The sequence below is a fragment of the Oenanthe melanoleuca genome, chromosome 1A (genome assembly GCF_029582105.1).
Source record: "Oenanthe melanoleuca isolate GR-GAL-2019-014 chromosome 1A, OMel1.0, whole genome shotgun sequence".
Classification (NCBI taxonomy): Eukaryota; Metazoa; Chordata; class Aves; order Passeriformes; family Muscicapidae; genus Oenanthe; species Oenanthe melanoleuca.
Genome location: NC_079334.1, coordinates 20,777,456 through 20,849,165, shown reverse-complemented (window position 1 = coordinate 20,849,165; position 71,710 = coordinate 20,777,456). Strand labels below are relative to the sequence as shown.

Here is a 71,710-nt window from a genome sequence, read left to right as displayed (position 1 = left end):
TTTTTTTCAACCTGATTTTATGTCAAATAAGAGAAATAAGAGAACTATTCTGGGAAGAGAAGAAACCCATCTCCTTGCACTTTCACAGCTACCTATTTCTCAGGCTGAAGCTGAGCTTCTCTGTGCTTTAGAACTCCCTCTTGAGCGAGTCCTTTGAGATCTTTGCAGGACATTGGGTCTTCTGTCAGTGGAAGTGGATATTTTTGACTGGAGCCCCTGCAGACATCTTTTTAAGGAGGCAAAGTGGAGCCTTTGAACAATGTCAAGCTGTCCTGAGGCAAAACTAGCTCTGTCCCAGCAGCAGAAAAATCCCAGTCAGAAGGCTTAGCCTGTGGTGTGTCTGGCTTTCAGGCTGCTGGGTCTCTGTGCCCTCTCTGCACTCCCTGCTTGTTTGTCTGTGGCTCCAACACACACTGAACTCCAGACAGCTGCCTTTGCTTTCCTGCCCAGAGCTCCCATCTGTACCCTGCAAGGTTTTGGCTCCCTGACAAGTGATGGAGCAGGAGGAAAAAAATTATCTCTTCAGCACTCTGAGTTTTCCTTAGCCAGAGCCTGCTAGAAAACTTCACCTTTTCTTGATATTTCTGATTGGAAACAACCCACAAAAAGTGAGCTGGAATAAAGAGACCAAAAGAAGGAAACAGCTTTGTCTCTCAAAAGATGACATATGACATACAGTGAGTGCATATAGAATAAGCATTGAGAACTTGATGATATAAATTCCCATATTTTTTATCCCAGTTGTTTACAGTGTTATTTCCTTGCTTTCATAAAGCCCTTTGAGTCCTGCTATTATAGCACAGTGTCAGGGTTTGTCAAAAAATGAAAGGAGAGCATAGCCCTTCAAAAGACAGAGGAAAGACTGAAATTGTTAGATCTACAGCCTCAGAAGAGAGAACAAAACCAAGCACCTCGTGTTATAAATGGTACGTTTAAACATTCCAGAGATTTTATAGGGCCATAGTAATAATTTTCTTATTGCTTGAGGCTGGCAAAGCTGGTATTTTCTTCCTTTTGCAGCATGAAGCATTCCTGGTCTCCAAGGGCCCTTTGGAGAGGTGGCTAGGGGCTGAGTGTCTCAGATGTGCCCGCTGCAGCCCTGCCACAGGCTCAGATGCAAACCGCCGTTTTCTCCCTTCTATCTTATCTGCCACTCACTTCGCATGGGAGCTTGTGCACATATTATTAAATATAAATACAAACCCCAGGCACACATTTTTATCCTTAAGTAATAAAATCTAATGGAAGAATTTACAGTCATGGGTTGTAAAGCAATAATAGCTGTAAAATCATTTAGCAGGGTTCAAACACAGGTGAAAGGAGAAGTTCAGAAGTTCAGTGTCTAAATATGTTTCCTGTCAGTTTCCTACGACAAACAGCAAATCCCTTATTGACATGGTACCAGTAAGGAATGAGCAGAACTGCTCTCAGCAGCTCCACTTGTATTTTTGAGTTCATGGCTTGTTCAGGTTTATTACTTCTGAAGTGCACTTTCTACGGGACAAATTATTCAGTGAGAACTGGAAAGGTCACTGCAGAGACAACAGGAATCCAAATTTCTGAATGGTGCCACTCAAGCCCAATAAAGGGCAAATAAACTTTTTACTTGAAGCATGATACACATCATGTATCACAGATGGAGACCACTGGCATTACCTGGAGGCAAACTCCTGGTACAAGCAAGCCTGGGCTCTGTTTTTATTGGAGCCTAGTGCTCCACCAAAGAAAAGACTTAGATGCAATTATCATTAAGATACTTACATGTACATTGCTTATATTGCAGTTTCTGCCATTTCTAGCAGCTTTCTAGCAGCTGCTGCTTACTACACGTAGCCATTCTAAGTTGGGAAACAACTTTGCTAAATGTCTTCACCGTGCCAGAGCATAAAACGCATGCTTGGCTCTTAAGAGATTGAGCCGATATTCTTGTGCCTCTATTGTTTATTGGTGTAAGAATAAAAGCTACTAAACCTAGGCCCCAGGAGCTGCATGAAGCACATCAGGTGGCTGATCTAAACTCCAGGTCCCACCTGCCATGCGGTGCCAGCCCCAGGCATGGAGTCAGGAATGAGGCAGGAACCCCACGGCAGTTGTTAGCTCTGCTTCTGCTGCTGCATTACTTAACATCCCACCTGAACTTTGCCCTAATGATGGGGGCAGATAAGTTATAAGGTTGCTCACTGGATAAGAAGATAACTTTGCCCCGTGCTTCATTTCGTAATTATTTTTTTAACAAATTATTCGAAGGTGTGAGAGGTACTAAAGAGTGCACCTTCTCTCAATAAAAAATAACTCAATTTCTTCAGCAAGCCAGCAGGAAGGTGATGGCTATGATGTGTGCAGCCCAAGAACTTTAGCATTTCATGGTCTTTGGCACTTTTTAACTTAATTAGCCTTGGCAATCTAAACTACTTCCAGAGAATCAAGGTTGTGCTTCCAAGCAAGCCCCTGTTACTGCCCTATCTGAAGAAGAATCACCACTTCCTTGAAGCCAATCAAGCACTCATATTTTTTCCTGGGAATTGAAGAGATTCTCTGCCATAAAAATGTGAATAAAACGTATTTAAATGTCCTGCTCTTATTGGAAGAGGCTGCCATTTTCATGTTCTGCTATTTCCACCCTCTGGGATGCCCGGTGTGCTGAAGCAGGCAGTCAAACTCCCCAGCAAACAGCCCACTACTCCTTTCCCATGCTGTCCTCTGCACTAACACACAGCAGGGAACAGCTGTCCACAGAGGATTTCTGATGTGCTACCAGGGGAGTTAGGGGACACTGTAGTAAGACAGGGGCTTAAAAAATGCTGAAACCTATCCCTGGTGAAAGTGAGGACAGCTTCTCTATTTTGTTTGGTTTCTCATCCTGCCAGGCTGTTCTTTTAGGGTTTTGTTTTAAAAACATCAAAGAAAGCTTTAGCTCTGGTGAAAGTTAACACATTAGCAGCTTTACTTTTTTATCTTCTTTGCTCCCTCTGTCTGTTCTCTTTCTTTTTATGATCTGTGCTTATGATATGTTTCTTTCTTCATTTAGTCCTAATTCCTGGAGTGATTTGCTTTCCACTGCCCAGCTCTTTCCTCAAGGATAGGTCACAGAAAGTAAGCACAGGGTCACTGGCTGGAAAAAAAGGGCATCTCTGTGGATTGCCCCCATGCTGACCTCTTCTGAGAGTTTATGCAGTCTTGCCTGCAAAGAAATTATGCTGGACACAGAGCAGCTTGCAAGACACGTTCTTTGGAAGGCAGAGGTCAGCATTTTGGCTGCCTGGAGGAGCTTGGTGTCTCTCTCTGTGCTGCCCTCCCTTACATGCCAGTGCTACTGGCTACAACACCTTCACACCTTTTTAGAAGAGAACCATCAGCTGAGAGACACATGGATCAGGAATTGTTGCCTGCCTGGGATGGGAGATCAGTGTGTTGGGCTCCTGGTTCAGCAGGGTAAATCTAGAGAGGATGGTTTATTGAGATATTGGCCCTGTATTTGTCAGGTATGTGGTTAATCCCAAAATTCCTTGCCTCCTGACATTAATTATCTACCTCTGGTTTTGCCATCTTTTTCTCATACATGTCTTTGCTCTCCTTCAGCAAAGTCTTGCAGCTGACTGCAAGATTTGTCAGTGCAGCCAGATGCCCTGAGACCAGACCCTGGGAGCAGAAGACAAGCAAAACTATCTCCAGTTTGCATCCTCCTGGGATCTCCAGGTAGCCTCATTTCCTCAAATGAACAGCTCCACTACTGCATGAGGCAAGTGGGACAAAACAGTTCCTCCAGCTTTACAAACAGGCAGGAAAAAGCACCGCCTGCACAATGGCTCATGCATTCAGGCAAATGTTTATAGTACAAATTTAGCACCGACTGAAGCAGATTAACCATTGTTTGCAGAATGTTATCCACATCCCCACTGTCGCCCAGGACATCATGAGTCAGTGAGCAAGCTGTTGACAGCACAAGACATCAGGCCTTATCAGCCCAGCAGTAGCTCATAGCACCGTGGGCATTGGAACCTGCAGATCAGTGATGAAAACTGGGGCTACTGATGTTGTTAGGGCTTGGTGGGGTTTTAATTCCTAGCCTGACAGATGTCAGATAAGGGGGACAACACACTGGCAAGGGGAAAACCTGAAAACATGATGGTTCAGAGAGCAGCTACTGAAACCCCTCGTCTGCAGGGCTGTTTGTGGTGGATTTGCAATGGGTCAGTTTAACCTACAAAAATTTGCTCTCCCTGCATTCAGGAAAGACTCTGCATGAAGTGGTTGAGAGCAACTGAAGTGGGACTCAAGTCTTTGCCTGACCTGTAGAATGAAACTGAATTTGTACCTAATACATGAGATTAAGTGCCAGCCACAGCACTATCAGGGGTGCTGGCATCCCAATACACTAAAGATACCAGATAGATGAATGCAAATAACATCATATTTATAGCAAATGGCAAGGATGTACTATACAGTGCTGCTTCCCAGGGAATTATGCCTTTCTTCATGAAGGAAGAAAGACCTTTCTTACAGTGTAGACACAGAAGCAGAAGTTGGAAGCATTGGTTAGTTGCTCATGCTATATTACTCGATTTGGAAAGGGTGGTAATGTTTCTCACTTGTTCTTAAAATGCCACATGGTGGATTACATTGTGGTACTTGAGGGTTAAACCTTTTTATGGGCCACATTATTTCCCCTTATTTAGCTCCATGCTCCATTTCAGCACCACCAAAATCCAGACTGGTTTATGACCTTCCTCAAACAACATCTTGGAACTCCAGAGCTATCAGGAACCATAGTATAATTGTAAATGAGCTAAGCTGGTTGGGAGGCTAATTGCTGCTGAGTGACTTGATTGTCTCATGCAGACAGCAGGAAGGTCTCTCTGCTCCCATCTCACATGTACAGTGCAGAACTGGGGTAATGTAGCAGTGGCTGATTAAAAAACGTAAATGCAAAGGCTGCTGGCCTGCCCAGTCAGGCACCTGTTTCCAGTCTATGTGGCTAGATGGCTTCTGGAGTTTTTGAGTATGTTGGGTCTTCTCAGAGGGTTTGGGAGGTGCTTTCCTTCAGGAGGAGGAGATGGTTGCCAGAAACTCCCTCCAGCCTCTGTGTAAATCTACAATAACTATATTTTGCTACCTTTATTTCCTGATACCCTGGCACTGCTGAGGAGCTTTAAGTGCAGCTCCATGTGGAGTGTGTGGTATGTGCAGGTCATTCCTAAACTGCACTATCTCATGAGCACCCACCCTGCCAGCTGGGCCAAGGGGTAGCTGGGATTCTCCTGAGCTGCTCCCAGGTAATAAAACCTATGCCATCAGCCATTTGATGAAATGAGCTTCCTATTCCTCATTTTCCCTCCTAATGGGCAGAGCAGGGTGGTGCTATCAGCTACAGGAGCAGACACCTCAGGGGGAAGCAGAGAGAAAGTAGCTGTCCAGTTCCATGCACTGGCCTGTGTGACCTCTTTCACTGAAGGGAAATGGCAAAAAGTGGCAGAATGAAGCCCAGCTCTGAGGCAGGATCACAGCTTGTGTGTGGTGCTGCTCAGGGAACACAGAAGGGGGGATGTCATGCCACACCTGATGCTGTTGTTGACAATGCCCACTGTGTGTGACCTTGCACCAAACTTCTCTGATGACTGCCAGTCCCCTCCAAGCATTTTGCCTTTTAGAGGAGATACTGAGGAACAGCATCTGTCAATAGGTAGGCTGACTCCAGGTATGTGTGTTAGGTATGTGCTTCTTGGAATGTGGGGAGACACAGATGTATTGCATACAACTTCTGCAGGAAATCTGAGATGTGGGGCAACAAAATATTTCCTTTGCAAAGGAAAATTCCATCACTCAGAAGACCATGGCTATATTCCTCCATGGCATTTTTGACTGGCATGTGGGCATTGCCATTATGGTGGGCACTGCAACCTCTGCTGAGAGCAACTGTTAAAGCAATCAGGATTTTTAGCTGAATTTTGCCACAAAGAAAAAAAAAAAGTAACATAAGAAGTAAGATAAATCTTTAATCTTTATTAGGATAAATGGGCCAAAGCTTAGATTAAACTCTGCTAGTGAAGCAGCATTGATTGTAGGTGGGAGTTGCAGAGCTCAGCAATAGGAAGGCAACCGTGATGCCTTTGGTTAATGAACACATTCCTGCTGTCATCAGCCCAGGAGCTAACTTTGCACTGCCCAGCTAATAGGAGAGAAAAAAGTTGCTCTGAGTTTTTAATATAGCTCCTACCTAATATGTGTTGATTCCATCTGAGTTTGGCTCAGGTATTTTTCCAGCTTAAAGAGAAAACTCTGGGGCTTTGAAGCCATTCCTGCTTGGGAAAAATAAGCCATTAGCAGAGACTTGTGCAGGAGCTTGTACCACACAGGGGTGTGGAATTGTGCTCATTGTGATGCTGCAAGATGTGGCAAGATAAATCATTTTAATCACAGAGCCAGTGGAGGACGTGTCTTTACCCCCTTAGATTTTCAGATGACCCAGGTGTAACAATGAAAAAAATAACCCCTTGAAAGGACTGGTAGCTGTTTCAGCACAAGATTTAATACACTATAGGATGGAAATATATGGGAAGCATCTGTCAATGTGTCACCATTTTAAAACAAGGAGAGAAAAAAACCAAAGAACAACTAACAAAGAAACTCCCAAGTGGACAAAATGGAGTTTGTCTGAGAAAGACTATCCAGAAAGGATATTGCTTTGTTTTCACTTGGATTTCTCAAGCTTTGTTGTCCCCTCATTCTATTCTAACTTCTTGTGGCTCCCAGGAGACTCTGCCTGAAATGCCAGAGTTGATTTACACCAGGAAAATTCTGTGAGCTTTTGAACAAAACCATCTCAGTGTGTTTCACATATTTTGATTCTTGCCCAGAAAAATTGTGGATGCCCTGTTCCTGGAAGAGTTAAAGGCCAGGTTGGATGGGGCTCTGAGAAATCTGGTCTAGTGGAGGATGTCCTTGCCCATGGCAGGGAAGTTGGAACTGGATGATCTTTAAGGTCCCTTCCAACTCAAACCATTCTATGATGCTGTGATTCTTTGATTATTTTCCTGGGTGAGGCAGTTCTCTGTGGAGAAAAGCTGAGTTGGAGCAGTGAGTGGCAGTCCATGCATCTCTGGGGAGTCCAGGTGCTTTCCAAAGCTGTCCCCTATTTTCAGGGATCCATGCCCATGTCGTAATGCCAGAGTGAGATCACTGTCAAAGGAACTCAGATTGTGTAAAATGCTTCCAAATTTGTGTAGTAGGTGAATGCAGACTGCCTTTCTGTAGCAATTAACTGGTGGGAAGAAACTCTTTGTAAAACGTCCATCTCTCCCTCTCCTATTCTGGAGTTTGGCTCTCTGGTGAAAACCTTCCTTGAACAGGGTGAGGATGTCCCATGAAAGTGAATACAAACTTATTAAGAAGAAAAAAGATCATTTGACAATCAAGGAAGGAAAGCCTAGGAAAAGAGCTCATATTTCTCTTCAGAAGAACATCACCAGAAGGTTTTCTTGTTTTGTGTTTGGGTAGCAAAACTCATCATTGTCAATAGAGAAATTGTGAGGCCTGCCTGATCTTCCCAGAGCTTTTTCAAGTCGATCTTTATTGGCACATATGTCTCAAAATCGATGGCCCATGCAGGGAGAGATTTTATTCATTCCAAGTGCAGGTGAGATGGGAATAAGAAAGGATGTCTATGTGACACAGGCATTCACAGTGCCTGTGGGATACCTGGGGACTCTCCATCTGCTCCTCCCCACCAAGGGCAGGGCACTTTGCTGGGGTGCAGCTCCTGGGCTGGTGTCCCTAAGTGGCTTGCAGGCTGAACCTGGCTGGTCTCACCAGGTTATTGCTCTGCATTGGCCAAAGCTCACACCTCACTGCTCTGAGGTGACATTTAGCATGACCTGTGCCAGTGCTCTGTGTTGCCTGAAAATGCTGGCACAGCATTTGGGTACTTCAGAGATGGAGGAACAGGTCCTGTCTCTGGGAGGTGCAATCTCTTTGATTTATTTAGCAATTGAGTGTCTGCTTTTAATTTTTTTTTACAGTGGGACCTTGTAATGAGTTTAGTGAGTTAAAATCAGATTATCAAGGGTGGCTCTTCACTGCCAGCAAAACAGAAGAAAATTCATCAAGAGTTTCTTGTCAACTGCTAGAAAATACTTTCCATCACCCCTAGGGAACTGTGCCTACTGGAGACTGTGAGTGATTTTGGAAGCAGCAGGCAGGGAAATCACTTATTTTATTAGCTATATTTTGCAGCCCAGTATGTTTCTACAGTAAATAATATTTTGCATGAAGTCACTGGCTGATGCTGTGCTTTTTATCATGGACTGCTATTTTTTACAGCTGCTCTTTTAAGTGTCAGCACTGAGCATTTGTTTGTGTCATCATCTGTGCTTTACATTGCTATGTGTGGTGATATAACTGCTCCAAAGCTTTGTACTGTGACAGGGGTGTCACAGCTATTTGGGAGAGATGGAACCACACTTTGAACATTTTTCACTCCTTCCATGGCCACATTAATGGTGTTTGTAAAATTCTATGCCATTTTATGGCTTTCCTAAAATAATGTCATTTTATGGCAGTTGGGAAATGCTGTGATTTCAATGAAAAATGGACTACACTGGTTTCAGTGGGAGAATTTTCCAATGCCACCAAGGGATAAAAAAAACAGCCAAACTTTCTGAGCATAACAGAAAACTCTTTTGAGGACAGCAGCAACTAAACTGTTTTCTGCCTTTGGTATGTAAGTGATTCTTTTTCTTGTGGTAAACAATATTTGCTGTTTTGTATGATATGTATGAGAAAAGAGTGCAGCAAGAAGACCCCTATAGTTAAGAATTTTAATAAAGCAGAACCTCAAGGAAATTATGTATTTATAGTCACACCCATATGTGAAGGAGTAATCATCTTCAAAGGCTGACAAGTCCCTAAAACTGGTATGGGTAAAATTTCTGTACAAAGAGCCAGAGGAAGGGCTTTGGGGCTTGTCTCAGCTCAGTATCCTCCATGTTAATTTGTCCCTATTTGCAGGATGTTAATGCTCCTGTTTGTCAGAATAAAACAGGAGTGTCATTAAATACTGCAGTCATTTTTATTCTATGCAGCTGTGTAACCTTCAGTAGTTATGGACAACCCCCCCCCACGTCACCTCCCCTCCTTGCAGGCTGCACTCTTAGCCATAATTGAACAAAAATCCAGAGAGGAGCTGGAGGTGAGGTTTGTTAGAGCTGCTAATTAGCTGATGCCATCACCTCAGAACTACAAGCCAATTCCTTGGAGGACTGCAGGGCCTCTTCTCACCAGTTTGGAAACAGATGCTGAATTTACCCTCAGAAAACAGGGGCAGATGATTAGTGCTGACACCCTCCAGTTCTGTCACTGAACTGTCTGGCCCAGGGTAGTTGGTTTAAAGGCCTTGGCTGGAATTAAAGTTTTCTGTCAAGGTTGGTTTTTTTTCAAAGTTTTATTAAAAAGATTTCCAGACTAATTCAACTGAATATGAAATTTGATGAGGGACATTTCCTTTCCAGAGCTTCTCATTTTGGGAGGAAGGGAAAAACAACAGCAGCTCTGCTGATGATAAAATTCAATTAAGAGTTGAACTACCATTGATTGTTGTGATTTCATTTGTGCTTATCTTTTAATTAAGATATTCTCATCTGATTTCTAATTTTTTAAGAAGATTTTTCTCCTACTTTCTTTACATGTGGTTCAGGAGCAGGTGTTCTGTGACTCTGAATCAGTACACACAGTGTTGCATCCCTTATTTCCCATACTGAATGGTGAAGAAAGCCTTCTAAGAAGAGGAATATTGTTAAGATATATACATTACATTGAGGACAGTATCTAGACCCTGCCTGATACAAGTAGGCATTGCAGAGCCATAGTTTTGTGGCCACAGCTGGACCTAAGACCTATTGATCACAGCTTCTACTCCCCAGAACATGCACCCTCAGTCCTCTCTGCCTTGAGGAAGATGGGATGCACAGCTCTGGTTGGTTTGGGCAAAGAGGGTGATCCCTTTTCAGGCTGGGTCATGGTGCAGGCAGGAATGCAAAGGCTGTGGTACCAGGAGAGCAACTATCAAAGAGCCCAGGCAGGATCTGCTGGTCTGCTGGGAGAAGCAGGACTGGGATTGTTCTACCTGATCACATCCTCCCCACAGAAAATGAAGGCACAAGATTAATTTTGTTCCTAGTAAACATTTACACTGAGAACCAGTTATTTTATGACAGTGTGATAAAACATTTCCTGGGCTAGTGCAGTGTGCTGCAACAGATCCTGCCAGAGCTGAGAAGACTTGGCTTCCCAGAAGAGGAGTTTCAGATTTTCATAGCTCCTTCAGCACCATCATTCATTGTAACATGAGTACAAATTTGATTTTATTCAAACAGCTTGTCTGAGGTAGCTCAGCTAACCATAGAAAACTTAAGATGCTACCACATGCTGTTGTTTTCATAAGGACAGCACCTTTAATATTGGAGAGCACTAAATTGCCTGGAATTATATTAACTCCTGGAATGCTATGCTAATGCTGGTCTGCATTTGAATAACTCCCAGTGCAACATGAACGGGGCTCTGGCTGCAGTTTTCTTTTGTGAGTATGTGTGTTAGAGGTGTTTGTTTTTTCCAGCACACACCAATCTCTGGTTCTGCCAAGGTAGATGGACATTTTCCTGTTGGTAACAACAGAGACTGAACCATTCTCTCACAGTCAGGCTCACCATCCTTCCTGAAGACATCCCTAGCCACCAGAAACAGAGAGCTGAACAGCAGATTTTTGCAAGCTAAAGATGAAAAGGCAGTGTTTTCCCCATAGCACCCTACATATTTTGTGAGTGGTCATAGGAAATTACTTATTTCATGTTTTTCACTATTAGGCTTGAGGAGATTGCTCCACCAGCCTGATCCTGTGATCGAGGCAGTGGGGCATTCAGGAAGCAAGGGAAAAGGGTTTTCCTGGCTTTCATGAGAGTTTCATGGGCCATGTGCTGTTCACAGCAGCCAAGAACTGAACTTGTGCAGGGAAATTGTGCTGAGCCATCAGAGTAAATGCTCCCAGGGAGCACTGACTCCAGAAGAAATGTAATTGCTATCATCTAAAGGGTACAGAACAAGCCTGTGCAAACCAATACTTTTCAAAGACTAGTACTTTGCCCAGATGACAGTAGTTGGTGACAATGATGGCAAAGAGCAAAATTAACAGAAAAGGCCACCTCTGTGCTAGATTTCAAGCTCCTGCTTCAAGTGCTATTTTCAAAAGGGTACCAAAATTTTGTCACCCTGAGTTAAAAAGTGCAATTTCCCCAGCCTCAGGGACTGAATTGCTTGGATTTAAGACATCGGCCTGAGGCAGACAGATAACACAGAGAAATGTCAAAATTTAAAAGTTAAAATTTGTTGAAGTTCCAAGTGTCTGAGAGCAGCCAGATTGCACTGCAGAGTGCTGTAAAATGCCATCAATAAAAGATTGTTAACACCTGGGATGCAGGCTCAGATTTAAGACCCCTTGCTGGGGACCTGCTTTTTTGTAACTATAAGAAAGATAATCTTGGGATTCATATGATAGACCCTGAACACTAGACACCTATTTACTTTTTCTGCAGGAAAACAAAGGAAAAAGGCCTTTCTGAGCATGTCCTTACACCAGCAAGATCTCCATGGTAGTGAGGAGGTGTTTACCCTGCCAGGCACCCCTAAAAAGAGCCTGCACCTATTCCTGCTTGGGAAATCCTGACAGTGTTGTATGGGACAGCTCTAAATTCAGAGCAGCAAAAAGAGATTAGTGGAGAGAATAAAGCAAAATTACAGGGGCATCAGTCCTGTTAATGTGTGTGGGAGACAAAAGAAAGGAGGTGGGGAAAAGCAAGGCTTCACAGAGTGGAAGATCAGTGATAGACAAGGCTGGTATTGCTGAGAGCCCTAAATGTTTTCCTAGCTTCAGTAGTCACAAGCAGAAGAAAGGTCACCCTACAGTCAGGAATGTGCTTCCTGCAGAGAAAGAAAGTGTTAAATTGGCTTTTCCTATTATTGAGGGACAGACAAAGTTGCTCTTTTCTGCTATTGGAAGCACTAGAAAGCATTAAAAGCTGACAAGGCCCAGGGTCTGCAAGGCTGTAAATAGCAGCATCTATATTTAATCAAAGATGATGAAGGATTCAGTGAATTTCTGTCCTGTAAGCTCAACATCAGCCATGTGTCAAAGACAAGTAATGTGATGGCAAAGAACGTGACAATGAGAGTTTTGAAATGCAGAGAAATGGATAACTACTACAGATTCCTAGTCGTGGTGCTGGCTGGTACTCTGTTAATTCTTACACAGGTTTCAGGTCATTCAGGTGGCCAACATGTTCCACTTGGTATGATGGCTCCAGAAAGGGTCATAGCACCAAAGCCAGCTTTCCCATGAGGGGACCTCCTCTCCTTAAAATGCCCATGACAATATAATATACATCTAATATGGAATAATGAATCATCTGCTACTTTGAGACACAGATTTTTATTTTTTTTTTTTTTTAGCTTATTGGAAACCAAACCTGTTTGAGTTTCCTTTTAAAGCATTTAATCTAAACCCACCTTGTGGCTTTGATACCAGGTTCATTTTTGATCAAACTCCAGAGTCCTTTCAGAAGCTCCAGCTTTGAAGACCTGCAATGAAAGGCATTTTCCCTTCCCACCCTCTTCATTCTGCTGGGCTTCAGGAGGTCAGGAGGTGAGTTTTTATTGTTAGCTGCTTCAAAATAAAATCATTCTGTGCTGGTATCTTTGTACAGACACTGTAAATTATGGATTTCAGCAAAAGCAAGAACATGTCCTGGAAGTGGGGTAAAGCTGTCCCAGGAAGAGAGCAGATTTCCACAAGGACACAAGCAGGGAGGAAGTGTCACAGCAGATCTTCTTGGAAGAGCCAAACTCTCCTGGTTGGATAAAAGCCCATCTGAATTAATTCACTGATCACTTTATTTTGAATTAAGCCCTTATTTACACCGAGTCTTCTGTGTTGATCTCCCTGAGATGCACAGACATTGGCTCATTTGGTGGTTCCTGAGCTAGAAGTGATAGTGTTTTCTCATACCAAAGTCAAATCCAGCTACACAGGGGCCAAATGTAAGCAGAGCAAGAGAACAGAACCAGGCCCTTAGTGAGACCCACTGTCCAGGTTAAGGGGAGATGTGAGGGAATAGAGAAAGGACATTTTACAGTCACTCAGCAAAGTCAGGTCAGAGCACAGAGTGGGAACAGGACAAAAAGCATGAGGAACCAGATGTTTGGCTGCTTTAAATCAAAGTTTTTTTGACCCAGGGTTTAGTGTGTACCCACGTGGAATTGCAGAGTAGGCATCACCCTCTCTGCATGCTCTCTTTTTCACTGTGATCAAAACACGTGGTAAAAACAGGAGAAAAAAGGAAAAAAGAGAAACCTTTAAGAGTAAACAACCCCCTCAAAACCCCAGCTCTCTTTTCTAGCTACTCCCACAAAACAACAATAGAAACCTTAAAAGGAAAACTTCCTAGAGGCCCCTGGGCTCTCTTACTCTTTCTCTTACCAAAAAGTCAGTGTGAAAACAGAAATCGAGGCCACAAGCCAGAGGGAGAAATTGTTCAGGTCACAAGGGGTTTTAGGGAAGATTAAAGGTTGAAGCTGTCATATGGAAAATGCAAGTGGAATGTCACGGGGAGCTGTGAGACTGCAGGAGTGTTCCCCAGGGGCCCTGGAAACCCTGTCATTTGAATCACTTGATATTATGTGAAGGTTAGGATGAAACTATGACAACATTTCTATACTCATGTCCTGTGTGGTCATCCTTGGATGACTTCTCCCTCATGTAACTATTTGCCAGGTTTAAGATATGTTTGCCCAAAGCAATCCTGTATGTCTGAAGAGCTGCAGAGTTGAGGATGTCCCAAGGACTGGTGTGTCCAACCTGGCACGATGTGGAAACATCAGAACATTAAAAAATGTAAAAGTAGCATCCTAAGCTGCTCCATATCCTGACCAAGGAAAACAGTCATGTGATCATCCCACAATCCTTCTCTAGGCTGAAGAAATATTCCTGCAGGAAAAGCTGTCTCAGTGGAGGTGCTGGCCTGAATCCCTGGGCTATTGTGCAGAGACATGTCCCCTTAGCTTTAGATGATTATATGCCTGTATTCCAGATAACCATTGCGTAAGGACAAGTCAGGTTCCAGAAACTGCACTAATGAGTGATTCAGAACCTCGCTGTGATCACTCTTTCTTCTTCAAAGTAAGCTCAAGGTCCTTAACTTGAGAGGGGGTGTGTGTGTGTGGCTACAATGCAGTCATCTGAAGTTGCATCAGGTGAACACCACAACTCATTTGTGTTGATTTTAATCAGTTAAGTGTTTAAGCTATTTGCTGTAGCTGAAGTTCAGCCCTCAACTTGACCTGAGTATCCTTCAGGTGACTGATAAGATGACAGGAATGAAGACAATAGAAAACTCAGATCCAGGCAGGTATGAGGATAAGGTCTTGTGGAAGAATAAGGATATACAGTGCAGACATTAGTGGAAGCAGGACTGGACCCTGGATAAGCAGGGGAGAGAAAAGGAAGGGGATGAGTATTATGTAAATAACAGAGATATTTCATAAATGGGCAGGCTGATCTCATTATTTATCTACAATTAATCTAAACTGTGGGGTCATATCATCCTATTAGTCCTAGCAGATTAAACTCAGGCTGTCTCTTTTTTTATTGTTTCTGGGGGAGTTTTGGAGCTTTCTTAATTTAGGTCAAAAAATGAGAAGCTTCCTCATAAGCATTTTAATTAACCAGCTGAAGAATTCTCTTGCCCCCAGAGACTTGCAGTACCAAATCCAGAGTTCAGACTGTCATATTTCAGCTCAGATTGTGTTTGTCCCCTTTATTTGACTCAAAAACACAGACAGCAAATCAACACCATGCCCTCCCCCCCCACCTGGTTGACTACTCGGGAAAAAAAAAAAAGTATCTTGAAACTTTGATTTTTGACCTAAACGTGTTCTTTGCAGCAGCCCAGTACATGGAGACCAGAATGTATGAGGAAAGTGACCAAAATCTGCAGAGAAAAGCACTTTTGGCTGGACCTTAGGCCTATGCAGACTTTATCCCAGGCATCTTTCCTGCCCCAAGCCACCAGTGCAATAGGGCCATCCAATGCCTTGTGGCTGAGTAAAATCCCAGTCCTTTTGCAGGGCTGCCTGGTGCACTGTCCTGCAGGGGAGAGGCTCTTGCTTGAAGTGTTGGGTTTCCATGGAGTGTCCAGCTCCTCAGGGAGATGAGGAGCTCCTTTCTGGTCCTTGGTGCCTCTTGCCCACATCCACAGGGCTGCAGCAGCTCCTGGCAGCCCTCCTCCAGCACGGTGACCTGGCACCTCTGCCACCCATCATCCCAGCAGGTTTGTTTGAGGAGAGCATCCACACACCCCCACGGAGGACATGGGGACATCCCCAAAGGCCCCATGCCCCGTGTCCTCCTCTATGAGGAGCTGGCACACACACTGCTCCTGTCCAGCTTGTGGGGCAGCAGAGAGCTGTAGGGGGGCAGGACATTGAACAGCAAGTATGGTTTTGGGAAGGGCAGCAGCTCCATGTGGGAGGGAGAGAAGGAGAGCGAGCTGGGCAGCCAGGCAGGTGTCAGCTGTCCTTGCAGGGGTGAGTAGTATCCCATGGCAGGAAAGGAAGCAGAGAGCCTTCTTGGCATCAAGCTAGGAGCCTTTCAAGAATAAAAACGCAGTCTCAGGTGAATCAATATGGACTTCTACTTAGATGAAATTTACAATCAACCCGATTTGTTTCCCTGGTGCTCAGTAATTAAGAAGGAAAGTTTAGAAAAACAGACTTCCTAAAACCCAGTGATGTGTTGTCACCCAGGATAGAAAGCAAAATAGCCTTTTTTCTAGACATGAAAAAACTCTTGTCAGGGAAAGAGCCTGTGTGGCAGTTTAAAAAATAACAGTCCTGGACTGCTAAAGCAGAGGTCAAGGGCAAAAAGTGCTGGTCAGCCTAACCAATACTGCCTGTAAAGAAGCATGGCTTTGTGGCTGCAAATGTCTTGGGTCCTTCTTTTCAGGAAATTTCCAATTATAAAGACTTTCTCTATCAAAGTATGATTTGCAGAGAACAGATTTAGAAGCAAAATGGGGAAGGACCACCCTACAAGAGACACCTCACAGAATATTTAGGAAACAGGTTTAATTCTATGAAGAAATGTATTATTTGATCAGTGGATTGATGGTGGGATCTCCTGCCATCATATTGGCAGTTTTGTCTTTTCCAGTGCTCCTTGTCTGGGATAGTCCCATGTGATTACTGGTGAAGTGATTAGCTCTGAAGGATAGCTGGCTCTCCCTCAGTGGCTTTATACAAAGTGTCCAATACTCACTATGATATCTGACTTGGGAGCAGGAACAAAATCAACTTCTGTCAGATGCTGAAGGCCACCAAAGTTGCCAAACTTTTCATGTTTCCTCCACTTTGCTCGCTGATTTTGGAACCAGATCTGGATAAAGGTAAGAAAGAAAAGGTACAGAATATGAAGGAGGAACTTGTTACAGCCAACTACTTTTCCTAAACTCTTGAGCATCAGAAAACATTGACCTCCATTGAGCTCAGGGGCTGAATCTAAAGTAAACCACTGGGTTTTACAGAACACTTTTCACCATTTGCATAGCATATGGGATCTCTGGACTACAGTGGTACCCTGCTTTCTACTGTGGCTCACAGAAGAAATACAATCACCCTGTTCAAGGAAAGACAGTATTCCATGTTTTCCAGGACTGTCTGGGGAGAGCAAATCCTTCTGTGGTCCAAGCTGTGCAGTGGTCAATGCACGCAGCATTCTGTTTTCCCCAGAAGGTGTGACATTTCATGACAGAGCTCTTCCACCCTGTTTCCAAGTGAATAGACTGAGAAAAGATCTGCCTAGATGTTTTGTTGGGCTACAATAAAAGTGTGTCACCAGCAGACATGCAGTAACAGGGTTCTACCTATATTTAGCTGGTAGCATTTGGAAATTCACATAAAGGACCTGAGTGAAAGACCCAAGGGGATCACTCAGAAATATGAGCATGTTGTCTGCCATCTCTTTTGCACTGGAAAGCAGACAACTAATTTTCTCTGGGGAGTTCCTTTCATCTGTCAGCTAATTTGACCAGTCTGCCTTCTGGCAGAGGCATAAATATATTTATTGTGCAGCTGCAGTTTTGCATCTTGCTGCACTGCTGTGAGAAGTTGAAGCCCCCTTCAGTTGTAGTTTCTAGCTCACTAATGGACTTGCTGATTGAATGCAAGCATGTGGTTCACATGAACACAAAGCCCTAGTTATTGAAGCCAGATGCTCTTGGATGTAAATACATATGTATTTTAAGCCAAATAATGAGCAGCTCAGTTATTTCTGCATCTCTCATCCAAGAAGTAATGGGAATGTCAGGAGCCCTTTGCTATATTGCTGATAGTTAGCTGCTATATTGCTGATAGTTAGAAGTATCTGGGGTTACTGAGAGGACAATGTTGTTTATCTGGGTTTGCATGTGTCTGGAAACTGCTTAGTCTGTATGAACTGCTCCATTCCCTTTCTGCCATTCAGGAGTTATATGGTGAAACAGCACCATTTAACACTCACAAAGTGACAGAGGGCAAAGGGGGCATTCCAGCCAACATTCAGTCTCTGAAGTGCTCCTTCTAAAATCTGCACATGAGATAAAGTTCTCACTTCACGAACTTACTTTTTTTAAGTAAGGCAAAGATTTTAACACTTCTCAGACCAAAATGCTCTTTTTTGCCCAACCACCTCTCCAGCACCCTTATGTCTAAAATGATTTCTCCATTCCCAGTGTGAGTTCTTTTTATTGTGTTTTAAACCTATTCCTCATGCTCTGTCTACTGCAGATATCATACCTTTATCAACCAAATACCCAAAATCATAGAACCATAGACTGCTCTCAGTTGGAATGCATCTTTTAAAGAAGATCTAGTTCCAACACTTCTGCTGTGGGCAGGGACATCTTTCACAAGAACAGGTTGCTCACAGCCCCATTCAGCCTGACTATGAACACTTCCAATGACAGGACACCAACAACTTCTCTGGGCAATCTGTTCCAGTGCCTTGCCAATCTCACCATAAAGAATTCCTTCCTCATACACAAAGTAAATCTACCTTCTTTCAGTTTTAAATTGTCATTAATAATCTCACCATAAGAAGATGAGTTTGGCAGTGTCTATTTTCATGAACCAGTGCTGATAAGCATTAAATATGTTATCTATTCTTTAACTTTCCATTAACAGAGTATACAGTCCTTTTCACAGTTTTGCCAAAAATCAATGTTTGTCTCACAGGCCAGTCATTATCTGGTTGTCCTTTAAATACTGACATATTAGATCTTTTCAAGGTCCCTGGAATGCAATGTCTCTCATGCTCCAGAACTGATTAAATATCAACACTGATGACCCAAAATGCTTCTCAAGCAGCTTTTTGAGAACCACTGGAGGTAAGTTACTTAGATTTGTAGATTTAAAAATATCTGTCTGTAGCTGCTGCTATTCAACATTATCCTTATAGAAAGTGTTGCCACCTTACTTGACATATTTCCAAGGATAGAGCAGAAATTATGTCTGAACATCTTTGACATTTATGCATTATCCTTGACAGTCTTACTGTTTCCATAAAGTAACAGATCAATATAATTGATCACTTTGGATTTTGGTTTTTCGTTCTTAAAATTTTTTGAGTTTTTGATCCTTAATTTTTCTGACCAAAGCTTTGACCTGCACCCTCCTGCTTTGCTTATTTATTTTTTATAATTTCTTCCCATGTTTACTCATACAGGATTCTTAATTTTTCTGTGTAACACAAGCAGTTATACAATCTAATCTATCCACTTAAGCTGTTTCACAGCCATCATAACATTTTCCTTGATTGGAGCTCAGGATATTTTTCACAGTTATCAAAGATTTCATTTGGCCACTGAATGGTTGTTCACTTCATTTTTTGACAGTTAAGTTATATTTCTGAGGTGATCTGACTTATACAAAGCTTTTAGCTTTATCAAAACTATTATTTCAAAGTAGCAAGAGCACATGCAAATTCTCTGTGTGCTATTTGATTTGTGTGACAAATGCAGTCAATCAAAACTTTAACTTAAACCTAAGTTACTGCTAATTGTTAGTTCTGTGGCTGATTCCCCTTTATCAGCCAGGATGAGGTCAAAGACAGAATTTCCTGTGTCATGTGTAACACTGTCTGAATTGGGAATTTGCCATTTGCACTTCTTACATGAGGCACTTTCTACTTCTTTCATTTACATCTCAGGTTGATGTTTCCCATAATAACTCATTTTTATTTTTCCCCATACAAATTAATTTTTTTTTTAACAGAAGCATGTCCAGTTCTTTCATGTGATTCGTTGTTCTGTGGAGAACACTGACTGGCAGCCCAGCTTGTGTTTTATCCCATTGGAAATGCATTGTTGGTGTAGTGGTATTGCTAATGGGCATATTGTGGCATTGCAGGTCTAATTCTCCCTGTCACCTAATGATGAAGCAATAATATCATGGCTAGTCAATAGTCCCAGGCATGTCATAGTCAATAAACAGCTCTGTGTTGAACTTTGATTGTTAGAGACAGATATATGCAAAGAAGTACACCAATTACTATAGCACTGGGGCAAGTGCATAAACTGCCTCATGCAAAAATCATCACTATGGTGCCTGGTAGACAACACCAAATGCTCACACAGAGTGGTATATAAATTTTAATGTTAGCAGATTTACTATGCAGTAAGAATTTGGGGTCAATTTTTTTTTTTTTTTTTTGCTCAGTCAGCAACATTATATTACAACTGGGGGAAACTGGATTAGTTTCTGTGCACTGAAATTATAGCCAGGGCATTTATAGCCTGTGATATCAAAATATTGAACACTAAGAAGCACTTTCATTTTGGCAACTATTTTCACTTTTTTTGAGACCCTGTGGAAGATGGATGGGGATGACAGTTTGTACTGTATGAATATTAGCCTATAAATGGTTGATAAATGATTAATAAATATTTTCATAAATGGCTGCTCTGTTGCTACAGAGTCCAACAGGTTGCTCATAACCATCTGTAACTCCTATTTGCTATGCATTTAGTATGCTTAGAGCTCCTGTTAACCCTTTGATTAATTCCATTTGGTTAGTCACAGCTGGGTGTCAAATACTTCTTTCCCTATTTGTAAAAAGAGAGCAGTGATACTGGCCTTGTCTGTGGGGTAAGAGAGAGGTCACATCTCATTAGCATTGCCACCCAGGCATAAACTATTAAGAATGCACTCCAAATAATGAATGAATTGCAGTGAGCACAGCCTTTTGGAGGCACACTGTACCTGAACTCTGGCTTCTGGGAGGTTTATCTTTGCAGCCAGTTGATTGCGAATATGGACATCCGGGTAGTGAGTCACTTGGAAAATTTTCTCCAGTTCCTGCAGCTGCTCAGCCGTGAACGTTGTCCGGATTCTTCGTTTCCCTTTCCTCTCAGCTGTGAAAAACATGGAAAGATGTATTACTTTTTACAGGAAAAGGCTACAGGACCACAAGAAGATTCAGAGATGCAGCAATTTCTGTAAGTTACAACACCTTCTAGACATGTACTTATCATAGATGACTGGCTCCTGACATTCTCTAACAGACCATGTTAATGAACTTCTTTATCATTAAAGGAATGACTCAAAAGTGTCCATTTGCCCTGCTAATTCCACGGATCCACCACATGCCAACAGCTACAAACACCTGTGTATTTTAACCACACTAGCCGTGCAATGAGTTTGTCACCAAAGTCCTTCAGTGTTGGACCAGCCATTGATCCCTGATTGACTGCTGTTCTCTTCCCATACATTCCTATGGCAGCAGGGATAGCCAGCATTTTAACTTTGCAGTTGCAAAGAAAAGGTATTTTTCTGACTGTACCATTGTGTGTACTTTCTAAACAAGCTTAACCTAAAGAACTTAACCTTAAGAATAAGGCCTTAAAGCCCATGTGGAAGTTTAGGTGCTGTGAATTCCTAAGAAGTTTCCTAGACTACTTCATTGCTTCACCTGTTGTGGTGTGATCACAAAAAGTACCTCCCTATTGTGTTTTGAAAATGCCCTCTTACACCAGGATATTTTATTTAGATCATGAACTCCCTATAGCACTTGATGTAAGTTTTAATGAGGTCTTGGTTGCTCCAAAATGATGCTGAAGGTCTTGCAAGGAAGGGGAAAAAGCAGCTGCAGAATGTGGAATTCAGCCTTATCCCAAAGCTGGAATTTTCTCTGATGCACAAATGAAGTATCTTCCAGCTGACACTGAGTGGCCAGCACAAAAAGCCACGCCCCAAGCATTGTGAATCACAGGGTTTTTTCTACTGAGCTTGGAAAGCTGCATCTGAGAGGTGCATAAAAATTCTAATACTATTTTAGTGACTGTTCTGAGCTTGCTACTCAGTGACCTGAAGTAATTATCAATGAAACCATATTGTTAAGAGAAAATTGCTATTTTGAATGGCTGCTTTTGGTCTTCCATGGTTTGATGACAACTAACAATTTATACTATGTAACTAGAGGCACACTCTTTCTAATGGGAACAATTAACCAGACAAGGTTAGCTTAGCCCCTCAAAGAGACTTGGCGCCTTTTCACCCTTTTGTTCAGCTATTAGCATCCTTTGGAGGGCTAAAACAGTAGAAAGGTAACTAAACACCTAGGCCAGTATAAAGTGGGCTCTGTGCCAACCAGAAAATGTAGTTTTTCATTCTGTAATTGAAACCTCATTGAGACTCTGTTGACACAGAAAATAAGGATCAAAATATTCTGTTCAGCAACTTGGTAGGAAGGAGCCTGGACATGATACCATTGTGAATATTTCATCTTTTCTAAAGCTTTTGGGGACTTTGAAAGGAAGCCAGTCATGCAAGAATAACTGAGAGCATCATTTATCATAAACACTGTCAATAGTACCATGTCTCAGAAACAGCCTTATAACAACACAGTTAAATCTGCATCATTAGACTTTCTACCAGCCTATCCAACTACTATTCACTGAACAGCAGCACTGGCTTCAGACTTGAGAGAAAAACTTTATCTTCACTGAATCTTGCTGGCACTACTGGGGCAGAGATTTAAAACAAGAAATATTCATGTGCATTTATGTTGAAGGTGTAAAGGACACCTTCTAAGAAGCCCTAATTACATATACTTGAACATTCTCAGAAGATTCCTGTAAAGGGGGCTCATTGCTATATGCAAGAAAAGTGGAGTATCAGTGCTGACAGTAGAAATATTAGGACACCACATCTCCTGTAGATAAGACAGAGTTCCCAGCTCATAATGCTGTTTCTTGTTAGGAGGATTTTCACCTCACGTTTACTGTATAGCTTACTATATTCTATATTCTACTATGTCCTGCTGGCACCTGAGAAATGTCCAGCACAAGAGAGCATGGCTTCAGAGAGAACAGGCACATGAGCTTCTGGTATGAAAATGACCCTGATAACGTGGTGATGAGCAAAAGAAACTCCCTATCAGTTCACTCTAAAGCCTCCATATTTTTCCTTCTGGAAAGGTGAACTGTGTTATAGACAAGACTCTTATGTAAGGGGACGGTCTGCACAGTGCTCAGAAGTGCCAGTCCTACAGAAACCAGACTTTGCAAAGCTGAAACTCATCAGATTGAACAAAATACAGTAACATGAGGTCAGTTATGTGCCAGTAGACTGAAGGACAAACTTTGATTTTGACTAGATATGAAATTAAATTGCTAACAAAATAGACTCCTGTGAACTAATCAAAGATTTGCCAGCAGGGAATATAGAAAAGTGTATTTTTTTTAATAAGTAATCAGTCATTCTATTTTTAATTAAAAAAAAAAAATCTATTAAGAAATGCAAGAAACCTGGGACTCTATGTTAACATTTTCTCTTGCAAGATGAAACTTTTTCTGACTATAGCTTTGATAGTTCTCTTTGCCTTGGGACCTCAGCTTAGAGATCCCATAGCAAACAACAGCATTCAGAAATACAGTCTAATAAAGAATGTGGGTGGAAGATGTAAGACTAGGAAGTGTTGGAAGTGTAACTTTGGCTTTTCAAATGTGGCTCTAGAGTCTCCGGGGAAATAAAACTCTGTCTGAGTTTCCTGAGCTATTTTTTATGTAAAAGCTGGGGATATTCAAGTGTGCTTTTATGCTCCATGAAAGTCATTTGCAGGTTAGCTGACTGCTGAAACCAAGCCTGAAAATATGAGGCAGCTAAATATGTCAGCATTTTCAGATGCTTAGAGATACAGCTGTCTATACATTGCCTTACTGTTGACATTGGAAGGGCCAGATTGCCCATGCTGATAAAGCAGTATAGCTCCTTTAAATTCAGTATCAGGCTCATTTGTCCTTTGCAGATCTGCTTTATTACTAGGTCAGACTTGGAGAAAGTTGGAACATATGAACTTTGTAGAAATAGAGATTCTTCTTGAAGGTGCACAGTGGAAAGATGAGATCAATGACTACAAGTTGCAGCAAGGGAAACTCTGGTTACATAACAGGCAAAAAAATGTTTTAATCATGAGGGTAGTCTGATGTGGGCCAGGAGAGGCTGTGAAGTCTCAGTCCTTGCAGACACTCTGAACATGACTGGTCAAAAGCCTAAACCACCTGATTTAAGCTGGCCCTGCTTAGATTTAGGGTTGGACAAGATAGTCTCCAGAGGCCTTTCACAACTTATTTTATTATGTAATCTCTGACCTCCTAATAACCACATGAAGTAAAGCATCATCATTCCTTCCCTAAAAAGTAAGAGAGCTTGGGGCATTAAGGCCTTAAACTAAGCACAGCTCAAAGCATCTGATTTGCAATTGCTTATATACACAGTTTTAGCTTAGCATATTGCAGCTTATTTCCACTGTCCAGTACAACACAGTTTCAAGAAATTTGAGATAGGAGTAAATCAATACTGATGACTACTGCTTGTAAAAGTTTGTTAACATTTGCAGTTTGTAAAGTAAAAGCTGCACAGCTGCAGTAATACTATACTTGGGGCAAATTTATTCTGGACTACATTTTGTAGTAGGCAAATAGCCTATGGTACACCTTGCACTGCTGTTTCTTAGCTGGATATCTGAACCAGCCAGAAAAATGCTGCCTCAGTGAGATCTCTGCAACTGCACCCCTCATTTGCACTTACCCCAGAAGCAGCTAGGACTATATCAAGCCTACTTGGGCCATACACTAGAGGAACAAGGAATTAAAAATGCAGGAGAAGGGCTGGAAACCAGTACTAGCACATATTTGCCTTGAAGTCGGTAATCCAGGGAGATGAAAACTGCTAGGATCAGTTTATCTTGCTGCAATCTTCTTTGTCATTTCTGGACAGACACCCTCTCACAGTATGTGACAGCCAGATCCAAAGATTCTGTTTCTTCTTTGATAAGGAGAAAGCAGTTATGTAAGCAAGCAAGTGGCTTTAGCTATATATCCTCAGAAATACATTTTTCTCTGCATAACAAAGTTGACTGTATCATTTGTTTCACAGAAAGAAACTCAGGTGTGTTGAAATAGAGCCTCATTATATCTGGTTAAGTTCTGTTTCATCCTTTTTTTGCTTTTTTTCAGAGAAGTTCCTCTCTCTCTCTTCTTTGTAATTCAGATATGTAAGTCTTCCAGCTAGTTCCTTCTCACTGATTTTCTGAATGTTGTTTTCTGGTGGTGACATTCTGCTCATGGCAGACAGCCCCATAGCAAAAACCACCAGTTATTACAGAGTGCTGATGGCATTAGGTCAAAACTGCTTGTCTGTGTATAGGGGTGTGCCCTAGTCCTTCTCCTAGTTAAAGAGGTGGCTCATGGCTTTCAAAAGAGCTTGTTCTGTAATATTTAGGCATGAGTATTGCAGTGTGGCTAATCTTTATTAAAGTGTTTTTTCAGCCTAGGAAGGACTGGCATAGCCAGTGAGACTGATCCTAATTGGATGGGTACAATGTGCTCCAGATAAAGCCTCCTGCTAGTGAAACACAGCATTTAGCATCCAGCTGCTGTCTGTTCAGGCATTGCCAAAGTTAATTCAGAGATGCACAACTTAAAACTTTTAAAATCTTGACCTCCTCCCTTCAGTCCAAAACTCCATGATGTAGAGCTGCTGGAGCTGAGTATGGTGCCTAATCACCTGACAGCAAGACTGAAATGCAGAGAGGTACGAACTTCAGGGGGTGTAAGCAGGACTGCTAAAAATGCCAGACTAGAAACCTGTTCAAGCAGGCTGTACAGTGGTGGTCAGGGGAGTTCCTTAAGTCTGCTTGTCAGAGGAGTTGGCAAGGAGTAGACAGTAAGTATGAAACCATTCATGCAGACAGTTTGTTGTGGAGGATAGTGCTCACCATCAACGCGAGCCCCTGGTGAATTTAACCTTTCCTGTCTGCCAGCAAAGTGATGACAGTGTTTACAAATACTGCTGCCTAAAATGATGGTGTGCACTCTGGCACAGACAGTCTGATGGATGAAGAAAAGCATCAGGTCTGTACCTAGGCCAAAGGGCCTGCACCTTCATGAACTCCTTCAGGCCAGTGTGGATTTGGGGTAGATACATGTGTAGATTCCCCATTCAGCTAAATATCAAGCTTGACACTTGACACATTAATTTCAGTAAATGTTTGCCTTAAAAGCCTTAAAACCAGAGGCCAGCCTAAGCCAATAATGGCTCTCACCAAAGAGAACAGGCTCCCCACCACTCTCCCCACACTCTCTGATCCAAAACCCTTGTGAGAAACAAGCCACTTGCAACAAGGAGAAAGCTGAGCTTATTGCAGCTTGCACAGATAGCCTACTTTCTTCTTTATTCCTGCTCTTTGTGGTTATTTGTACCTGCAAACATCTAGACACCAATCAGGAATGTTTATTTACATCCCTGCCTCCCTGTTTTCCCTTTAAGCATGAAGGGCTTGCTAAAACAACAGGTAAAAGACCTGCCCTCAGTCTCAAAGAACAGTAATTAACAGTACCACATCCTGGGACTTTATTGAAAAGTTCTAGGACAATTTGGAGAAGCAAATAAATACTCATTAGGACCTTTGAAATAAATAAATCATGATGTGCCATCAGCTTTACAAGTGGTCACATTATACAGATTCAACTAGAAGGAACAAATTAACCTCTGGGTCCCATGTAAGGTACCCTTTGGATCCAAAATTCCCAGGAAAGAAGAAGTTGCTTGAGGAAAGCATTGAATGTTAACATTTTAAATAAATAAAAATCCAAACCCAAAATCCATGAAGAAACAACACAAAAGGAATTTATGATAGTCCCCAGCTGCTGACAGCTTTGCTTTATTCGGTTCTTACTTGTAGCAGTGAGACTTCTATGTGAACAGAGTTTGAAGGGTGAGAGTAAAGGATTCAGGTTTTCATTTATTATCCAGGGTGTCATTATAAACAGTCAGTCTTCAAAGAGGGGGAAAAAAAGAATCAGCCTTCAACAATGTCTCAAGGAAACCCACCAAAACAAGGTCAATGAACTGGGGCATTTCCAAGTGTATATAGAGTAACACTGCACTTTAGAGACACAGGGCTGCAGGGACTATTCACACAGATAAACAAAAGGCTGGTAAGACAGCTAATGGCAGCCAAATTATATATACGGGCATTTTTTCCCTCCCGCTTTTCCTTTTAATTTAAAATTGTTTCCTTTTGTTCTGCAGGACAATGGGATGCTTCTGCCCTTTCTCACATTCCCTGGGCAGCCGATATTTATCTGGGACTGTGATTGCACAGAGCACCATTGTCTCTTGTGTGTTTAAAAAATGCATTAAGGTAAGTCAGCATATTGGGGAAAAGACTGTTCCATGAGAGATAAACCACGCTGTTTCACAGATGTGACCATATTGTCCACAAATTAACAGCACAAGTGAATTTATGACTTCAGAGAAAACATAAACGTTGAGTTAAGGATGTCTGCAACTGGCAGCAGTACAGAGAGGACATGACTTACACTGGAATTCCTCCAGAACTATAGAGATTATCTCTATACTTTCTGTTGTCTTTATGAAAATTGCCATCAGAATTCATCAATATGCTTTGGGATCAGAGATGCTATCATAACAATAAAACAAGTAGATTAATAAAAACATCCCTGAGCTCCCAGTCAGCAATGTGCAGAGGATTTCTGCTATGGAAATATTTGGGTGATGTTGACTCATTAGGGCAGCCTCATCTAGAGCAAATAATGAAGACATGAGCTGCAGAAAATAACATGAACCTCTGAACCACATGTGGTTTACAGCCTAAACCCCTCAGTTTCTGGTGGAATTAGGAGCCAGCTCTATTTATTGAAGCATGATCTATGCTATCCTTGAATTACTGCTCAGAGAAGAAATCCCACAAGACTGGACATCCACCAGTGTCTGAAGGTAATGCTGCTACCTGGCTTCTCCAAGGCACCAACAGCTCCTTTGCTTGAGCAGAAAATTAGAACCATTATCTGTGTGCAATGCTGGGCACACACACACACTGCCTTTGGATGTAGTTACAGTGCACACCTGCACAAGGTATACAGTCAGACCCAGCATGTGTAAAAGACATTGCAAAATAAATGCCCAGGAGGACCCAAACTAGACTGGGATCTTGTACTTGGCAATCTCCACTAGGAGCTGCCACGTGTCAGGCAGACATGTGGTTTGCTATCCTCTCAGGCTCCAGTGTTCCACTCTTCTGAACTGGCAAGCTGAGTCCCATGGAGGTCAGACAGAGCAGAGAGAAGTCATTAAAAGGAAAGTAAGAGCTCAGGATTTGGGTGTTTACATAGACAGGCTGCTGAGAGGCTGACCAACAACCACAAGAGTTTGCCCTGCTTGCTCTGAAGTTTTGAATACCTTGGCAGGGATGGTGGCTGCACCTGGCCAAGGGGCTGCAGTCTCACAGAAGCTGGCCCAAAGAAAGTCTGAACCTGTAGCTCCAAATTAAGGCCTTCCTTAGAATGATCTCCTTCTAAAACAGATTTTATCAAAGCTGTTTCTGCTTCTAAAAGGGGCTTTATCAATGCTGCTTTCCAAGAATCCAGATTTTCTGAAAAGGCTCTGCTAAGCTTTTCATGCAGAAGGCCACAGGTGAAAGCAGACAGCATTGAGGATGAAGGCACCCAAATTTAAATAAGGATTTAGCAAAACTAAATGCCAGGGTCAGCATGTCTCTAGCATATGAAGACTCTTCTTTTTTTGCTTACAATGCAACCTCTAAGTTCAAAGTACAAGAGGCATTGCTTCCTGCAAGTGGTTTGTGATAAGGGCATAAATCTATTTAGCTTAAATGACACTGCACTTCTAAACCGCTTAGTGGCAGAAGCCATTTTGTGGGAAAAGAAAATTTTAGGGAATTGTTACAGGGTTTTCTGGAAATATGCTCAAAATCCATACTCAGGGTCACAGTCATGGTGCTCTTGCTATCTCAGACCACATGCCCATGAAGGAGGCTGCTGTCAAACCTCCTCCTCACCTATCTCCTCCCATACAAAATAGCACCAAAACCCAGCTCTCCTGCCTCCAAGGTGATTGTATAGCATGCTTGATTTCCTCTGTTCCCTAACAACTAAACAGATGTGTGTGTCTAGACAGAGCCCAGGGCCCTTCCTCACAAATCACAAAGGTGTTTTCTATCAATAGACACGTGCTGAGAGAGAGAGGTGAGGGAATGCCCCGCCCGGGGCTTCTGATGTCTTTTTGCATCAGAAAGGTCTCCTGCTGCTGAGGCTGGTGCTATTCCTCTGAGTGCTTACAGGCATTGTGGGTGTGGATGTGAGGGAGGTCCTGGAGACACCTCCATGGATACACAAGTCAGAGGACCTGTCACTGACCTGTAGCTGCCATGCCAAAAGCAGGTCTGAAGCACCCCACAGCTGACAGGTGCATCAACAGAAGTTAATTTGCTATCAGCTTGAGCTGTCACCAGGACTACAGACTGCTTCCAGGGATGATGCAGTCTACCTTTCCTGCAGGTGCTGTTGCTGACTTTGTCTGAGAAAGGTGATATCTGCCACAGCCAGAGGCAGGAGAGAAAGAGCCACCAGCTCTTCCCCCATAATGTAAAGTGGAAGGAGGCTGAAACTTGAGATACAGGAAAGTATTTTAAACCCAGGCCTTCTGCTAGGAATGACAGTGCATGAGTGGGATCCAAAACATCATTGTTTGCACACCATGGGGAAAATGTCAATCCAGTGCTTCAGGATTCTCCCTCCTCCTCCAGTCAGTTTCTATCAAAGGCTTGGCAACTGCAGGAACCAATAGCCTAGGAAGTGGCAGATCATTAAACCTCTGCTTGGCTTCAAAACCTCACTGCGACCAGGGAACAGAGGGATTTTGTTTAAAATGCCTTTAAAATGCACATTGCCATTGAAGGAAGCTGCTCATGTTGGCTCAGTTTTGTGCAGATAATTACATCCTTCCTCCCCTGCTTTACTGATGAGGCTGATACCCACCATGGTGCTGGTCAATGAGGCTAAGTGCCAAATCAGGACAGCCACCTCCCATCTATGATGTGATCCTCCTGGCTGGAGACTCCCTTATATGTGAATATTCTACTTTCATACTCAGAGGCAACTTAGAGCCAGATACATACATCCCTAGCTCTTCTATGAGGAGACAACATGCTTTAGCCCTTTTGTCATGAGCTGTGTGCAGTTTACAGGGCACAGGAAAGCTAAAATTTCCAGCTATCTGACCAAGTTTCTCCTTGCATCAAGACTGATGGCTGTCTTATGCAGGAGGAAGAGGTGACAGCAGCTTGTCACAAGACTCATGTATATAATGGCAGCAGTGGCAGAAACATGGATTTTCTTTCAAATGTATTTCACAGAAAGTGTTGTTTTCCTGCCAGCTTGCAGAGTATGGAGCAAGGATGATGTGTGGATCTCAGGAAAGCCAGCTGAGTAACCCCATATCTGCCATCTTCAATGGACTTACAGGAAATGTCTTCTTTTCCCTGGAGTAAATAATAAACAAACTATGCAAAAAAACCTCTTCTGCTGCTCCTAAAAACCTGTTTTCTGGAGTGCAGTATGGATGTCTGTATTTACTTTTCCTCAAACTCAAAGAACTTAGAGAAATTTTTGTCACATGCTGCTAATTAATTGCCATCTGTCTATTAGGAACTTATCTTGTTCAGGTACCACGTATCCTGCTTAGTCTAAAGTCTGTGCAACATATTGGAAAAGGATTCTTGTATTGCTCAGTGCTTTGGCTAAGAGATAGACGGCTGTTTACCAGTGCTCATAACTAATTAAATTAGCAGATTCACCAACACAACCAGAACTGAAAATAATGCCTGACACATCCTGCCAGATCTACAGCATGTCGCCAGCTTGCCTGTGTGCATGCTGATGACCTCTTCATCACCTGTACAGTGGGTCCAAGGTGTACAGAACACATTGAGCTGACTCGGCTTATTCACCAGCCTCCCTCTCCACGTTGTGCAATGCACATTTGCCAGGAAATGGGCGTTGCACAATCCTGGCAGTGAGGCTCAGACTGTGGTAACTCCTCACACCCCACACAGGAGAGAAATAAACACCCAAAGCAGTCCCTACCACTAACATTGGTAGAGGTGGTAGGACTGAGCTGGAACTTCAGCTCAAATTGTGGCTCTTCAATCTTTTGATGGCAAGAATGAAGAACCATCTCTGTGACTCATCCAGGAGCTATGACCATCTACTGTGACTCAGCCAATGGAAACATTTGTGATGTCTGCTGCTTGGTATTGCCATATACACAATTGTAAGATAACAGCTGTGTTTTGGGGCATTGAAAGGGAAAGCCTGGATATAAATGCACTCACCATGAAGTGAATGGTCCACTGGGAAACCACATAGCTGATCTTCCTCTTCCTCATGTTTTCTTTTGCCTTCCAGACGTTCACGTCCTGTGTCCTCACCCAGGAAGGACACTGCAGGTGTCACTGCAGTAGGTCTTCTGCAGTGAGTTGCCTGCACTCTCCTTGCTTTGGCCATGGGTGTAGCACATGTGGTGGGAAGAAGCATTTTGGCTGAAGGTAAGTCACAGTCAGACTGACTCCGGCTGCTGGAATCTGTGAAGGACACAGCACAAGTCAGCTTTGAATAAAACAGCCACCATTCAGCACACCTTCCAGTCTATGTGAAAAAAGTGGTCTGGATACTGTACCATTCAAACCTGAATATTTAAAATGGCCCTAATCCTTCTGTGCTGTATTTCAATGTTGGGATTACCCCATTTTGCAGACACAGGATCTCGGTGAATTTGACCCTGTTCTCTGCTTCCTTCCACCTCACAACTTTCAGTGATCCTTATGAGAGATTTTTAAAAAAGGACTGTAAAAACAAGGAGACATAACCAAAAGATCGAGAAATCTCAGCTTTCCTGTCAGTATCCAAATTAGTGGCTGCCTTTTTTGAAGAACTTGGAAGCAAAGTGGATATTGAGCTACTCTGAAAATCTGTCAACAAGATTGCCGTGGAATTTGCTGGATGCCAAATGTTTTTAAAAGTCTGGTCCTTTCTTAAATGTTCCTGTAGGTACATCTACCCTATAGGAAAATGATCCAAAGAATAGGCTAAACGTCAGTATCCTCACCAGTTCAGGTCCCTCTGTCCTTTCCTCTCCATCTGGGCTGCCTGCTGCTCCAGTCTAGGCAGTGGACAATTCTAAAGGCAGCGTTTGCCCAGGCTGTCAGCATTTCCCCTCTGCCTTTGTGACAGGTGACACTGGTGATATCTAGGAAGGTACTGACAGCCAATTCATCTTTGTGAAATCACCTGCATGCTCTTGTTGACAGGACAAACAGGAGAAGCGTGTGTTGGCCTATTTTCATGAAGTACAGCTGTAACATTAGCTTTGATTTCAGCATGGACATGGATTGTTTAGAAACAATCTCTAAGGTAACCTCAGCAGCAACCAGTGATGACATGTGCTAGGACATCTGACCCAACATGCTAGCAAATTGGCCCCAGGAGCCACTGGTGTTGCCTTATTACTAATACCATTAACTCAGTGTCCAGCAGGGACAGGGACAAAGATCTTCCAGATGACTTTTCTGCCCTCATGAATGTCATATGAGTTCTTACTCCTCCTTATAAATGTCAGCAGACCTTGCAAAGCCATGCACTGAAATATAACATGCTGGGAAGCCTTGAGGTTTACAGCAAGGGGCTATCTGTGGCTGTTAGCATCCCCACTCTCCACCCCCCTTTTCTATATTACAGCCTTGCCACAAACCCTGATGCTGAGTGTTTGATGCGCTGCCTTTGGTAGCTGCAATCATGGCTGAGTTGACTCTTCAGAGACAAGACATTTTTGTTTGCACTGCTTTAATGGCAAACCTAGAATTTGCTCTAGTTCTCCATCCCACCTAGATTTCTTTGCTTGGAAAGCCAGAGTGAAAGGCAACACATAAACACAACATACCCACTGGGGAATTTAGGTTTCATAGTTTGCATGGCCTGGGAGCAAATATGACAGTACAGTTTTGTCTGCTGTTCTTGCCAAAAAACATTAAGATCCTAATGTAATAATGGACTGCACTCCTGAGCAGTCTCCCACATCTAGGCTCTGGGGTTTGCTGCACCTGTGGGTGGTCCCTTCTCCCTTCTCATATCTAAATGGCAGCAGGTGTGAACCACTAAAGGCTTTACTAGAAGAGACTCTGCTTTTTAATACACATTTTATGTATATATATATTATATATATATGTATATGTATATGTATATGTTGTCACTTCTGGCATTGGCAAAACATCTAACTTTTTAGACTTGTTAGAGATTTATTTTCTCAAACAAGTTTCTATTTGAAAGCAGCTTTGGAACAATGATAATTATAACATCTGGAGACAAAGTACCCAATTCTGATTCTGCCCTCACTAAGAGCCCACACAATATTAATTTTATAGAGGGTTGACACTTACATGAAGAAAACAAAGCTGTAAGAGCTCCAAAAATTAGCCAAAGCTTCATTTCAATAAAGAATAATTGTTCAAATGAAATGTTATCTATTTAAAATATCTCCAATTACGTATGTACAGTCATATGGACCTTAAAAACCTGGCCCACCTCTGTGTTTGAGGCACATTGTGCAAAATGGGACTAATTTTATTCCTTTACTATCAACTAACTTTGAGTTTTCTGGTGAAAAAACAGCTGAGGTTTTGAATAATATCTGTGGGATAAAGGAGAAGGACAGGCCTGGGAATAGCCACTAGAATGAGGCAGGGGTTAAGTAACACATGATCAGAGCATATGAGTACTGGCATAAGTTCTTAGCTCAGGATTTCTATCTCAGTCTCTCATCCCTAAATTAAGAACTGGTTGCACTCCTGTGCTAGATGTGATGTTGTGAAAATTAATATCTTACAGAAGTGATGATGCTTTTATCCTACAGTAATGAAAAATGTAAGGATACCTAAGCAAGGTGCTCTTATGGGGAGTGATTACAGCTTTCTAAGAATGACATAAGTATTTTCTAAATTATAGAAGACTTTTCACAAGTCTTTATTCTTCATATACGACTTTCCTCCTCTAAAGTTTTCCCTGAGATGCTCACTTTCCCCAGTGATGAGCACAAGTTATGTATAAGCACAGATAGAGCACGGATACAGACTGAAGTAGAAAGAATGGGGAGGAAATGGAAGACAATCCTAGACAGATGGGAAAATGCCAGTGTCTCTGTGAACTGGTGAAAAGGAGTGGGAGGATCTGTTGTTTGAGATCAAAGAAGTATAACCCTTAAAGATAGGCTAAATTAATTAAGGAGTTTTTCTGGAGGATAAGCTTGAAGGTAGATGATACTGAGTTTAGAGCTGAGAGTTAGAAGCCCCAATCCTGTTTGCATTGCAGCCTTCTCTGGTATTGTTCTCACCAAGAAAAGAGACAGCCTCAAGTGGTTGCTCTTTAGGCCTTAAGTTTTTTTTTTTTGGTACACATTCATGTGACTCCAGCAGGCAGCTCTGAAAAATAGCTATGAACTGGCATGGGGCAAAACTTCCTCCAGGGAATATAGTTTTCTTTAGTGTTGTTTTTTTTTTTTTTTTCTTTATTCCCCAGGGAAGGCAATGACATTTCAGCCTAGCACAACATGGGATACTTGTTACTGTCATGCACAGAAATTACTTTGACTTGTGGCTCAAGATGCTTTTTGTCTTGACTTTCAGTTGCATAGAAAAGGGTGGACAATTTCAGGCATGATAGTAGGGTTTCACTTTGAAAGCAGAAGGTTATTTCAGATGACCTAAGTTCCATTTTAAACCTTGTTGTGTAATCACTGGAGAGAGACAGACCTGTGGAGGCAAAAGATTTATGATTTTAGGGTCTTACTAAGGCTGTGAACAGGGAAGAGTCTATCACTGGGAAACAAAAGCATATTTGTATTGTGTTGTTTTTCTATTTCTTCTACATATTTTTCTTTCTTTCCTATTTTTTTGCTTTCCAGGTTTATTGGTTTTCCTTGTAATAGGTGGGGTGAATTGGTCTTATTGGCCAGATGGTATCTATTCAGTTAGATTCCCTCAGTTTGTTTCCTCTTTAGTGATAAAGCTGGGTGGAGTGTTGCTAAAGGTGAACAATCATCATATTTGTGCGTTAACATTTGTGTGTTAAGTGGTGGTTGTATTCCTATTAATTGGCTTATCCTTAACATGATGGAGCATAACAGGCAGAATGACGAAATTACCCTATCTGTTACTGCTTTCACTATTAATTTCCCAGGTGTAACACTCTCATCCCCAAGCTTTCCCTGACTTGATAAAACATCTCCTGTTGGTGAAACCTCACTGGCAGAAACCAGGGGAGTAATGAACAAATCACTTCAGATGTCATTTCAAGCACATTAAAGTCAGGTTACCAGAATTTCAGAACAATTTTTTTTCTGAAATGGGCCTGATATTCTTCTGTGTTTTAAAGTGTTGGCACAGGGGAAGAGATCAGGACTCAGTGGGCATTTGTGTTCCTTCCTTTACCCTTCCTAGGCTTTGTGACAAAAAGTTGAGAGGACAAGCACAGACTGCACACTAAAATGTCTTCTGGTCCATTGTTTTTTAATTTGACAAGAGTCTTTCAATGATTTCAATAGGCTTCAACAACTGCACCTCCAGGTCTGCTAGCTGTTGTGTTTGTGCAGTGAACTCCCTTATGACTAACACTGCAACTGGGAAGCCAAACACTTCAGAGAACACTGAACACCTTAATCCAAGTCCCACTGGAATTACACTCACAAAAACATAAGAACTTAGGAGTCAGGCCCAGACATCTTCCCATATATGATCAAACCCCAGCTTTTTGTGAGAGGCTTGCGCTGTACATCACAACATCCTTTTTGTTGGAGACTCAGAATAATCTATTAGAAGCAACTTCTAGAAGTCATCTGGTCCAGCACCCATGGGTTTTCTTGGGAATCTCATTTAGAACCATAGGTTGGAAAGGACCTTTAAAATCATCAAGTCCAAACATTAGACCACCAAGTCAAACAATTTCTGACATTCTACATCTTCTGCTCCCCTGGTCCTACCCATCTCTTCAGCTCATAATGGCTAGATTTAGACTCCAGGACAAGTGTGGTCTCAGTACTGAGACTGTCTACATCAGATGGTAATTTCTGGCCTCAGTATTTACCTTATAGTAGCCTGTGTGGTACCATATGGATCCTTCTGTCTCTCATATGAATCATGTCTTTGCTCAGATAAATACCATATGGGATTGTGGGAATGTTCTTAAAATCCATAGTAAGATATAACTAAGCCCTAACCTGTAATACTTCATTCTTTGCTGCTGCTGAACTGTTATGAAAAAGCAGCTTGATTTGTATCCCATCCTGGAATTTCCAGTAAGTTCCCTAGCTCATTTCAGTTCCCTGACCTTGGCCAGCACTGAGCCATACTAGTTGTGGCTGATTATCTACACAATTTTTTTAATGACAGTGTTATATGGTATGAAGCTGAACGACTTAGATGGAATATAGCAATTATCCCAATATGTACAGCACACAGTACTGCACTTCTGAAATAAATATAATTTATCTGAATACATCACAGTTCTGCTCAGAAAGCAAAGGGTAATAAACTTAGGAACCACATTCTCAGGTAAGAAACAAATAGTGAAAAAGTTTTGTTTTCATTTTCTTAAAAAAATTCCTGGATCACTTGCAAAAACAAAGTACAACAACATTTTGGAAGATTTCTACAGCTTTCCTGTTTTCCCACTTCCAGTAACAATTAAGTGAATCTTCACATGTATATACTGTTTTCATTAGTTAATATTCTACATTCCCTTAAGTTTATGAATCCAGCCTTGCTTCCTAGCAGGGGAGAGAAGAGTCATTATATTCTCTTGGTACAGCTAAAGTCTCTCTCTGGTGTGGAGGTTGTGAAGCAAAGCCAAAGGCAAGGCCTGGTGGTTCTGCCTGCATTGCTTTCAAGATTAAAAACTGTATGCTCAAGTGGAGCAACTTGGGGTGAGGTTGCACTGGCAGTGCAGTAGTGCTGTTCCAGGAACCCACCATGTCCTGTGCATGCAGATTTGTCAGACCCTTGTGCTTGCAGTGGCCAAGACACACTTAACCAAGACACCCAGTGAAACTGGGCTTCAAACATATTGCTTGTGAAAAAGACTTAATATAAAAAGGTCCTGTCTCTGTTCCCAAAGAACACTCTCAGTGAAGTGCAGTTCTGTGGTCCAGTGAACAAGCACTGACTGAATTTTCAGTGGTGCTTTTTGTCTCACTTTGGATCCAGTGGTACAAAGTGACTGCCATGGGCCTTCAGGAAAGGACTTTCAGCATACAAAACCACACTGCAAGAGCTCACAGCAGCATTTCTCCCCCTTCACAACCTGGCACCTGGGCCCCACTGCACCAGCAGCAGCATCAGCCATGTCCTCGTCCACTCCTACAAACTGCCAAGTTCTTGCTTCTTTCAGGACTGGCTGTCCAGTTCCAGCTGGCAAAAGCAGCTTAAGGAAACCTCCAAATGCTCCACTCCTCCAATAGTACCAGTGGCAAAACAGGCAAGCAACGCTTGCCAAATCCTTCAGCAACCTCATTTTATCTTTGAAACAGCTTTTTCTTTGAGCAGGAAGCTGTACCTCCAGATGGCCTGGAGAAGTCCCCCCAAACCCCAGCTATCCTATGGTTCTGGGAAAAACCAGCAGAATGCTATCTCTCTTCCTCATAGGCAAGTTTCCACGGAAAGCTACTGGCACAAAGGCAGCAGTGGTATATTCAGCCTCAATGCTGTGAGGAGAATGGTGGGCTGACTGCCACATGGCGAGGAGACCAGTTATCCTGTGCCACAGATGAACAAAAAGAAGTCCAAATCTTGTGCAAAGCATGACTGAGAGTCACTGTCAGGGTGCTTGAGTCCAACCCCAATAACTAATAGTAACTAAGCAGCTTCCCTCATCATTAGGTCTTGTTTGCTTTCCAGTCCAGGTCCATGTCCAGTTTGGACATAAAAAGAGATGAAACTGTGCAAACAGACAACGGTTTCTTGGACTGACAGGCTTTTGGAGAAAGACTCTCTCCCTTACTAATGGGTGGTTCATCCAGTGTCCTGGATGAAATGGGAAATGGGGTCCTGATCCATGAAAGGGTTTCTCTATATTACAAAAATGACGTGTAATATTAAGCTTTGTTGAAAGCAGTTGAGTGAGAAGTGAGTGAAAAATCTATGTCAAAACTACAGGTGATTTTTTGTTTAAGTTGATCTGGTTGTATACATAAAATATCTCTTTTTCATGGAAAATGCAGATTGAAAAATATGAAAAAATACTAAATCCAGAAAATGCTGGATGTTGTTACTTGTTTAACAAAAGGAGACAATTTCTGTGGAGGCAAAAGTTCACTCAAGGCCAGAGTAACTAAACTGTGGAAACTGAAGCTGAAAAGTCTAATGCACTAGCTGGTTTGCTAAGATCAAAGTAATGCAAGTTTTCTACTAGCTGTTTTTATTTAGTTCATGAAAGAACTAGTGTCCATTATGATAAAAAAAAAAGATTAAACATATATGCTTTCTCTTATTCTAGCAATTGGGTTCTAACACAACTATAGCTACCATCAGAAAAGGGTGCTGATATGAGATCTGGCTGTAATTCCATACCACTTTGATTTAAGTGAAAACTGCAAAAATTTTGTTAAGTTGCAGCAGTCTTAGGCTTGCTTCCTGAGTCTGAACACCCATCCTTCTTATGGCAAGGATTTATTTGTCTTTTCCCCCCTACCAGATAACAAGAGTATTGTTTTTTAAAAGGAAAGATTGTATTTTTTACAATAAGCACTCCTCACTCAAGAGAGCTACCTGAAATAATTTTTCAGGTTGCATACTCACATCTCAAATGACATTGGGGCTTTACAACGTAAAAAACCCCAGAGTCCAATCTACTGTGAGGCTGAAAGCAAATTATGTTTAAAATACTATTTCTGTATGTATAATGAATGGTTTGTAGCTGATAAGGGAAATCCCAAATTCCTACAGAAGTTGAAGGATAAAAATTCTACATAATTAAACCTGACAGCCTTAGGGATCAGAAAGCAAGGAGCATTTTCATTAAGTGTTATAACTGGTACTTACTGAAGGCCACGGGTGACCCTGCTTTTAGGGACGGAGGTCTCTCAGCGTAGCTACTTCTGTTTCTGGTCTCACCGTGCAGGGCAGTGCTGGCAGAAGGTTTCTTCAAGATTTCCTCAATGGAAAAGGACAGGCTGGGCTTCCTGTGTCCAGCACACAGCCGGGGGTCCGTCATATTCCTGCCCAGTGGGACGCGGAGCGCTGCGGTGCTGCGCTGGGTCCCGCACAGCCCGGGGCACAAGCGGCTGGGATGGTGCGTGTCCCTCCCCACCCGTGCCCGGGGCACCCGCGGCAGCGCTGGGAGGAGAAACAGAGGCGACCCACAGCCCACACACCCGCCTGCTCCTCGCTGCTGGTCACCTTCCACCAGCACCTGCACTCCTGCGTCTGGCCAGGGCACTGTTGGAAGTGGGGGTTAAAAGTCTTTCCAACCCCACCCAGTGCTCAGCATTCCCCCTGCCTCTCGTGTTTACGGAGCTCTGAACGATCGTATTGCCATTCCAGGAGGAGGTGTGCTCCTTGCAGACCCAGGAGAAAAATGCCCTGGGAAGGGTTGCCTCTTGTTGGTAAATCCTGTTTGTGGGGAAGTTATGTTACTTTTCTGCTTTCAGGCTGAAACCTGCAAAAAGCCCACTGGAGTTGTACCATTATGGAGTTAAGAAAATAATTGGCAGGACAAATGCTGGCCCATCAGGCCATTAACTAGCAAGAGAGACAACCTGTGAACTTCTCTTGCATACAAGGAGGTGTCACATATGAAAAGCTTCCCCACCAGCAGTTCCCAGGCTTTCCTTCTGCCACCCCTCCTAGCCATCGGCTTTGGCTCAGATTCTCTTTTCTTCTATTGTGAAAACCCTTTGAACTTTCCAAGCAGGTGCTTTTCAACATCAGCCCATCTTATCAGTCGCAAGAGAAAAAGAGATGGCCCTTGCAACACATCTAGGAATAGGAATTAGTGCCCTCTTACCCCACCCTCCCCGACATGCTTCTAAAGAGAAAACATTATTTTCTTTCCATCCTGAGCTATGACGCAAGCTAGCTTGATAATCATCCCACCAGTTGCTTACACCTCCCAATTAGGCATCCAGCACAGTGGGAGATTTCTGGTTAATGAGGGTGAATACCTGTGATTCCTCTCCTGAGCCACTTCTATCTTCTTGTTAATTTTTATTTTGGGAAGAATGTGGTTAGATACACTCCCGTTCCTTCCCTCTCCCTCCCCGCCAGGGGCATTTCTTGTCTTCTTCTGGGATCGTCCCTCACCTTTTAAATTGCTATGGTCGTTTCTCTCTTTCCTGCTGGCTCTTCTCTGTGCCTTCCTTATCAGGCTCTTATAATTGTATTGGCGGTCCCTGCCTTATTTGTCCAGCGAAACTGACAATTCTTGAGCTGATATCCCATCATATGACCTTTTCATGGAGTGGAGACCAAAATTACTGTGTAACCAGGGGGCAATAAACCACACCTGATAAGATGAAAGGCTTTCGGCTTTTTCCAGATTCTAGATACTGGAAAAACAGTGGGGGTGATGAGGAAAAGAACAATGGAAGAGGTTCAAAATGATGCAGCCAATCGTGATGAAGAATATTTAATTATTTGATTTTATGAATCAAACTTCTCTCCAGGTGACAGGATAGACCAGTGAGTGTCTTTCACACTGATGACATATGTGGAGAAGAGTGGGAAGTGTTTTCCTTTGTTCCCTTTGCATCCCTCTGCCGTTTCTATAAAGGAGGATCTTGTGCATTCCTGGTTGTGTGATGAGGTGGGAGCTGTTGAGTGGGTGCAAAAGTTCTTGTGGCTTTCTCCATTTAGCAGGGAACATCTTCCCGATCCCTGCACTGGGGGAATGTCTCTCTAGCCACACTTTGTCCTCTCTGGCTTTGCTGCCAGAATGTGCAATCCCAGCTGGGCACACAAAGAGGGATGTGTCCCCCTTCTTTGCTTAGGCAGAATGAAAGAGTAGGTAATTTATGGGCTGAGAGCAGGTGAACATGCTGTCTGTATGCGGGGAGAAGGGAAAGAAAGGTGCTCTGAATCCATACCCTGGATTAAAACTGCCTATTTAACAACGAGATTTCCCTTTTTTCCTTGTGATTCCTGATTCAAAACCCACGAAAAAGCACAAGAAGAAACCTAATACATTCTTTTACAGACACCCTACTTTCCCTGCTCTGTTTGCCTGAGGCACTAAAAAGGGAGCCACGCTTCTTGCTTTCTGGCTTTATATACAGCAATGGCTTCAAATCTTACTTCCCAGATGCCTCAAGTTGAGAGTCCTTGACCCGGCCTTCACTGTATTAATTTAGTATACATTACAGTGTCTAAACTCTGATGTTTACTGTGCTACCTTTTACCTTTAAGTTTCAGGCACAAGGAAAAACAGATCTAGGGACGTCTTTTTTTTAGCCTCCCCTGCTGTCCATTTTTCCAAGTGATCTATATAGGTGCAGTAATAAAGCCTGTGGATTTCTTTGCTTCAATTATTAAATGAAACAAGGCCATATTTTCCTTTGCTATGGAAAACTTTGGTTTTGGTTTGTTATTAAAAACTGGGTGTTCAAGGGGCTACTTTCTTGCTGAAGGGGCAGGAGGAGGAGGAAGAGGAGGATTTCACAGGGAAGTTTGATAGGTTCCAGTACTCCTCATGAGAGGACCCATATCTTTAGGTGCAATAGCTGAGTAAATTAGCCTAATTAGCCACAGGGCAAAAAAATATAACTCCTATCCCTCTTCCTTGCCCCAGCTTCATTTTTTGCTGAGTTAAACACACACAGATTTGAAAGGGAGCAACGTAGCCTTCTGGTAGAAATATATGTGCATTCATGTTAAAAAAATTCTGAAGTAAAGAGAATTGAGGCAGGTAGACCCAAGTTTCCATTTCAGAATAGAATAAATACTTCTATTCGGTGGTCAAGCGTGAATTAAGCATTACCCCATACTCAGAGTGTCTGCACTGCCTGTCTCCACTGCCACCAGCTCACTCTGTGCAGGCACCTGCTGAGATGATTCTGTAGTTCCATGTCACAAAATCAAATTGTGCATGTTTGTATAACAGTCTGCAACTTTAAACCTCCCTGCTGCTTGCACTGACAAGTTGATTTTCTGTGTGTGCTTAAATTAGATGCTCACATCCAAATTTACAACTTGAAAGTGTCCTTGTGAAGGCTTTATTTTTGTTCTGTCTGATTGTATTGTTTTTTATTAAAACTGAGGGCGATGCCAACTGAGAAATATATGTTCTTCTGTATAGGAAAACAAAACAAGCACTAAAGTAGGAAATAAGATAAATAAGTGGCAACTCTTGAAAAGGGATTAGAAAGCAGCAGTGTAATGATGCATAAATCCCGTGTTTTGTGTACAAAAGTTTGTTTAGAAAAAAAGGCAGGTTTGATATCAAAATGTTTAAGTAGTACCAAAAGACTTGAACGTTTTGCTATTTTTGATACAGAAATTGAAAAATAGTGATAAATACAATTTTATTAGTTAAAAATATATTAAATATTGTCTTTGGAATGACTGCTTGCTCAGAATTTCTTTGCTTTGTATTATGTTAAAATAAAGATGAGTGGCAAAAAATAAACCCTTGAAATGCAAATGAACAATTTGCAAATTAAAATAGTTCAGTTGACCCCCTTTCTCAAATGACTGAGTTGCTGAAATGTAACAAATTATTTAAGTTCAAAACAAGAAATTATTTACTTTTAAATTACCGGAGAATGAAGAAGTCATTTTTCTGCTAAGTTCTAATATGCTGGCTTTTGCAGGGTAGTTTGGGGATATTACGTATTTCTGCTTGACCTGGAAATGCAGATGACACTCATTTGTTACAATTACTGTGCTACCCATCTAATTTAGTCTATAAATTCCTTGAGGCAGGAAACACATCTTCCTCTGGGATTGCTGAGCTCTGAAGGCAACCCTATACAGCAGAAGGCGACTGTCTAGAACAAAATCATGCCATGTTGATTTTCTCAATTCATTCTCTTGGTGCCAGGCAAATCTAGAGGTCCACACAACCCCTGAGGTTTATAAATTAAAGCATTTCAGGAAGTGAAAAATTCTGGATGCACAGACTTAAAATCAACTTGGGATCAATACTTTGGAATTTTTTGCCCTATACTGGCTATCTCAAGGAGGAAGAAGAGTTGTGTTTACCCTGTGTGTTGGGTTGATGTGGCCAGAAATTTGCATTCTATATCTGTTGAAGCCGGGTGGGATAGTGATTCCTTATCTCCGTGGCAGATATTATCTACTAATGGGCCATCTTTAAGACAAGATGGAGCAATCATCTTTATCTTTTCCACAACCCATCCTCCCTCCAGAAAGATATCATCTGCTGCTGGCCCATTCAGTCCCACTGTATGACTGATAAAATTACATCATCCCATGGGAGATACTCCAGCCAGGGGGAGGAGCCAAGCCTTTCCTACCTAGATAAAAAACTGAGATTTTGGACAGCAAGTTACCTTCTTCTTTCCTCTGGATTCCAGAGAAGCCGGACCTTCCTACATCATCCCTGGACTTTTGGAGGAAGGCTGCACCCTTCTACAGGAGCACTGCTTCAGCTGAACCACATCTGCCACTGCAGGAGGATGCAGCCACCATTTAATGGGACTGCTACCAACACCCTGACTGACAGGGTGTCAGGCTGTATTCTGACTCTCAGTGTTTTGGGGTTGTTCTTTGTAATACTGTATTTCTATTTTAATTTTCCCAGTAAAGAACTGTTATTCCTAATTCCCATATCTTTGCCTGAGAGCCCATTAATTTCAAATTTATAATAATTTGGAGGGAGAGTGTTTATATTCTCCATTTCAAAGAGAAGCTTCTGCCTTTATTGGCAGATATGTGTCCTTAAAACCAGGACATCCTGTCAGTCATGAAACAGGACCATTCCTGCCCCGCTGGTCTCTTCCACTGGATAAAGGCAGTAATGGGATGATATTCTGCTCAATGCCTCTGAAGCATCTCCTTTAAACTCTGTTCACAAATGTGACTCAGAGTCAGAGCTGTCCAGTGTTTATGCACAGCGTGGATGCTGCAGCTCACAGCAGCTCCTTTCTGAGGGCCTGTGCTCAGTCAGCTGTTCAGAGCAAGTCAGCAAGCTCAGGCAGCCAGAGACACACCAGTGCACCTGCAGCTGCAAATTGCCCACATCACCCTGAAGCCTCATGTCCTTGTGGGTTGTCTTCCATCCTTTATGCCTTACTGGCATCTACCCATCTCCCCATTGACACCTGAGCTGCTCTGATCTCCTCAAAGTTCAACAGCTGGCATTGATCTAGCGTAAAGCTCACACAGACTGCTTCTGGAGTCCCTCTCACCTCAGATTTATTAGCCCCATTGTCTCTGTAGATTTCTCAAAATGTTCATAAATTAGAAATATTAATAAAAGGGACATGGTAGGTTTAAACAGATAACATTTATGATGGGTTTTTTTTATGGCACAATTATTATCAATTGACATTTAAAATGGCATCATAATCCATCAAGGTGAAATGGACTCAGAAAAATATTTCTCCCAAGCCAAAACCCGTAACAGCAGCAGGATTGCAAGAGAGGAAGGACACAAACAGTTTGAGCCCAGGTCACTGATTACATAATTTAGAGGTGTTTTTTAACAACGTCACCCTCCGTTAAATTCATTCTTATATTTCATAATGCTTCTTCTCCATTGCCAGCCCCCCTGAGCCCTCCGTAGAGGTTTTTCTATCAAAAATCTTTAGTTAATCCATAATAGGGAACAATTTGCTTTGAATTGAGAAGGGAAGAACAATTTGCTTTGAATGTGGGAAGGGCTGGAGAGATCACAAATTGTCCTATTCATAACAATTCAGGCCTTGGAGCAGCAATTGTCGTGGAGAACTGTCCAGCATGGCTATAAACAAGCTTTGATTTTTTTGCTCTTTGCCTGATGAAAAACTAAAAATAAAGAAGGAATATGCTCAATGAGGCCAGTCTTGAAAACATGGGGGAGAACAATTCTCTCCCTACGTACTGAAGAAGGCTACAGTATCCATATGAACCGAAATGAAACCAATTCTCCAGGGAGAAAAAAGGTGGGGGAAAGCCCAAGGAATCAATAACAGACTAAAACAGAAATTACCATGACCTGTAGCTCATTATTTCAAATTGATTGTAGCTTGGTAGTGAATATATGACTGTGGTGATGCATGGAAACGAACTTCCTGTGACCTGGAATGGTTCTTCATCATCCAGGTGATGAAGAGAAGGAGAAGCCACTGAATGCTACGAGGAATCACTGGTGCTATGCTGAGCTGCTGTTGTCCTGCAGTGGCACCTGCAATTAAAGGATTAGGCTTTCACTGCATAATCCATTAAGAAATACCAGCAGAAGGTACTCTTTGAAACAGTGCCATGGCAAACTAACTCTCATTTGCCAATGAGGAGGAGACTGGCACTGCCAAATGGGCAATTAAAGGTATCCTTAGGCAAATGCCTGAGAGAAATGTACCTAACACCCCTCAGGATGCACGTCTCTCCCTATATTTTCAAGAGAAAAAGCCTCACGAAGTAGTTTACATTAATTATCTAAATTTACATGCCTGGAGTACAGTACATACATCCCCCACTCCCAAACTGACCACGCAATGCACAGATTGGGAGTGGGAGACTGAGTTATTTTGTTCTGTGTTCTTAACCACACGTGCTTTTTTCAGTGTGTTTGTATGGGAAAAAAAAAAAAAAAAAAAAAAAAAAAAGCCACAGACAGACCAAGTGAGTACTTAGGCAGAAGGTTTAGGTTTAGCTGGCCATCAGTGAGTTGGCTGTGAGGGAGATGTTGATGTTACAGTAATGGGGGTGGAGCTGGCATCCTTTGTCTCATTCCTGAGAAGCCTGGTCTCAGCCTGGGTACAGTTTCATGGGAAGCAGCCTTCTCATGCTGGAAAGATTTTGAGATTTTAAGGAATGCTCCCACACCAAACCAGAAGAAAAAGTCAAACTCTGATAGACTCAAAAAAGAAGAGGGTTTTTTGTGGGGTTTGGGTTTTTTTTTTTTTCAGTCCATTAGCCTCAGCTCAATAAAAACATTTCATTTTGATCATAATAAAATGTTTTGTCTTGCTGTTGAACTTTCAATTACTTTTCCACTATTATCAATTCATTTTTGAATAAAGCAGTAATCTTGCACATGGCAAAATGACCCTTTAAAGACTATTGGAACAGCATGTTTCAAGAACATGAAGATTTTTAAAAAAATTATTTTATTTTAATGAACAGTGAATCCAAACAACCCCAGCTTGGTAGGGTAGAGCTCTGTCTGTGCAGAGCAAATGCACATTTTTGCATTTGCTGACCCAGTTTCCTGATCTCATAGATGAAAAAAAAAAAACATTTAGGGGAAGTTGCAGTATGTATGTTTTTCATAAGGCTGCTGTCTATCCTGATTAACAGGATGCATAATTAACTATCACATTATGTTGTTAAGCCCACTTTTTTCTGTAGATATTTTTTCTCAAATTCAGCAGTCCAGTCTGTGAGGTATCCTGGAAAACAGTTACTGCATAGATAACTTATACAGGAATAAAAAAATTATATACTGCATATGTAAGAGGGTTTTTATCTCTCTGGGATGGCCACAGATTTCAGTGTATGGATTTGCCAGCCTTACCTTTCTCTAAAATTGCTGTGATTTCCACAATGAAAAAGCATTACCATGCCATAAAATTCCCAGCTGGCTCTGACACCCACCATGGATTTTAACCACCTTTCACATGATGGACTTGGCAAACAGTGTTGTGAAACAGTGCTTTAGTTACCACTAATTAATTGAATGTTCAGGCTAACAGAGCTAGTATTAGGGGATCACTGCTTGAACTATTTCTGCCTCTCAAAGCCAAGCAGGAGAGGGCAGCATGTCCTGTGGGATAAGCACACCACGCCTGCGACAGCCCAGGTGGGGAAGTGAAAATTGTCTTACATCTTCATCTTCCACTTTAAGTCGAGACATTCCCATAATGAAAAGATGTTACAGAATGAGAAGTGGTAGTCTTATCCATCTGATTTGCATGCAAGGATTTTCCTGCAGTTACTTCATACAGTAAGCACTGTGATTTATATGCCAAGAACAACCCCTTTTTTGCATAAAAGGGTTTCTGCAGCTTTTCAGGATGGGAAAGAACTATAGAATAGAATAGAATAGAATAGAATAGAATAGAATAGAATAGAATAGAATAGAATAGAATAGAATAGAATAGAATAGAATAGAATAGAATAGAATAGAATAGAATAGAATAGGGCTGTTGTGGTTGGAAGGGACCTACAGTGATCATCTAGACCAACTGCTTGACCAACGCAGGGCTGACCAAATTAAAGCATGTTATTTAGAGAATTATCCAAATATCTCTTAAACACTGGAGCATCAAACACTTCTCTAGGAAGACTCCAGTGTCTGATCCAGTTTGTTCCAGTGTTTGACCACCCTCACAGTAAATAAATGCTTCCTAATGTCCAGTCTAAACCTTCCCTGGCTCAGCTTTGAATTATTCCTGCACAGTCTAGCACTAAGACATCAGCACCTTCCTCTTCACTTCTCCTCCTCAGAAAACTGTAGAGACCATCCACTATCTATAAGGAAAGGGAGTAGATTAAAATCAGTTAAAGGCTGGTTGCTAAAGCCTGTTTTTCAGGTGACTTATTCTAGAAAGCACAAGAGAAGCTGAGGGTTTTCCTGTTTTCTTTAAACTTCAGTCTTTGCAGCACCCATACGTGCAATTTTTAAGAAGTTTATCATGGGGAAAATTAAAATAATTTGTGATTTAGTCTGTCAAATACCCCAAACCATATTTATTCCACAAAGTGAAGGGAGTGAACTGATTCTGAATCCTCTTGCCTGGCAAGACCTTAAGTATTATTTCAGGATGAGCTGGGGTGGTTTTGCTCCTGAATAGGAATGGCAGGAGGGCATGAAAGTACATCCTCAGAGCCATAATATAGGCAGTTCCAGGAGGAGAATAAACTCTTTGCTGACAGAGAAATGAGAGCAATAGATAAAAAAGTCTTGATAGCAGGAGAAGATTCTGGGAGGAGCAAGACACATCTGCAGAGCAGACTAGAGATATTATCCTTGCAACCGATCTTGTCAACACATCGTCTTTGTCAGTGCTAAAATTCAGGTCAAACTCCATGAAGAGAAAGTAAAACAGATTGCACTGTAGCAATTCATTAGTTCTAATTACAAAACCTGAGGAAAATGTCACTTCCAAATTTAGACAAAACATCAAAATTTCAACCTCTGCTAGGGACAGTCGTGTTAGGATGGCCAGATGGCAAAATGGCAAAACAAGCAAACAGTCCACTGAGGCCCTGTAAAATCTTGGGAGAGCACAAGATATCCATGTACAGACTAGAGAAGGAAAAATATTACCTGCGGGCACACAAAGGAGACATTCCTCCACTTGCCAAGGAGGTACAAGTCCCTCTTGCCTGGCAGAGCCCTCACGCCTCCCAGGTTCCTTCCCTCCACTTAGACAGCATTGCAACTTTCCCTGTCCTATCCATGGGGATCCTGAGAAAATGATGAAGTGCACAATATTCCTAGGCTCTCAGCATTTTGTTTTGTTTAATGGGCTCCTGTGGGAACTCCTATTACTCTACTCTGGAGGGAAGAGCTTTTTTGTTTTTGTTGCTGCTGTTGTTGTTTGCCCCCTTTAGCCTGAGGCAGGTCATGAATTATGTGCCTGATGTTCTTCCTCACTCCTGGGCTTCCTGTGATGCCCCATGGGGACCCATTAGAGCTTCCTTGCTTCACCTTTCCAGACAAAGGCCAAGTGCTGAAGTGGCAGAAGCAGGGGTAGAAAGAAACTCTTGTGACTCAAGGATCTTTGGAGGAGAGCAGCAAGTCAGTGTTAGGGTTTGGATGGACCCATGGGGTTCTGCTGGGAAGCTAAGTTGCATACCAAAGCAAACTGTCCAATTACAGGGCAAATGCATGGTTTGTACAGTTCTTCTCCTGAAGTTGCTCTTTGAATCATGGCATTTCCACTCATATAGTGGCATCAGAACTCAGACTTCAGAGAAATGGGCACTTCTGACCTGCAGATAACTACAGATCCTTCTGGGCTCTCACCCACGAACTGCACACACTTGAGCCAAAGTTTAGGTCCAACTGCTAAAGCTGTCTATCTATGCCTTTGAGGCAGAAAAGCCTAGTTTGGTTCCTCTGAGTGACATCTAACACAACCACTTTCATGCACTTCAAATAAATTTCCTGCAAGAAGCCATCTCATGTTTTTATAACCACAAACATTTCAAACATATTTCTGTATTTTCTGATGTGCCATTGGCACAGGCTATGAAAATTGTTTGGGATATATATAGTTGGACTTTTTTCTTTTTCCTCTTGCAGTTTGTTATAGGAAAGCAACATTTCTGTAGCTTTGTGCCAACCTGGCCTCTCTTCAAGTGCACTGTCTGCTTTTTATCCATAAAATCACATACCGGAAAGTCCAGCTAAAGAACATTATTAGCTGAGGCTGCAGAGTCAAGTACTGGAAAGCTAAGGCAATGCCACACTTGAGATTGCTTCTGCTCATGCATTAAGGGGCAGATGCATTAGGACATGCTAAAAGCTTTTATAGATGGCCAGATTCCTGCAGAAGGTGGGATGATCTGTTTCACAGGCAGGACTGATGAATTACCTGAAAAGTGATTAATTTGCATGAACTCTTTCTTCCTCAGCTGTGCTCCCAGCTCATTTCCCTGTGCTCGTATCGGTTCATTGTCTGTATCATCTGCAAGTCCCAGTAGGTGCTAAAACCACCGTGGCTGTGACACACACTATGGATCTGCCTCAGATGGAGAAAGGGGAGGAAGGGAAGGAAGCAGGTGAAGATTGTCTGGTTCAGACAACCTCTGAGGGGCATGAAAGGGCATTTTCTCAGCTCAGAAAGCAAGACAAGAGCTGCCTGATAGATCACCCCTCCCTGTGGTTTGTTCCTGACTCGTTCAGCCTCCTTTGGTGGTGAGCTGTCAGTCAGTCACTGGTGAGACACTGGAAAGGACTATAAGAGTAGTGTTATTTTATGATCCACTATTTCCACAGCCTATTCTGAGGAGGAAGTGAAATTTTACCCCCACCTCACATCAACATAGCACAGAGAAGCTGAGCTCTCTGCACGGCCAAAACAAGGCACTGAGGAGCCCTTTGCACAGCCAAGGAGAAATCTGGTCACAGATTGGTGAGGGTTGTTTGGGGCAGCTTGTGCAGGGTCTGTCTCTCTCCCCCCACCCCTGCCTACAATAGTGGTAATGTAAGAGGACAGCTCATTTCCTTTCAGGCTGAACACTGAAGCTTAGTAGCAGTTCAGGTTGCCAAAGAATAAAATTGTCTGAAATACTCCATTTGGTTGCCTTATTATGGGAGTAAGCTTTGAAAAATGAAGACATTTTCAGGTTGTCAGTGCTCTTGTTACGGAATCCATGAAAATGGAATTTTTAAAAATGAAAAATCTTCTCTGTCTTCTTCATTTATTTGGGGGGAAAAAAAGTCCCTGTGATTTCCTTTTAGCTTTAAGTATAGGCTTTCTCTCTGCTGGACACTGACAGCAGATTCAAGCAGATGTTGCTCTATCCATGACACGCAGGTTGCCATTTCCAGCTTTCCTTCATGGCCAGGAGGGCTAAAAGCATTTCTTAATAAGGAAAACACAAATGTTGTTGACATCAAAGCAGAGCTGGAGCCCCAGGCAGACTCCTGTGCATTCATCTGTCCTGGGCATCATGTAGATTTGTTCCTCTGGATCTGCGAAGGCAGGTACAACCTTGTGCTCTATCCACGGGATCTTCCCTGCAGACTACATACTAATTGCCATCCCTATACTGGAGACAAAAGGCAGTCACTCCCAGCTTTGGTAAACACTCTCTAATTTTATTTTTATAGGATAGTACACTAATGATAGGGATAAGATTAAGAAGCAGCTTGTTATTACCTATCAGTTTCTATTTTAAACAATACATTTATGTAACTTCTTGATGAACTATGAAGAAAATGCAGAGCAAAATCACATTGTTTTTACATCTCCAAGTCTGTCACATTTAGTTCAGTGCTCAGTTAACAACACATGTAATGTCATTTGACTAACAATAGTGACATGGGAAGTATCTCTAGATACCACTTCATGTTCTGGCAGTGGTTATTCAGAAATTGTGCTACGTAAACCAAAAACTAGTGCCAAGTAATTTGAATGCTGCATTCAAGCATCCTCCTGCTTATACATGAAGACCTCCAGTTTCACTTAAATATTTTTAAAAAGTTATGCACCCACCTTGACTGCCATAAAAGTAAAATAAGAAGTTCCTTTGATTGAAATGCTGGTTGGATCAAGCTTGCAGCATGCCTATGTTTTTTCATTATTACAGAAGTTTTGCAATTACCAAATACATCTGAAATTAATTTTCTGGGAATATTGTGAGAAGAGTTCTGAAGATGCATATTTTGGACTTGGGGCTTATAGCTCATAATAGAAATATCACATTTCAATAAAAATCCACCTCAGGCATAACAAGCTAAATCACTAAATATTCAGTTGGCACTACCTTAATACAACACAGCAGTAGAATAATTACATACACACACACATAAACAGTCATACATAGCCAAGGACTTTTTTCTCTTGGTAATGCAAGGTAATAGTGATACAGAAGGCATAACACAGTTCACAAAAAGGAGTAAGACAGCTGGCACTGAATGCATTTGAAATAGTGTGGACAACATGTAGGGAGGAGACGGTAGAAAAAGGGATGTGGTGAGGGACCTTGTCAGTGCAGACATGTTGAAGCTAATGTCCAGCCCCACTTGGGACGCTGCAGCACCATGTGATGTTCTCTTTGGATGTGAGAATAGCCCAGTGGTTTGTGCAGAGCATCCACAGGTGACTGCACAGTTAATATCCAGCCTATGGATAATGGACATACAGAAAATCAAGAAGAGCTGCAGCATAAACTTTTTATTACCTTCATCCTCAAAAGGACAGTCTCTGCCTTCCACAAAAATCTTTTTACTAAGAACTTTTCACTATCTGTAACTGAGTTAATCAAATTGAGAATACTTCAATCCAAAGAGAGTGCAGAGATCCTTAGTGTGTGGACCCTGACAGACTCTCCTTCTTTTTATAACAAAGAGTAAACTAACCTGCACATCTCTTCTATTTGAAGCTGCAGCAGGGAGAAAGATGAGGAAACAATATCTTAAACCTTAAGTACAAGCTGGTTGCTTAACCTGGCTCATGCCTACCCAATTTGCAGCTGCTTTTTAGCGCTAATGGTCAGCTTCTCCTCCCACTATTGTCTCCACAAGAAATTGTTGATAAGTCTTCCTGGTGACGTTTTAGAAGACAAAACGCAGTGTTTGAAAGACACTGAGAAAGAGAATTTGCACAGGCTTGGGTCTGTCTTGAGGAAGCTGTGATAAATGCAGCTTGTTTTTATTTGCTTTCTGACAGATAAAGAGAATGATAACAAATAATTTTTTGTAACAAGCCAGGTTGGATGGGGATTTGAGCAACCTGGTCTAGTAGGTGTCCTTGCCCATGGCAGGGGGACTGGAATTTGATGATCTTTAAGGTCCCTTTGATCCTTAGGGTCCCGTTCAACCCAAACCATTCCACGGTTCCATGGTATGCTTAGCCACCCTCTGCATGACAAAACACAATTAACAAGTGATCTGTGTACTTTTTATGAACCGTGCAGTCAGGTTTCCTGCCTGGGATGATGGCTGAGTATCCGTGGACCACGCACAGCTCAAGTACTAGATTTCAAGGGCACTAAAGACCTTTACACATGGAGGAAATAAGATTAATGCCCTTCTGCATTCCTCACACAGACTTAGTTCACAGCTGAAAAAAACACTAGGTTTTGGATCACACTACTGAAATGCAGGGGCAGCATTTGGAAGAACACAGACAAAAGGAGTTTACATTTATAGATTGTACAATGTACATGATTCAGGTGTTGGCTGGCCTGGAATATTGATCAGGTGAGGGTTTTGCTTTTTGGCTTAGAATTGCAACTCTTAACAAAGCTTTCCAAATGAGGTTGGTTTAATGCCTCATTTGGCACCTGAAGTTTCCCCCAGGCCAAAATTCCCACACGTGCTAGGTCAGGGGAAAAGGGAATAGCTCTGTCTTCCCAGGCTCTTCTGCATATCACAACTGCATCCAACCTTGCAGTGGGTTCTTTCCATGCAGTCCAGGCCTGTGTCTTTCAGACACAGTGGAAGCTGTTTGCTTGGAAACATGCTTCAATCTGATGGATTTTTTTGTTGTTGTGGAAACTGCAGTCATATCATTCATTGATTTGTGTTCTGTGCTTATTCAATGCTCCAAAATGTAGTTTCCAGCTGGGCTTCTCAAGGTACTAGACTGAGTTTGCAGCTCACTCTCTTTTAACACCTAAGAACCTCCATTTGCTAGATGCTGGAAAAGCACAGAACAAAGAAACACTTCTCTGTGTAAGATGAGAAGTGTCCAGTTAATGCAGTGATCTTATGGGGGTGGGGGGGAAGCTACAAAATTCTTGTTATGTCTTCACACTGCCCTTTGTGGAATTGGACTGAACTGAGATGAGCTAAACCATGATTGCACTTTAAGTATTTGTATGTGGACTGTTTTCTAGGTGCATAGGGCATGTTAGCACTGTGCAGTTCAGAGATGTACAGAGTAGTTTCAAACATGTTGGTTTCTCCAGGTAGGATTGTGCTGAACTTTGCTGTACCACGATGCTGCTTCTGCTGTGGAACTCTTTTAACACAGACTGCCAAACAAGTGACTGAGTCCTGTGGTGTGAGCCTGAAAAGGTAGTTATTTTTTACAGCATTGTTTTTTGTTTCGACATGTGATGCTGCCCAGAGTGAGGGAGATGAACCCCCCATTCTCAGTGCCCTCTCTCTGAACAAGTGAAGAATAAACTAGAAAGCAACTTCTTTCTCAGTGTTTCTGACTCTGCACTCTACAGACACAGCTAGTCTGCCATGAGTTAGCAGCATGCTAACAAAAGCACTGAGCTCTGAGTTACAGTAGGTAAGTTCCCAGCTGAAATGTGCTATCCTGGCAGGCTCCTGGGCTCCCTTTCATCAGCTATACCTTTACAAGGCCTTCAGCTAATTTTTCTTCATCCACCTCCCCTAGAAGAAGATGTGAACCGAATAGTAAAGGGGATTTTTTTGGCTTTTTCCCCCTGTAAAAGCATTCATCTCCCTCTATTGCTGGCACTTACAAAATTTCCGGAGGGCTGTGACAGTGCCATGGCTTGGGAAGGACTGTGTCAGCGAGTGCAACAGGGAAGGACCGATGGTCTCAGCAGCGATCGGGGACCGTGCCGGCCGCTCGCCGGCAGATGGAGCCCAGGGCACGGCCGGCCCGGAGGCTCCGTGAAGGGCCGGGACCGGCCCGGAGGTTCCTGAGGGGCCGGGCCAGGGGTTCCTTGAGGGGACGGGCCGGAGGTTCCCTGAGGGGACGGGCCGGAGGCTCCTGAGGGGCCGGGCCGGAGGTTCCCTGAGGGGACGGGCCGGAGGTTCCCTGAGGGGCCGGGCCGGAGGTTCCCTGAGGGGCCGGGCCGGAGGTTCCTGAGGGGCCGGGCCTGAGGTTCCTGAGGGGCCGGGCCAGGGGTTCCTGAGGGGACGGGCCGGAGGTTCCTGAGGGGACGGGCCGGAGGCTCCTGAGGGGCCGGGCCGGAGGTTCCCTGAGGGGCCGGGCCGGAGGTTCCCTGAGGGGCCGGGCCGGGGGTTCCCTGAGGGGCCGGGCCGGCGGCTCCTGAGGGGCCGGGCCGGAGGCTCCTGAGGGGCCGGGCCGGCGGCTCCTGAGGGGCCGGGCCGGAGGTTCCCTGAGGGGCCGGGCCGGAGGTTCCTGAGGGGCCGGGCCGGAGGTTCCCTGAGGGCTCCGGCGGGCTCCGGGAGCTGTGCCCGCGGCGGGGCCGGACGAGCTTCTCTGGGGAGACACAGCGGGAAGGAAACTGTACCTGTGCGCGTCACTCCCCGCCATGCGCTGGGACTGGGAGGCCTGGCTTTGGGGAAGGGAGTTTTAGTATAGAAAGAAGTTATAGGTGAGCGTGAGTCTGTACAGAGTAGCAGGGAACGCCACATGGCCCAGGTGTCCTTAGATACTGGGCGGTTTGGAGACTCTGTAGACATTAGAAGGCAGGGGCAGCTTCGCAGAAGAGGAAGATTTTTGGCATGGTCCCACATGTCTCTAAATACTGTCCTTGAAAAAGAGGTGAATATCCATTGGCATATGCAGCTGCTGACATCTCATTATTTACCACAGTCAAAGATAAAACTGTTTGTGAAGGCTTAAAAAAGTAGCTCAAGAAACCGAGTGATTGGGTAATAAAATGGCAGATGAAATACAGTGTCAATAAATGCAAAGTAATGCACACGGAGGAAAACAACCTTAACTATACATTCACAGTGATGGACTCTAAATGAGCTATTACCACTCAGAAAACAGATTTGGGAATCATTACACACATTTCTTCAGAAACAATCACCTCAAAGCTAGCAATGGTCAAAAAGACAAATGGGGTATTAGAAATTATTAGGAAAGAAATAGATAATATGATAAAAATGTTCTTTTTTTTTTTTTTTTTTTTTTTTTTTTTTTTTAACCATTCTGAACCAATGCAGTGCTCACATCTTAAATGCCAGGAGGGAGGGAACAATTTATTAGACACTTGGTTTACAAGAAGCAACATATGTTTTCAAGAGATGACACTGTGGAACTCACTGCCACAGGAAATTTTGAAATATCTAATGAAATTAAATTAAAACAGCAATTGAATAAATGTGTTGGCATTAGGTCAAAAAAAGCTTGCATTGGGTGACCTACATGTTCAGGTAATAACATACTTTCTAGCTGCTGGAAAGGAACTCTATCCCAGCCTTGCTTCTGCTATTTATTTATTTATTTATTTATTTATTTATTTATTTATTTATCTGTTGGGCTGCACAGACCTTTGCTTTCAACCATCAAGGCCATACTTATATCATTATCCTGAAGATAAAGAAAAATTTTTGTCCTAAGGAAAATCAATGGCATAATTCATTGATTTTGAGAACAGGAAAATCAGTTCTGCTGTAGCTGGGTCATGTCTCACTGTGCGAGGTGTTGCATTGATTGAAGCAAGGCTGCTGGCACAGCATGAGCAGCTCATAGCAGGTATCTTTGAGCTACCCAGAAAGTAGCAGTGACTAGGAGTGGGATTCATTTCAACCAACTTTAGCTGGTGGTGAGAACTAGGTGCAGGTTCTTTAGGTAACTGAGGCACTTCTTCCTGTCACAGTGTGTCCATGGTACGAGTTTTGACAGAGGAAACAATGACAAAATACATAGCATATTCCAGAAGAAAACAACTAAGGCATCAAGAGCACAAGTCACCTTGCTTGCTCTTAGCCTTTGGGTAAAGACAAGAGATGAGAACTTGATTTCTCTGAGGAAAATAAATATGATACTGTTTGCTTTTGGAACATAACAGACCACCCATCCTTTTCAGGTGTCTCAGTGACAGAATGAGTAAGCAAAACCCAGAAACGTTATTTGCACTAGAAACAGAAATATTTCTGTTTGGTGCCTGATTATTGAATAGGGAACCCACTTTAAGGCCATTAGTGAACTGCTGCAGAGCTGTAACTGCTTCCTCCCAGCACAGTTTCATCCCTGTCTGTTGGAGAAAGACCTTCTGCCAGTGAGGAAGCATCACTTCTCAGAACTGGTCTTGACTACTGGGGTAAGCGTCTTTGAAATTAGTAGCAGTCAAACCCAAAGCAGAATATTTCAAAAGGCAATACCAATGAAAGAAACCTTTAAGCTTTATGTTTTAGGAAGGCAGGTAGAAGAGGATTAGGTTTGGTGGAATCTTTTGCAGGGATATGGATTGTCTCTCCTTTTTTTAAAAAATTTGCTTATGTAGCAGCTGATCTCCAGTTCTTCCCCTTATACTGAGGGTTTTTTTTTTCTGTTTTTAGTAGAAAAGCATAATGAATCAAAGAGTTGTGCTGTAATGAAAGCCTAGTATGTTTGTTCCAAAAATAATTTTAAAAATTGAAGATACCGTTTAAAAATCATCAAAATTTCATGGCCCTCTCATTCTTTCCAGATCTCAGGCCTTATATACATTACTTTTAAAATGATCAGTCACTGAAATTTTCCCATAGAGAAGAAATATGTATATACAGTTATGTGTGTATTTAAAAGCAAAGAAAGTAATTAAGAGCTTTTCAGAAGTGGGTACATAGGACCTGCCAGTTGGCTGATTTCTTTGGTATATACAATTAATTCATATTAGTTATGGTGTACTGCAGTGGTGCTTAGCAGCTGCCACTGAAACTGAAGGTGCCCTGTGCTGTATCTATACAAACACTGGAAGAATCCCTGCCTTGAAGCCATCAGTGCCTAACTGAATGAGAGAAGCCGTGGAAAGAGGGAGATGTCTCCTCTGTTTAATTTCCTGTAACAATCCTCACAGTTTCTAAAGGAATATTTACTCAAAGCAGTGCTTGGTCAGAGATCTCTCACCAAGTTAATGCCTCAAAATGCCCCAGGGCACTGTTGTGCAGACCCTAGAACATGGTCTGCATCCAAAAAAGTCTCACTGGTGGGGAGCTGGGCCACCAGGTTGGTGTGGGAGGGCTGACAGGCTGATGTGACTTCCACCTCTACATCTAAAGCAAGTCTGTGGAGCTTTGGCAGAAGAGCCATCATTCATTGTGCCTTCAGTGACAAACACACCTCAGGTGGCATAGCTGAGGTGTACAGATGGGCAGCACTAGAATAAATTGCAGACCTGCCTAAATCTTCTAAATGAAGAGTTCCCAGTCCAGCAGACCTTATTCACAAGTATAGTCACATCTAATTTCATGCCATTTACTGTGAATGACACCTTGTCTCTGGGAAGAAATCATAGGTTTTTGCAGTGTGTGTTGGTTTTGACTACACCTAGTGTTTCACTACAGTTTCTGGACAATGCCTTGTATTTGTGCTAAAAAAGAAAAAGACTTGCCATAAGTGCTTAGTGTTATTTCAATGTAATGGTAAGGTCTGCATTAAAAACGCATAGCTAGGTTAGATATTTAATATTCAGTTGGTGTTCTGGCATAGTCTGAGGGCATGAACTGTAGCCAAGAATATATGGATTCTTAAAACTGTTTCCTGTGCTAAATCTGTCCATAAGCAATGAGAAGGATGATGAAAAATAATGGCATTGTTAAAATACTGCCACCTTTCCCTCCCCCATGTATTTTAAAGAAATATATTGCAAAAAATTCATAATGCACCTGGCCATCTTTCTCATGTCTTTCTTTCTTCCTCATCCTGATAGAATCAGTTCTCTATATTACTCCTTAGATTCAAGAGATTATGGCAATCTTCTCTGTTTTTTTCATTAGCTGAGCTGATTCCCTGCAAAAGCTGTTTAAGATTCATGAGTGATTTTGCCTCTGCAAAGAATAGGAATGCAGCTGAAGAAAAAAAAAAAAAAAACCAAAAAACCAAAACGTTTCCAATAGTCTAGACTGATGATGGGATACTGATGAGAAATATGCACACAATTAATTTGAAATAAAATGCTACAATTTCTTCTTTAAGATTGTCCCCACAAATTGAGGTGTGCCTAGCTTACTGCATCCAAACCCTCACATCCTCCTTTTTGTACACAGGCACATGGGTATCTGCAGAGCCACAAGATCCTGACAGTTATCACAGAATTTTCTCAGTCTGGGAACCTTGCAGTCAGTGGTTTCTGTGGCCAGGACCCATTCCTTTAGACCAAAGTTTCTTATTTTCTCGTACCAGAAGACTTGCAGACTGGGCAAATCAGGTTCTACTGACTATTGATCCTAAGAAACTGGAGGGAGATGAATCCCCTCTGTGTCCACAGATGTCAGCATGCCTGGGGTTGCTGCATGGGTGCCTGAGCAGCCTGCCAGACTTTGGCTGAGGGTGAACTTGGGCTTAGAAAATTCCCCTGCTCCACATCTGTCTGTCGTTCCTACTTCCGACCTCTCAGTGGATGCTGGGATTATTTTCAATGTGTAATTTTTGAGTGATCAAAATTTTTTTTGTGAGTCACAGATCTCACAGGAAGAAAAGCAGAACAAGTAACAGGACCCCTGCTTTAGTTCAGGTGCCAGTTAACAGCTGTCCAGTGAAGTGCAGTTTAGTACAATGTCTTTGTCCAGAAAGTTAAGGAGCCTGATGTAAATGGTTCACATCCCATGGATTTGCTTAGGAGACCACCACTCCAAATGCTGTGCAATGTCAGCTGTGCCATACTGGGAATTGTTTGTCAAAGCTGTTTGCAAATAACACCTATCTCCCTTCCCTTCTGGTTTTCCTGTAATGTTTCTGCAAGGTACTTGGAGCAGAATTATGTCATTGAACACAAGACAGTCTGAAAAATTACCTCCAGGCTTATGTTTAGGCCCACGTGCTTCATTACATTCTTGGCTCAGTGCCTCAGCCCCCTGCAGTCACCAAGTGAACAACCCTAATGTGAAGGCAGTGCCAACTTTGAGTGCCTAAGCAACAGAACTGGCACACTGCACTGATCTTCTCTTCTTCATTAAGAAAGATGATTAAAATATTATTTCTTGAAAAGCATCCAGTCTGTGAAAAGATTCAGACACTGTTGATGAAGTGTCCATGGATTTCTTTTGAGACATTTAAGCTATTAAGAGCAGGAATGTTTTGTCTGAAATTCTATACAGAAACCTAGTAATAGAAATAATCACTTGCTAGCTGTTACCTTTCATCTTTTGTACACGAGTAGAATCTTACCATGTTCCTAATAGCAGTGATTTAGATGAATTTGTCCTAACAAATCAAGCCATTCAGAGATTGAATATTTTCTGGAAAGGGAAGAGCAAAAAAAGACTTCAAACGGTGAGTCCAGAATAAAAGGTTGCAAAAATGGGTGGACATGAGTCATAAAGAAGGGATACTATAGGTGTCCTTCATACCACTGCTTAATGTTTTTTTCTTCTTGTACAAAGGAAATTAGTAATGTTGTACACAGACAGCAGAACATCTTTATTTGAGGGTATAATTTATTGGAGCTTCTTAAAGAACTAGTCACTATTTCATATAATGAGGACAAAAGCCTTTGAGACACCCTGCTGCATGCAGGTTCTATTGACCACAAGAAGATAATTTCTACTTTCTAATCCCTGTCTAGAAAGTTTCCAAAATGAATTCTGGGACACAACTGGAACTGTAGAAATAATTTTGTTCTCTGCTGTGGCAAAACAAAGCAAATGAGGGACTGATCTAAGAAAATATGTATAGCCTTTGTTCTCATTTGCAGAAAGGTCTTTAAACAAATTTTAGTAGTATAGAGTTGAGTGGAATGTGACCACAATCTAAGAAAGTGGGTGAAAAAGGAGCAGCCAGTCCCAAACCTGTGGCTGAGAGACTACATGGCAACCAGCATATGCTATAATCAGATCTATAGCCCCATCAACCCTTGTCCCTGTAACAGCAAGAAAAAATTATGCAAAAATAATATTTGCATTCACCTTAATGTCCCATGCCATTATAAAGGTAAGGAAATTAGAATCAGCATTTTTATACATAAAAGGGCTGCTTGTTGTTATAAGCCTTTGCACTGTCTTCTTCAGGGTTATGAGGCATAACTGCAGAATCACTCTCTGAACTTGTCTGAGGTTTCAGATTGTTTAAATCCTTGCTCAGGTTATGAGATAAGTAATACAAATATCACCTCTAATTGAATCCCTCTAGATTAAATGCTAAAACTGAGAGAAACCCAGATTTCACTTGCCTCTATGAGTGGAGCAAACTCTGGGGTAGAATTCTGTCACTTTCTAACAGCGTCTATTACAGCTGCATAATTGACTGGAGCCAGACAGGAGGCAACTAAAAATGTAAGAACAGCTCCTTGGTGGATGCTCCCTGCCCCTCCTGTACTGGAGGAGAATCTGAAAGTTCACTGCTATTCCTCGGGAATCTGTCAGCTGCAGAGGAGAGTTGAGGAGAGATAGAGGTGTCACATTACTGTGCCTGACAAAGGAGACTTCAAGATCCATTATTCAAACTCTCATGTTCCCAGAGGGACTCAGAGAGGATTATGACCTGTCCTCACTGAAAGCAAGGAGACTTTAGTTCATACTTTCTTGCTTTGGTTTCTTATTTACTGCTCTTCCTCTACAGCCAGGTCAACTGATTTGCTCTTTAGAGGCACTGACCAAAAGAGAATATATGTTGTAGGTGCAAATGCTGCTTCTCCAAATACAGTACAGCCAAGGTTTTTGAGTTATGTGTTTCATCCAGATATTCCTGTCACATTGTGGACTGGGGTTTCCTGGATGGAAATCCACCAGGTATTGGGAGCTAGACACTCTTTGTTTACATCACAGCTGCTAAGGGTGTATTTTGGAGACAGAAAATTAATGTTTTTCTGTACTGATTATGCTAAACAATGATACTTGACAAGAAATATTTGTCTGAATCCCTAAAAAGTACCAAACCCCATGGATTTCAAAGGTCACTGGTACTTCAGCATGTACAGGCAGAGGAACAAAGAATATGACCCAAGTACTGTGGATGGATGGCAGCCATACTTGAATAGTGTATTTCCATTAATTGCAGATGAGACATCCCAGAACAGGGGAGAAGCTGGAAAATCAGATATACAGGATGGCACCAGTATGTCCAGCCTATGGGAGAGACACAGTGCAGATTATTGTGGGACATTTTCTTTCCCATCGTGAAAAAATGGTTCATTAGATCTGAGCTGCTACTTGACCTTTGTTCTGCGCCTGAGCTTCTTCTTTCTCTTCATCAGCTTCCAGGTGGCTGCCACATGACCATTTGTCTTTGCCTTGCTGCCCAAAGTTTGTGCCTCAGGGCTACAATCACTACTGCCACCTCCTATTTAAACCACTTAAACTGAGCTGAATGAATTTGCTTGGCACAGACTAAGGAATGCTGTCACAAACTGCTGCGTGGGCTGGTTCAAAAGGGTGCTTAACACTAGAGGAGGGAAGGGGCGGGACGAGGAAGGAGGACACCACAGATGAGCAGCTGCAGTGGTAACACCCAGCAGCACAGCTGGATCTCAAGGAGGATGTTTGTCCACAGCCTTTGAAAGCAATTAGACTGGAGCCTTGGGGGGTCTGGCACATCTGACAACAAGTGCTACTTATTTTGTTAGCTAAATAGCGATTTGGATATCTGTCCTTATTTCCAGATTGCAACATTCGTGAGCTTCTTTGTGCTGTGAAAGCATTGAAGATCTAGATGCTTTAATTACTGCTAGCAGCTCCTTCATTAAATGCTGTTTCTCACTTGAGAAGACAATGATACTGATCTCTTAGGTGAAGTAGGGAGAATGATAGTTCTGCTGCTGTTTCTTTTCTACAAAATCAAACTGTCTAAACTCAAAATTTCAGAAGAATTCAGCTTTGAAACAAGGTTTTTATTTTTTTCTCTTATTTCTGCATTATCCTTGCTTCCTGAGGGGTCCTGTGACTGCTGTATATTCAAGAAACCTGTCCTCCCATTGCCTCCAATGCCTGTGACTGTTTCTGCCTTACCCCCAGCAAAAGGTCAAAGGGACAATATACATCCTTGGGCAATGTTATCTACATTTGTAACATTCTAGGCCATCTTCATTCTTTCCAGTGCAGCTGTAGTAAATTGTATGACACCCCTACTCCTCACAGGAAGCACAAAATTCTTCCTAGCTTCAGTCAGAGTTATGTGCACATAACTATGCAAGAAATGAATATATCCCTTTGATTACAATAAGGTTATAAGCAGCAGGAGTCCATTATGATTAGCAGTAAAATGAAGAATTTTTCATAAATCATAAATGTTACTTTATAATTTCCATTCCTCCTTATCCTTTTTCTTTCTGTGCACCTACAAAATTATATTTTGTCCTAATTCAGGCACCTTCCTTGCAATTGTCCCAAAAGCCATTACTCATTATTACCCAAAAGAGTAAGAACAACAATTGTATTAAAATCTCTTGATAATATTTGCCTGTCTTGGCTGTCTGCTTCTTTGCCCTAGGGTGAGATCTGACTTGATTGTCACTGTGCATCCTTGCAAAGTCTGCCACATCCTGAAGTACTCATAAGTCCAAATGGCAACAGAGGCATGGTTAGAATCAACTTAGTGACTCCAGAGCAGTACAAAGAGAAGCAGGAAGGAAGAAAATGCTATTGCAGCTGTACTGCTACTGCTGCTACCACAGTGTCTGCCTGAGGTGGTACAGTGTGACATCTTTTCATCTGGTTGTGAACTGCTCTCAAAAGGGATTTTCCCTGCCATTCTGTCACCTGGTGGTGATTCTGGGAGACCAGGGTCATCATAACAAAACTGAGGGGTGCAGTGCTTGTACAGGCAGGGCCTGGGATCCCAGTGGCTGTGGAAGCTTTGGGGCAGCATTGGAAAAAAGGTGCAATGGTTCTGAGGTGAGGGTGGAGCTGGGGCTGTCTCTTTGGCTGTAACTCTGCATCCACAGCTGTCAGAGGTAGGACAGTGGACTAGGCAGAACTGCATCTCAACCATGTCAGCTCCTGCATTTCACACATACCTGCATGAAATTGAAATTCAGGCCAGTGCATGTGCTGTGCAAATGGCCAAGAATTACATCCTTTTTAATATTAAAGGACACGTTTATTCAGAAGATCAGGGAATCAAAAAACAAAAGAGAAAATCTTTGACAGTTCAGGTGGAGTTAGATATCTCAGCAAAGAAGGCAGCATTTCTCTCCTGACATACAAACCAAATGGCAAGCTGTATTTCTCAGGAGCAGATTTAGAAGTGCCTGCTCTGGTACTGTGTGCTGACTGGCTATCAGAAAGGTCTGTTAGCTTGTTGACATTTCTGCTGTTTTTCCATAGCTGCTTTGGTCCTGGCAGAAGCCAGAGCTCATGTGTGGTTTTGGAAAGTGCCCATCCTCTGTTTCAAGGACCAGCTATTCCTATAGAGCAGACCTGCTACCACAAGGAATCACACTGTATCTTCCATTAAAAAAGAAAAAATAATTCCTACCAAATGCTGTGTGGGTCTCTTGTTTAGTGTAGGAAGAGCCATGAGAAAAATCCTTTACAATGATTACATAAAAATCCTTACAAGATTAGAGTACAATGATCTCATTGTAAAACCAGATAAGTCAACACCTTGTTGCAAAACCTGCAAATACTTTCATGCTTCTTGTGCTTCAAAAATGAATAGAAAAAAAAGGCCACCTGAATTTTTTCCAGTTCCTTTGTATTTTTCACTTTTATTTGCCACTTTTTCATCCTAAAAGTTTTTAAAGCCTAGATTCAAGGTACTAGATGCCAAATATTCTGTTATTTCTATATTTAGAAAGACAGTCTACCAGTTATTAAAGAGACAATTATTTCTTTAAGAGGGAAAACTGTTATTTATTTAGAAAAATGTATTTTTCGATAGTTGTAGCTTGTGAAGTATCTGCCTTCTAGACTAAAATGTGCCATGCCTGGTGAATATTTTCAAAAAAGTTTGCATATGAAGTATTCAGACTGTTTTTAAGTGAGAATGAAAAGCAGAATGCATTTCTCCCATTGTATCTTCTGACCCTTCTCAACCATTCTTATGAGCAAAATGGCTGAAAGTTGAAAACTGTGATTTGCCATGTAAATAGCTGTACTTTTGCACAGTCCCCAGCCTTACTGTGAAAGAAATTGATTTTTCTTTAGCTGAGATTTAAAGGTTTGAAAATCATATACCAACCATGCAACTGTAAAGGCTTTTTCCCCCCTAATTTTGCCTTACAACCCCAAATTCAGAAAGACCTACAGAAATACTTAACTTTGCATTCCTTGAGCAGTTCCAGCAGAATGACCACAATGTGTACAGCCTGTGTGGGGAGCAGATTTTTATAAAATAGGTTTACATGCCTCCACTTTTTATTACTGAGGTACCCTGTAACTAATCTCAATGCATAATGACCTGGCTACATTTCAAATGCTTCAACAACTTAAAACATGTTGGAAGGACCCAGACTCCCACCAAAAGGATGACTCTTGTCAGGGTGTACACATTTCCCTCCTACTGCTATACTGATCTATAGGGAGCATACACAGGACAGGGAAGAAAAATACTCCTGAATTTTATTTTGATCTTTCTTCTGTGATTGAACTTCACAGCTTACTGTAATTTATGGTCTCCCTTTGCTGCACTCTAAACAGGGTGCAATCTAAATTGTAGGAGTTGGAAATCTCTATTTCAGGATGCAGGCTGGCATCAATAAGCAGCCATCTCTCTCCTTGTTCCTGAAGAAGTATTTGACAATTGATCAAGAGATGAACATTTGCAATTCCTGCTCTGAAACTGACAGTGAGCCTTTGGCAAAAAAAAAAAAAAAAAGGAGTCTGATCCCACAGCAATTAAAGAGGATAAGGAAGTTGCCCTCTGAAGGAAAATGTTGGGGACACACTTTCTACTGGGCATTGCTTTCCAGTCTCTGAGCAACTCTTGCAGGCATCTGCTCTGTTCTCTGTTCTCTGCTCTTCTGTGGCACTTTCTGTAATGATGTGCCTGGAGGGATCAGAGCCAGCCATTTGCCACCTGGGTATCTCCTCAATGCAGCAGCACATTGCAAGGGAGACTCCTTTGAGTTTGAAAGCATTGAAATCATATTCATGTGACCAAGCTAATAAGCTCAGCCTTGGAAAATTGCTACCTTACATTTCAAAAACTGTTTAGGGTAAAATGCCAAACCCAGACATTCTGCCTGCTGAGGCAAATGCTTCAATCAATGGAGTAGAAAGCAACAGAGCAAAAGTACTTCCTTACTGTCTGACCCTTAGATAATGGTTGGGAAAGCCTTAAAGATGGGCAGATTGTTAAACAACTCAAATGTTGAAAAAGATATACAAGTCTGTCTTTACATGGTAAAGAAGCAAACTTGGTTTCCACTAGGAAGAGTATACCCCAAATACCCCGGATAGGGGCAAACCTTCTACTCTCCATCCATGGAAAGTAGGAATGGGAACTTCTTCCTTTAATGCTGGGGACAACCCTCTTACTCTCCCAAAAGACAGGACACACCAAGTGCTAAAGTTGGCACATCCACATGCTCACTAAATTGCTCAGTGTCATATTGGGGCTGCTCTGACACACCAGCCTTCTCTTTCTATGCACTGTAGTATTTGTAGGCCCTTAGCACAGATTTTGGATGCCAGTCTGAGTATACAAGCCCAAAAGTTCTGTGCTGCAGCTGCTATGATCTCTCTGGGTTCTGGCCTGTAGAGCCATATGGCTGAGCTGGGAATGGAGAGCCATGTGTGAGCTGTCACATTCCTAACTCACATAGCATCTTCTAGGAAGGGAGGGAGGGAGTGAAATGGGTGGGGGGTCTGTGGAGATGGAGTAAATGCATGATAGGATCGTGCTGGGCACAAATAAGGCTCATTTTTCATGATTTGCAAAGGGCCATTTGTGATCGATCTCGTAGTGCGTAAGTGGAAGGAAAAGAGCGTGTGCATTACAGCCCATTGGCTCTCATCTGCCAGTGGGGGCAGGTATCAAACTGATTTTGCCTTATTACAGGCAGTCAGAGAGCTCACTGTTAACAACACCTGCTTATCTGAACAAACAGGCAATTGTGTACTGCACACATACTATTTTATCCAGGGGCTATGATAACTCAAGCTTCCTTTCTTGCAGCTGATGGCATCATTAGAAAGTTTCTGCTCTGGATTAGAACAGAAAGGCTGGAAAGAATAATAGCCTCATGATTCATAGCCTCAGGTTATTTATTTACTGTACAAAACATTCAATCTCATTGTAGAAAGATGAGGGAGGTTGCACAGACTGGCAGGAGCTGAAGCATGACCACATGCAGGACAGCCTCTTTGGGCAAACTTTAAGCAGGGTGGCTGCTTTCTTTAGTGCTGGAGAGCTTACTACCCTCACCTCTTACTGGTGCACATTTTTCCACCAACTCTGAAGAATGGAGAGATGAGCTGGCATTTTTCCAGCTGAATTTAATCACTCATAGCTCCTCCAATATTTCCTAGGCTCAGTGAGTTGTAGAAAACTGTCATTAAACATGCAAAAGCAACAGTGAGGTTTACTCTGCAAGGAGGGAGAGAACATATGGAGTGAGCCCACGCTTCGTGCACTGCTGCACTTCAGAAACTGGATTAGCGTCTCTTTTTTCAGTTCTAATTTGGCCTGGAAGGTTTGTTAATTGACTAGTGTTGTTAGCATGGCAAACACATCACTGTGATATCCTGAATGCATCTGTGAGCATGATCCTAATGTAATTTTATATCTTCTGATACTTGATTTCGAGTAACTTCCAGTAGATCATCACCAATATTTGGCTGCTGATATCACCAGTGATGTTGCACCTGTTACAAAGATGTTGGGTTTTTTTTTGGTATTTCTCAGTTTTTCATCACCACAGCCTTGCTCTGCATCAACGTACAGTAATTGTTTGATAAAATGTTTGGCTTGTGGCCTTACTCTATCCCATGTAACTGTGGAGACATAAGTATCACCTAAAAAGGCTCCAGAAATACTAGACTTAGCTCCTACTGAAAATTCAGTGGAAAATACACAATTCAGTTTTTACATGACAATATACATTCCAGGTATGCCATTCTGACAAAAATGAAGATACCTTTTTCTAATCCCAGTTCTTCTATGTTTGCAGTTTGATATTTTCTATTTGTGGTGACAATGCAAGCAGTAAATAGTGATTCTTTTCTAGAGGGAATTACTGCATTGATTACTTTGGAATTGGAGCTTAAGATCTATTTTGCACCATAAATGAAAAAGATGGAAGGGGGGAAGTAAATTGTAATTGGCTCATGGATTTGCAGTTTCTTAACTCTTTTTTCTCTCTCTCTCTTTATAAATATATATACACTTGCATGCATATTTAATGTACTGAATTATTGCTCCTTCATAACTTCCCCTAGTCCTTCCAACTCTAGAGAGGAAAAAAAAGTGTAAGCTCAGGAATCTTGATGATTGGAAAGCCACAGGAGAATCCCAGGCTTCCACCTAAAATCTTCATTTGCAACATCTTACACAGCTCTTCCTGGGGCAATGGTAATGATGCAGGTGTAGTGACAGTGCTTTTGGAGGGAGCTTTGGAACAGCATTTGAGGTTAGAATTAAGTTGAAGTTGGATGGGTTACACTTCATCTTCTCCTACAAGCTGCAGTCCTCATCTGTGCAATTCCCTTATTCAGCACTCATTTCCAGAGTGCAAGAAATTAGGTTTATTGCTTTGACAGCTGACCTAGAAATTCTGGGTTAAGTTCTCCTGCTTGTGTGTAGAGTTTTATATTCCATCCATTACTGCAGCCTCCGAGCAATTTTCATGTGAAGAAAATTAATTAATTCCCACACAGGGTTCAGGGGTCCTCCTGCAGTTTTCCTTTTGGGGCCAGCACTCTTCATGAAAGGCTGCTGTATTTGGAGGGAGTGAGGACATGAGTGGAGAATAAAGATTTTTCTATTGTTAGTGTCAATGGTGGCAATAAAGTTGACTCCAGGGAAAGCTGAGTGACATCCCTTAGAGACTCCATGGCTTGGGAGTGCACTTTATCCCCAGTTAAAAAATTTCCACATAGATTTACTTCCCTTCCATCTGAGCTCTTTTTTTGTCCATACTTGGAGGAATTGGCTCAGAGGAGGTGTCCACCAGGGGCACAGATTGAAATTTGGTCCTTCTTGGAGAATGGATTCAATCTTTCAGCTTCTTTGAGAAATGAGACTTTGAATTGATGCTGTTGAAGAGATAGAGAAGGACAGAAGCTCTGCATGCCTTCTGAGGCTTCAGCCAAACACAGGGCAGCTTTTTGTCCTGGCCAAAATGAATGGCAACCTTAAACTGAGGCCCAGATTTGGTTTCTTCTAATAATCCATCCCAATGCTGATAAATTCAAAGATTGCATTAGCCATGTCACTCCTGGAAGGAACAGGTGAAGTTACCTTGCAAGGTGAAGGTGAAAAAAAAGTAATTTAGTGAGGATTCTGGTGGGACTGGAGCTTTGCATCACTCTTGGCAAATGAGCTTCACCAGTGGAGCCTCCCTCAAAAGCCTGTTTGGCCCAGAAATGCCAACAGGTGGGCCACTTCATCACAAAACTGTGTTAGGTACATGAAACCTTCTGTCTGCTGAGTGGCAGGGACTTGCCAGCTGACAAACACTCCAGCTGTGGCAGGAATATATTGCCAGGGAAGCAGTGGGGGTGATGGTGGTGAGCCTGACTCCCATGCCTTGGGTCCATCTGCTGGGGTAGAAAGGAGGAGGCAGAGCAGACACTTTCCGAAGGCCAGAGGATGCTAAGTGTGTGATAGCACAAGGAGAACTCTGCCTAGGAAGTCCTTTCTGAATCTCTGTGTCCCTCAGAGTGTAGATGTCACTGTAGGCAGGACATTCTGAGGTGGCAAGCGAGAGCAAAGAGTGACAGATTTTATCTTGGGGCTCCCTGCCCTGGTTCCTTGTAACACAGACAGCTTTTGTGGGGATGCATGCAAAGCAACAGAGCAGGCTGTGAGGAGAAAAGTGGAGAGATGGCATGAAGAAAATAGGGCAGATGTCCAGGCTGAGGAGAGCATGGTAATCAGGAGCAACAAAAGGCTGGGCGTCCAAGAATTATTCCCAGAGCTGGCCATGGAATAAGCAGCACAAAAAGTGGCAAAGCTAAGGTGAGGAATTGAAGGCCTTTGTGCAGAAGGGATCCAGAGGTAAAGTGGATGTGGGGTGAAACAGGTGTTGGTGTGGTGCAAAACAGGCCACAGGTTTCCACTAGGAGTGTCCTTAGGGAGTCTGGCATCTCATGATGGAAGCAGGTCTTACAGAGCAGCATTCAACCTGACCACTGAGATGGAGAACCCACTGTTTCCCTGGGTGTTTTGTTCCAGTGATTAATCATCTGTGCTCCTAAGAAGTTGTGCCCCATTACTATGTTAGATTTGCTGGGCTTCACCTTCTGGTAATTAGTTCTTTTTATGTCTCTCTCTGCTAGATTAAAGATCCCTTTTGTAGCCAGTATTTTCTCCCCATGTGGGTAATTATACCCTGTAGCCACACTGCTTCTCAATCTTATTTTTGATTAACTGAAACAGATTGAGCTCCTTAAGTCTTTCCCTGAAAGGCAGCAGGCTCTTTCATTCTTTCTCCATTCTTAGTCATTGAATTGCATCTTGTGACTCTCCTGTCCAGTTTTGTGTCCTTTTGTTGTACCTTTCTAACAAACAGGTGGTAGAACAAGATTCACTGTTCAGCAGTGCTCATAGTGGGTTATCAACTGTGCATGAACTTTTAATTTTAGTGTTTTTATAGTAAACAGTATGTTATCATGATTTGTTTTGTTTAAGAAAAACCCAAACAAAAGCCAACACACCAAGCAACCCTCTGGACTCTGAGCTCTTGCAGATACTCAGATATCACCTGTTAGCTGCTGCAGGCTGGGCTCTGGTTTCTTCTGAGCTGTTGCTGATTTGGGGCAGAGCTGACTCAGAAGCCAAGGAATTGCTGCAGCACAGGACATTCTTCTCCTCAGTGCCTCGAAGACTCAGCAAGGACCATGGGGCTGCCTGCCCTACCTGGAGTGGGTTTGAGCTGTGTGTTTCTTCCCAGGAAGAGGCAGGGGCTTCCACATTGGACTGGAGCTCTGCTTCGAGCCTCCTGGCTTGGTACAGGTGCAGTTTGTTCCTGAAGGACTGACCCCATGGAAGGGACCCACACTGGAGCAGTTTAACAACTGTAGTTCTTGGGAAGAACCCATGTTGGAAGAGCTCATGGAGGGACTGCATGCTGGAGCAGAGAAAGTGTGAGGAGTCTTCCCCTTGAGGAGGAAGCAATGACAGAGACTGTGTGTGATGAATTGACCACAGATGCCATGCCCTACTCCCTGTGTGGCTAAGGAGGAGGGGGTAGAGAAAATGGGGAGTGAAGTTGAGAGCAGGAAGAAGTTGGGATGAGGGATAAGTGTTTTAAGAGTTGGTTTTATTTCTTATTACCCTACTCTGATTTTGACTGGTAATAAATAAATTTTCCCAAGATCAGTCTGCTTTGCCTGTGATGGTAACTGATGAGTGATCTCTCCCTGTTCTTATCTAAAACCCAAAGCCTTGCATTATATTTTCTCTCTCCTGCCCAGCTGAGGAGGTGAATGATAGAACAGCCTTGGTGGGCACCTCATGTCCAGGCAGGGTCAACTGGCCACATCTTCACTGACAACCAAGGCTGGTTCTTTCTGTTTGTGTCAATAATCAAACCTTCAGGCTTTGATATGGAATAGCTCAAGCATCAAACAAAAAATAAGTTCAAAATCTTAACCATATTAGTTTGAACCCATTAACTGTTTTCTATTCCAGATACTTTTGTTACACATAAGGTGTCATTCTTAGCCTTTTGTTAATTCATTACCTTCAAATATAGAGGGTGTCTAGGTGCAGAAAAGTTGCTGTTGCAGACTTACCATTATTTTTCAGGGTATTTTGCCTTGGAACATTGGATTTCAAAGCTCTAATGTTTTACTAAGCCAAAAGGCTTATGCTAAGGTATGAAAATGCAGTCATCACTGTGCATATTCTTCAGGTAAACATAATCCACAGCAGCAATCACCTAATTCTGATATAATTAAAAATAAGCAGACAGGAAGATAGTCAGAGAGAGAAAAATATTCTGACTAACATCTTTTTTTGATGATATGTGCTGAGGGAAATATCAGAATAAACAGATATAAGCATGGTTAGGAGCTTAGATCATATACTATTTTTTTCTGTTGATAACACAAAACGAAGGACTCTCTCTGCCAGGCTTGTCTGATTGCTTGTGACAAGATTTGGAGGGATGCCTTTAGAACAAATGGAGGTTTCTCTCTTCAGTGATTCCAGCCTGGGTGCCTCAACTGGGCATCAGTGAAATGATACAAAGCTCCCTTGATCACAGAGCAGTCTTCTGGAGGAGGGCAAGATGAATAGTTTGGATACAGGGGCAGGGGAGACACCTCCACATTAAGGAAAAAGGAAAGCTGTGCTGTGCTGTACATCACCTATGTGATATGTGCCACAAAGCCCCTCAGGGACTGGGGCTGTGTGTGTCAGTGTGATGATCAGTCACTCAGGGGGGCACAGTGAGATGGGAGCCTGCTGAAAGGTGTGATCTGCTTCTGGGCTTAGCCAGGTGAGACCAGCTCAG

General features: G+C 42.4%; 2 protein-coding genes across 2 annotated transcripts; both read right to left on the bottom strand.

Annotated features, from left to right (window-relative positions):
• Positions 1-12,534: 12,534 nt before the first annotated feature.
• Positions 12,535-39,112, bottom strand: ISX (intestine specific homeobox). The gene is made up of 5 exons (XM_056482272.1): positions 38,537-39,112; positions 30,788-31,036; positions 20,332-20,483; positions 16,355-16,471; positions 12,535-15,685 (listed from the first exon to the last, which is right to left on the bottom strand). Exons 1-5 carry the CDS (start codon positions 38,706-38,708, stop codon positions 15,449-15,451), a joined length of 927 nt encoding a protein of 308 aa, XP_056338247.1. The 5' UTR covers positions 38,709-39,112; the 3' UTR covers positions 12,535-15,448.
• Positions 39,113-43,941: 4,829 nt separating this feature from the next.
• LOC130248340 (uncharacterized) lies at positions 43,942-54,534 on the bottom strand. The gene is made up of 3 exons (XM_056482050.1): positions 54,512-54,534; positions 53,771-54,165; positions 43,942-44,837 (listed from the first exon to the last, which is right to left on the bottom strand). The coding sequence occupies exons 1-3, from the start codon at positions 54,532-54,534 to the stop codon at positions 44,659-44,661; spliced, it is 597 nt and encodes a 198-aa protein (XP_056338025.1). The 3' UTR covers positions 43,942-44,658.
• Between the last annotated feature and the right edge of the window lie 17,176 nt (positions 54,535-71,710).

Bases quoted from the DNA above. Each gene is read 5' to 3' on its own strand.
- ISX (XM_056482272.1), bottom strand. From the start codon at position 38,708: ATGACGGACCCCCGGCTGTGTGCTGGACACAGGAAGCCCAGCCTGTCC. The intron at 16,472-20,331 runs GTACAGTGTGCC...ACCTTTATCCAG, and splicing joins TCCCAGAAGCCAGAGTTCAG to ATCTGGTTCCAAAATCAGCG. The intron at 15,686-16,354 runs GTGAGTATTGGA...TATTCTTGAAAG, and splicing joins CTCCCAAGTCAGATATCATA to GCTCCTAGCTTGATGCCAAG.
- LOC130248340 (XM_056482050.1), bottom strand. From the start codon at position 54,534: ATGGCGGGGAGTGACGCGCACAG. The intron at 54,166-54,511 runs GTACAGTTTCCT...CCGTCCCCTCAG, and splicing joins GCGGGGAGTGACGCGCACAG to GAACCCCTGGCCCGGCCCCT. The intron at 44,838-53,770 runs GTAAGTGCCAGC...CTTTAATTGCAG, and splicing joins CACAGCCCTCCGGAAATTTT to GTGCCACTGCAGGACAACAG.